This window comes from Salmo salar, chromosome 25 (assembly GCF_965601325.2).
Source record: "Salmo salar chromosome 25, fSalSal1, whole genome shotgun sequence".
In the NCBI taxonomy this organism is placed as follows: domain Eukaryota; kingdom Metazoa; phylum Chordata; class Actinopteri; order Salmoniformes; family Salmonidae; genus Salmo; species Salmo salar.
This window is the reverse complement of record NC_138315.1, coordinates 46,626,410-46,698,498: the sequence shown is the minus strand read 5'-3', so window position 1 is coordinate 46,698,498 and position 72,089 is coordinate 46,626,410. Positions and strand designations below refer to the sequence as shown.

The 72,089-nt window shown below is 42.8% G+C and overlaps 3 protein-coding genes across 4 annotated transcripts in view; 2 read left to right on the top strand and 1 right to left on the bottom strand.

Moving 5' to 3' along the window:
* The first annotated feature begins 13,397 nt into the window (after window positions 1–13,397).
* Window positions 13,398–50,061, top strand: LOC106586845 (high affinity cGMP-specific 3',5'-cyclic phosphodiesterase 9A). The gene is made up of 15 exons (XM_014174557.3): window positions 13,398–13,724; window positions 14,322–14,392; window positions 37,624–37,708; window positions 38,174–38,234; window positions 39,444–39,518; window positions 40,720–40,806; window positions 40,930–41,034; window positions 42,978–43,060; window positions 43,305–43,461; window positions 46,918–47,031; window positions 47,260–47,364; window positions 49,195–49,323; window positions 49,405–49,500; window positions 49,603–49,660; window positions 49,753–50,061. Exons 2-14 carry the CDS (start codon window positions 14,371–14,373, stop codon window positions 49,648–49,650), a joined length of 1,167 nt encoding a protein of 388 aa, XP_014030032.2. The 5' UTR covers window positions 13,398–13,724; window positions 14,322–14,370; the 3' UTR covers window positions 49,651–49,660; window positions 49,753–50,061.
* A 1,222-nt stretch (window positions 50,062–51,283) lies between these two features.
* On the bottom strand, window positions 51,284–65,504 carry wdr4 (WD repeat domain 4). The gene is made up of 11 exons (XM_014174571.3): window positions 65,364–65,504; window positions 64,620–64,688; window positions 64,159–64,299; window positions 63,896–64,052; window positions 63,507–63,619; window positions 63,328–63,388; window positions 63,049–63,153; window positions 54,370–54,434; window positions 54,062–54,248; window positions 52,029–52,098; window positions 51,284–51,682 (listed from the first exon to the last, which is right to left on the bottom strand). The coding sequence occupies exons 1-11, from the start codon at window positions 65,444–65,446 to the stop codon at window positions 51,468–51,470; spliced, it is 1,266 nt and encodes a 421-aa protein (XP_014030046.2). The 5' UTR covers window positions 65,447–65,504; the 3' UTR covers window positions 51,284–51,467.
* A 2,688-nt stretch (window positions 65,505–68,192) lies between these two features.
* Window positions 68,193–72,089, top strand: part of LOC106586850 (uncharacterized) — a 7,686-nt gene continuing 3,789 nt past the window's right edge. Inside the window, exons 1-3 of one of the 2 annotated variants that reach the window (XM_014174569.3) lie at window positions 68,193–68,494; window positions 68,781–68,898; window positions 71,124–71,217. In XM_014174569.3, coding sequence (XP_014030044.2) covers window positions 68,854–68,898; window positions 71,124–71,217 — 139 coding nt within the window. In that variant the 5' untranslated portion in view covers window positions 68,193–68,494; window positions 68,781–68,853. The remainder of the gene's footprint in view (window positions 68,495–68,780; window positions 68,899–71,123; window positions 71,218–72,089) is intronic. The other variant, XM_014174570.3, reaches the window with a different exon arrangement.

The window sequence follows — 72,089 nt, the reverse complement described above, 5'->3', positions numbered from 1 at the left end:
ATTTTTGTCAAAATGTAGTTATTGCCATAGCCTTGTTCTGTTCAATGTTCTCTAGTACTCTAAATACCACAATTAATGTTAAGTTCTCTCTCGTGTGTGTGTGTGTGTGTAGATAGAGATATATAATTTCAACAAGAACAGAGTTGAGGTATGATAGAGGAACTGGTTATTATTGGATGACATGGAGGGTCCATAAACGTCCAGGTTTGTCAGCACTATCCACAGATCTGCTTCCTCATACAACACAGAGCTCCCATGCTTACCATACCACCTTCTGCTCTATCAGCTCTTTAGCCTACTCTCTGGTATCAGGCTAGTGCCATCCGTCATCGAGAAAAGAAGCTGGCAGCAGTGGCAGACAATTAGATATGCACCTCCACATCGTCACGCACACATACTCACCCATGTATGTAAACAGACGTGATGAATAGAGTTAGATCTCCTACATGCATGACAGGTGACAAAGACAATGTTTACTCCCTTTATTATATGGACTTCTTTTCCAAAGGGCTGTTGTGTGTGTCACTGTATATTATACATACTGAGTAGCATCCACTCAGATGGTGTCACTACTACTGTTACTATAGGCCTTCTACACATCTCTCTGGGCAGGGGCGGACTTGGTAATTTAGAGGCCCCAGGCAGCCCCCCTAATTTTTTTAATGGGTTTTTATAGTAAATACATTTAACTGTAAAAATGTATTACTAATGTGCCGTTTAACGCTTTCGAACACACGTACAGCGTCATTGCATTTTGGCACACCAGAATTACATTAATTTCCAATGAAACGATACGTTTGCCTTGCAGCAGTGTGTTTGGTGTGTGTTTGGTGTGGTCCATACGTTGGATTAATCGAACGTATGCGTCAAACTGTACGCGTAAACGGCTTGACAGAAATGGTAGCAGAAAATGAATGTTTAACTTTTGCTGCACGCATATCCAGATGATGCTGCGTACTATTTCAGCAGCACCTGTCTTTTTTACTAAAGAAATGCGGATTGTGGGGGGCCTCCCGAGTGGCGCAGGGGTCTAAGACGCTGCCTCGCAGTGCTAGCTGTGCCACTAGAGATCCAGGGTTCGAGTTCAGGCTCTGTCAGTCAGCCGCGACCGGGAGACCCATGAGGCGGCGCACGATTGGCCCAGCGTCGCCCGGGTTAGGGAGGGTTTGGTCGGCAGGGATGTCCTTGTCCCATTGCGCTCTAGCGACTCCTGTGGTGGGCCGGGCGCAGTGCACGCTGACCAGGTCACCAGGTGTACAGTGTTTCCTCTGACACATTGGTGCGGCTGGCTTCCGGGTTAAGCGGGCGTTGTGTCAAGAAGCAGTGCAGCTTGGCTGGGTCGTGTTTCAGAAGATGCACTGCTCTCGACCTTCGCCAAGTCAGCCATATCAGCTATGATTTTTTAAAAGGCAGTAAATTGGGCTGAATGAACTGTTTCGCTGCTAGACAAGGCTCCGCTGATAGCCAGGTGTAGCTGTGGTAAGGTGTTGGGACTGCTGTTGGGGCTGCTGTTGGGACTGCTGTTGGGACTGCTGTATATGTGGGCACCGTTTGTCACCGTTATAGTGCAATTCATGTATCGTTTAGTGTTTTGTTGTGTAGTGGCTTTGCTGGCATGCATCTAAAAAAAGTTTGCCCCACCAAGATTTACACGCTAAAATCCCCACTGGGTATAGCATATTTTGGCCCTGTGCCGTCAGGGGGTTTGTGCTCGATGAAGAGCGGTACTGAATTGAGGAAATGAATGCAAGCCCTGGTATTATAGCCAGGAAGGTAAGGCTTCCGAGGGTGGGCTCGGCATCCATTGGCTAGTTGGGAGTGATTTTGTTTCTTCAGGTGAATATGATTGGTCGTTGACTCCCCATAGTATGTTTTACCTCATTCTCTTCTTCAGAGAACAATAGTTATATTCATGACTAAGTTTTGAAAATCTTATTTTTTTTATTATTATTATTATTTTTTTTTATCCTACCCTGTGATGTCAGAGAAGCATTTTTTTTAGGACCTTATCTTTATGACCTCGTATCATAGAAATGCACTGTTTTCACATATGTAGACACTGGTTTCGTTCTGGAGATAACCTGTTATGGCTAGGGGGCAGTATTTTCACGGCCGGATAAAAAACGTACCCGATTTAACCTGATTATTACTCCTGCCCAGAAACTAGAATATGCATATAATTATTAGCTTTGGATAGAAAACACTCCAAAGTTTCTAAAAACTGTTTGAATGGTGTCTGAGTATAACAGAACTCATTTGGCAGGCCAAAACCTGAGAAGATTCCATGCAGGAAGTGCCCTGTCTGACAATTTCTTGCCCTTCTTGATTATCTCTATCCAATATAGGGGATCTCTGCTGTTACGTGACACATCCTACGGCTCCCATGGGCTCTCAGAAGGCGGCAAAAAGCTGAATCGTGGCTTTGCAGGCTCTGGCTGAAAAACATTAGTGCGTTTGGATAGTGGCTGGTCACAGTACTGTGAGACTCAGGCTCGTGCACGAGTTGACTCCATGTTTTATCTTTGAACGAAAAACACCACTCCCGGTCGAATATTATCGCTTTTTTACGAGAAAAATGGCATAAAAATTGATTTTAAACAGCGGTTGACATGCTTCGAAGTACGGTAATGGAATGGAATATTTAGAAATTATTTGTCACGGCGCATTTCGTGACAAATAATTTCTAAATATTCACTATCCTTCGTCACCCTTGGATAGTGTCTTGAACGCACGAACAAAACGCCGCTATTTGGATATGACAATGGATTATTTTGAACCAAACCAACATTTGTTATTGAAGTAGCAATCCTGGGAGTGCATTCTGACGAAGAACACCAAAGGTAATTAAACTTTTCTAATAGTAAATCGGAGTTTGGAGTTTGGAGTTTGGTGAAGGCTAAACTTGCTGGGTGTCTAAATAGCTAGCCCTGTGATGCCGGGCTATGTACTCAGAATATTGCAAAATGTGCTTTCACCGAAAAGCTATTTTAAAATCGGACACCTCGATTGCACAAAGGAGTTCTGTATCTATAATTCTTAAAATAATTGTTATGTTTTTTGTGAACGTTTATCGTGAGTAATTTAGTAAATTCACCGGAAGTGTTCGGTGGGAATGCTAGTTCTGAACGTCACATGCTAATGTAAAAAGCTGTTTTTTGATATAAATATCAACTTGATTGAACAAAACATGCATGTATTGTATAACATAATGTCCTAGGGTTGTCATCTGATGAAGATCATCAAAGGTAGGTGCTACATTTAGCTGTGGTTTTGTTTTTTGTGACATTATATGCTAGCTTGAAAAATGGGTGTCTGATTATTTCTGTCTGGGTACTCTGCTGACATAATCTAATGTTTTGCTTTCGCTGTAAAGCCTTTTTGAAATCGGACAGTGTGGTTCGATAAAGGAGAGTCTTGTCTTTAAAATGGTGTAAAATAGTCATATGTTTGAAAAATTGACGTTTTTGTATTTTTGAGGAATTTGTAATTCGCGCCACGCCTATCATTGGATATTGGAGCAGGCGTTCCGCTAGCGGAACGTCTAGATGTAAGAGGATAACAATTATGAGATTTTAAAGTGGCGGAATTGCCCTTTAACTCTTGCACTTGAACGCTCTTGATCTAATGCCTGACTCATAGAACAGCTAAGTGCGTCGTTGTATGCTTTTTTTTTTTTTTTTCTTGCCCTCCCACATCACTTTATACACACAAGGTCTCCGCTAAACATAATCACATGGTTTATCCGCGACCTCCAATAACTGCAGAACAAATTTGACCAAAAAATACAAAGTTGACAATGTCTTTACAGTTGATATAAACAAGCAACGCATAAAAAAAATGCTGGGTCAAAGTCATCTGTCTTGGTGAAGCTGGTTAGTGGGGGTTGGGGTTGACACTACAAATGACTGACTGACTTGTTACTGTTGATGACGGCACTCAACCTTGTTTGGAAGACAATAAAAGAAGGGTGAGGGTGGGATAGGGGGAAATCTGCATATTTGTCATTAAAAGAAAAGCCCAGAATGGGAGACCTTTTCAAATCAAATTGTATTTGTCACATGCGCCGAATTCAACAGGTCTACCCTTACCGTGAAATGCTTACAAGCCCTTAACCAACAATGTGGTTTTAAGGAAATAGAGTTAAGAAAATATTTACAAAATCAACTAAAGTTTAAAAAATGTAATAAAAAGTAACACAATAAAATAACAATGAGGTTATATACAGGGGTTACCGATTTTTCTCTCACCGTACTCTGAGGACTGTTTGTAGAACAAGCTGACTAAATACACTGGTTTGCTGTACCACCCTGATCATTAGGAAAGTATTCCACATCTAGTAACAGCATCTCCAACATATATTTACATAATACTGTATGTGACAGCATTTTCAATATATTCTAGAAATGCTTTCTCCCTTATATCCACACACATGATGGTTGTTATATGAACATGAACGTTTTGCCTCATGATGTACTAAGTGCGGACTCTGTTTACATTTTGCATCATTATATACACTGCTCAAAAAAATAAAGGGAACACTTAAACAACACATCCTAGATCTGAATGAATGAAATAATCTTATTAAATACTTTTTTCTTTACATAGTTGAATGTGCTGACAACAAAATCACACAAAAATAATCAATGGAAATCCATTTTATCAACCCATGGAGGTCTGGATTTGGAGTCACACTCAAAATTAAAGTGGAAAACCACACTACAGGCTGATCCAACTTCGATGTAATGTCCTTAAAACAAGTCAAAATGAGGCTCAGTAGTGTGTGTGGCCTCCATGTGCCTGCATGACCTCCCTACAATGCCTGGACATGCTCCTGATGAGGTGGCGGATGGTCTCCTGAGGTTGGTGGATGGAGCGAGACATGATGTCCCAGATGTGCTCAATTGGATTCTGGTCTGGGGAACGGGCGGGCCAGTCCATAGCATCAATGCCTTCCTCTTGCAGGAACTGCTGACACACTCCAGCCACATGAGGTCTAGCATTGTCTTGCATTAGGAGGAACCCAGGGCCAACCGCACCAGCATATGGTCTCACAAGGGGTCTGAGGATCTCATCTCGGTACCTAATGGCAGTCAGGCTACCTCTGGCGAGCACATGGAGGGCTGTGCAGCCCCCCAAAGAAATGCCACCCCACACCATGACTGACCCACCGCCAAACCGGTCATGCTGGAGGATGTTGCAGGCAGCAGAACGTTCTCCACGGCGTCTCCCGACTGTCACGTCTATCACATGTGCTCAGTGTGAACCTGCTTTCATCTGTGAAGAGCACAGGGCGCCAGTGGCGAATTTACCAATCTTGGTGTTCTCTGGCAAATGCCAAACATCCTGTACGGTGTTGGGCTGTAAGCACAACCCCCACCTGTGGACGTCGGGCCCTCATGGAGTCTGTTTCTGACCGTTTGAGCAGACACATGCACATTTATGGCCTGCTGGAGGTCATTTTGCAGGGCTCTGGCAGTGCTCCTCCTTGCACAAAGGCGGAGGTAGCGGTCCTGCTGCTGGGTTGTTGCCCTCCTACGGCCTCCTCCACGTCTCCTGATGTACTGGCCTGTCTCCTGGTAGCGCCTCCATGCTCTGGACACTACGCTGACAGACACAGCAAACCTTCTTGCCACAGCTCGCATTGATGTGCCATCCTGGATGAGCTGCACTACCTGAGCCACTTGTGTGGGTTGTAGACTCCGTCTCATGCTACCACTAGAGTGAAAGCACCGCCAGCATTCAAAAGTGACCAAAACATCAGCCAGGAAGCATAGGAACTGAGAAGTGGTCTGTGGTCCCCACCTGCAGAACCACTCCTTTATTGGGGGTGTCTTGCTAATTGCCTATAATTTCCACCTGTTGTCTATTCCATTTGACAATACATTTCACATGCTGTTGTGCAATCAGTGTTGCTTCCTAAGTGGACAGTTTGATTTCACAGAAGTGTGATTGACTTGGAGTTACATTGTGTTGTTTAAGTGTTCCCTTTATTTTTTTGAGCAGTGTAGTTAGTGATAATCCAATGTTGCATGTCTTGGCTACTGTTCCCGTAGGTGGTCTTCAGCAGATTCTGCAGTCCGTACGATATCAAAGAGTTATTTTGCACCGCTCTGGGTATCCCAAGGTAATGCTTTGCTCACCTCTCTTTTCCTCTCTTTAGTCTTAAGTATTTGTCTGGATCCTTTAATTGTCATTGTACACTTGACTGGTTTTCTACTTAAGCAATAAGGAACATTGGGGTTTTGTGGTATATGGCCAATATACCATGGCTAAAGGCTGTTCTTATGCACGATGCAACGCGGAGTACCTGGACACAGCCCTAAGCCGTGGTATATTGGCCGTATACCACAAACCCCCAAGGTGCCTTATTGCTATTAATAACTGGTTACCTGGTTACCAACATAATTAGAGCAGTAAAAATGCTATACCACGGCTGTCAGCCAATCAGCATTCAGGGCTCAAACCACCCAGTTTCTAATGTTGTTTTGACAATCACTTCTATTAGATGAGGACACAACCATAATGAAAAGATACAAGGTCATAGGTCCCAATAGTCTTGACTATCTCTCGCTTGGTTTCTTTGATTGATATTTGGAATGTGCCAAACACCAATCACCCTCTTCATTGAACTTTAGTGTGACACATCCTCAGAGAGAGTGTCCCTGCTTTGTCTGTTTTGGACAGGAACACCACCTTGTCTCTGCTGGACTCCACAGGAGCCATGGTGTCCATCGACCCCACCATGCCACACAACACCGAGAGGTAGGTGGTGTCGCGTTCACATTTATAGCAGAACATTACACATCGGTAAAGCATAATAAGTTATGTTCTTCAAGGGTTAATGGTTATATCATTGAACAGAAGGACATATCCCAGATTGTGCCCTATTGCCCAGGGTTAGTAAAAAACACTATCAGATCCCAGGTCAGGGTGAAACAGTGAGCCAGATACTGCTCACTCTCTCTCACACACACACACATCCACCAACGTGTCCTCACACTTCAGACGCTGAGTAAGACAGTGGGAGGAAGAGGAGAGGACATTGACAGCACGTCTAATTAGAAGGAGGGGGGGACGTACAGTATTTGAGTGCTGCACCACTTCCTGTCTAAACTGACGTGTGTGTGTGTGTGTGTGTTAAAGGTCACCGTACAGCGTGGTGCCCCTGACTGGTGGACAGCTAGCTGGTGAGTCCTAGTGGGCCAGGGGGTTTTCACACGCTAGCTACGCAAATAAACACGCATGGCTGATAAGCACATACCAAATTAGAATATTTTTTTATTTATTTAACTAGGCAAGTCAGTTAAGAACAAATTCTTATTTACAATGACGGCCTACACCGGCCAAATCCAGACAACGCTGGACCAATTGTGCACCACCCTATGGAACTCCCAATCACAGCCAGTTGTGATACAGCCTGGATTCGAACCAGTGTGTCTGTAGTGACGCCTCTAGCACTGATATGCAGTGCCTTATACTGCTGCACCACTCGGGAACATGCGCACACACACACACACGCACGCGCGCGCGCACACACACACGTGTTAATTTTGCCATTATTTAGTCTTGTCTTAGTTATTTTGACTAAAATATAATTTTAGCATTTGAATAATGATTTAGTCTAGTTACTGTAAAATTATGAAGACAGTGGGGCCATTTTAGTCAACTAAATTCCCTTTATTTTAGTCACATCACATTTGTATTGCCTCATTAACCTATATTAAACATCAATCACTGACTTCCATGAGCACAAACACACATCGCCTTGTCCTACACTCTTAAAATAAAAGGTGCTATATAGAACCTAAAAGTGTTCTTCGGCTGTCCCCATAGGAGAACCCTTTGAAGAACCCTTTTTGGTTCCAGTTAGAACTCTTTTTTGGTTCCATGTAGAACCCTTATTATTGTTACTGTTAAAAGAAGGATCCTGAATTTTCTGCATTGTTGTTCAATAGATTAATTTGCCTACATCTTCATGTGCACTAATATCATAGGCTAATTTACTTTGTAGCTAATTCACCACATTAGGAAGTGAAAACTCAAAACAAATTAGTTAGATCGCTAACACTAAATATAATACCTACTGCTATGTATTCCTCTAAAAGTACATTTAAAATAGTTGCTATTGAGGTCAATAGTAAGAGATAACAAATTAAAATTATACCCACAGAAAGCGGAGAACAACAGTAGTTGTTTCCAAAGCTATATACTGTATGTATTTCCCGCTATTGGATTTTGAAATGATTGTACTATATTATATATATATATATATATATATATATATATATATATATAATCTCAGAAGCCTTTTTCTGTCTCCCGGACCGCACATCAAGAGGCTCGCTCATCACAGCAACAGGCCCCAGCGGAACAGGCCCAGGGACTGGGCAGACACTTTCATTACAGGAATCATGAGCATAATTCGCTTTACTGTTTGACCAAATCATGGTTTTAGCCACCAAAAAAATGTGATTGTTTTGAAACTTTTGAATGTGGTGGCCATGTAATGAATGTTCAGCTCACACTGATACGACCAATATTATTATTATTATTTTTTTTTTACCTCGCACAGCCAAGTCAATGGGTCGCAAAATGCCACTAAATGGTTGCAGTCTGGAGCCCTGTCCCTTGACATACTGTATCTGTATTGTAATCAAAGATCTGTCAGTAGTAGTGGTCTTATAGATTGTAGCAAACTAACTAGCTAGCATTATCTATCTGTTATTACCTGAGTGTATTATGCTCTAAATGTGAATGCGGCAGCGCCTACCTGGCGTGGTGGGGTCTATATATCTCTCCAGGTTGGTAGTATTTTTACCAATGATGTACAGTGACTTGGACTCCTTGACTTTTTCCACATTTTGTTACGTTACAGCCTTATTCTATAATGTATTACATCATTTTTTCCCCTCATTAATCTACACACAATACCCCATAATTTATCCCCCCCCCAAAAAAACTGAAATTTCACAATTAAATAATTATTCAGATCCTTTACTTTGTACTTCGTTGAAGGAGCTTTAGCAGCGATTACAGCCTCTAGTCTTCTTGGGTATGAGGCTACAAGCTTGGCACACCTGTATTTGGGGAGTTTCTCCCAATTTCTGCAGATCCTCTCAAGCTCTGTCAGGTTGAATGGGGAGTGTCGCTGCACAGCTGTTTTCAGGTTTCTTCAGAGATGTTCGATTGGGTTCAAGTCCAGGCTCTGGCTGGGCCACTCAAGGACATTCAGAGACTTGTCCCAAAGCCACTCCTGCGCCGTCTTGGTTGTGTGCTTTGGGTCGTTGTCCTGTTGGAAGGTGAACCCTCACCCCAGTCTGAGGTCGTGAGCTCGCTGGAGCAGGTTTTCATCAAGTATCGATCTCTCTCTGTACTTTGCGCCGTTCATCTTTGCCTCGATCCTGACTAGTCTCCCAGTCCCTGCCGCTGAAAAACATCCCCACAGCATGATGCTGCCACCACCATGCTTCACCGTAGGGATGGTGCCAGGTTTCTTCCAGACGTGACACTTGGCATTCAGGCCAAAGAGTTCAATCTTGCTTTCATCAGACCAGAGAATCTTGTTTCTCATGGTCTGAGAATCCTTTAGGGTCTTTTTGGCAAACTCCAAGCGGGCTGTCATGTGCCTTTTACTGAGGAGTGACTTCTGTCTGGCCACTCTACCATAAAGGCCTGTTTGGTGGAGTGCTGCAGAGATGTTTGTCTTTCTGGAAAGTTCTCCCATCTCCAGAGGAACTCTAGAGCTCTGTCAGAGTGACCATCGGGTTCTTGGGCACCTCCCTGACCAAGGCCCTTCTCCCCCGATTGCTCAGTTTAGCCGGGCGGCCAGCTCCAGGTCTTGGTGGTTCCAAACTTCTTCCATTTCAGAATGATGGAGGCCACTGTGTTCTTGGGGACCTTCAATGCTGCAGAAATGTTTTGGTACCCTTGCCCAGATCTGTGCCTCGACACAATCCTGTCTCAGAGCTCTACGGACACTTCCTTTGATCTCATGGCTGGGTTTTTGCTCTGACATGCACTGTCAACTGTGGGACCTTATATAGACAGGTGTGTGCCTTTCCAAATCATGTCCAATCAATTGAATTTACCACAGGTGGATTCCAATCAAGTTGTAGAAACATCTCAAGGATGGTCAATGGAAACAGGATGCATCTGAGCTCAATTTCCAGTCTCATAGCAAAGTTTCTATTATTATACATTTGCATAAATGTCTAAAAACCTGTTTTCGCTTTGTCATTTTGGGGTATTGTATGTATATTGCTGAGGAAATTGTTTTATTTAACTGATTTTAGAATAAGGCTGTAACATAACAAAATGTGGAAAAAGTCAGGGGGTCTGAAGACTTTCTGAAGGCACTGTATATAAACCCTGTATTGTTGATGCTATTTATTGGTCTTTGAGAGGCTTTGTAGCCACCGGTTGGCCATATTTTCATTCCTCAGTATTTCAATTAAATGTTTCGAAGACAAAATTACATGTATGTATTTTTAAATTTTTTGTAGTGGGGACCGTAACAATAGTAATCTCAAAAACATTATACTTTAAGGAATAAAAAAAATAAAAAAATTAATTCATTTGTTTTGCTCACATATTATAATTCAAAAGTATGTATTAAGGAAGTGGTCACCAACCTTTTCTGAGCCGAGATCACTTTCTGGGTCAAAATGCAGGTCGAGATCTACCGCTCAGAATAAAAATCATGAGCCTATTAAAAACAGTACTGTAGCAATGAGGTTTGTGCAGTAGGCTAGAGGCTCAATACATTATTGGCTATTATTGAATTGCCCTACCAATGTTCTTCTCAGACCATTTTACACAATTCCTGGAAGCTGAAAATGTCCCAGTTCTTCCACGGCCTGCATACTCACCAGACATGTCACCTATTGCGCACATTTGGGATTCTCTGGATCGACGTGTGCGACAGCGTGTTTCAGTTCCCGCCAATATCCAGCAACTTCGCACAACCATTGAAGAGGAGTGGGACAACATTCCAAAGGCCACAGTCAACAACCTGAGGAGAGTTGGAGAGTTGTCGCACTGCATGAGGCAAATGGTGGTCACACCAGATACTGACTGGTTTTGTGATCCAGGCCCCTACTTTTATTTTATTTTTTTAACCTATCTGTGACCAACAGATTAATTTCTGTATTCCCATTTATGTGAAATCTATAGATTAGGGCCTAATGAATTTTTAAATTGACTGATATCCATACATGAACTGTACCTCAGTAAAACCTTTGAAATTGTTGCGTTTATATTTTTGTTCGGTGAATGTTGTATTATACAGGGCGCATTTGGAAAAGAGACCTAAGTCTTAATATGTCTTAAAATAAAGAATAAATAAAAACATAATAATGCATTTCTATAGCTTCCAAAGCCACCGTGGAGGCATGGTGGCTTCAACACAATGGTGGGGGAGGGCCAAGATGGAGGCATGGTGGCTTTAGCACAATGGTGGGGGAGGGCCAAGATGGAGGCACGGTGGCTTCAACACAATGGTGGGGGAGGGCCAAGATGGAGGCACGGTGGCTTTAGCACAATGGTGGGGGAGGGCCAAGATGGAGGCACAGTGGCTTCAACACAATGGTGGGGGAGGGCCAAGATGGAGGCACGGTGACTTCAACACAATGGTGGGGGAGGGCCAAGATGGAGGCACGGTGGCTTCAACACAATGGTGGGGGAGGGCCAAGATGGAGGCACGGTGGCTTTAGCACAATGGTGGGGGAGGGCCAAGATGGAGGCACAGTGGCTTCAACACAATGGTGGGGGAGGGCCAAGATGGAGGCATGGTGGCTTTAGCACAATGGTGGGGGAGGGGCAAGATGGAGGCACGGTGGCTTCAACACAATGGTGGGGGAGGGCCAAGATGGAGGCACGGTGGCTTCAACACAATGGTGGGGGAGGGCCAAAATGGAGGCATGGTGGCTTCAACACAATGGTGGGGGAGGGCCAAGATGGAGGCACGGTGGCTTCAACACAATGGTGGGGGAGGGCCAAGATGGAGGCATGGTGGCTTTAGCACAATGGTGGGGGAGGGCCAAGATGGAGGCACGGTGGCTTCAACACAATGGTGGGGGAGGGCCAAGATGGAGGCACGGTGGCTTCAACACAATGGTGGGGGAGGGCCAAGATGGAGGCACGGTGGCTTCAACACAATGGTGGGGGAGGGCCAAGATGGAGGCACGGTGACTTCAACATAGTGCCCCTATCAGTCATTGCATTCGGTCTTGTTTGAATCAACACGATAAGTAAAGCGGCTCCTTTTTCTACCGGGTGCTTGTACCCCCAGGAGAGTAGCTATGGTGTGCCTTATTTGCATCAGTGATTTGTAACCTGGGCATGGTATTTATTTTCCACCAATTACAGCATTGCAACATTGCAGTGAGAAAGCCTTACAATTCTGAAAATGCCATGCATGCTTTTGATTGGACCAAAAAAATAACACTGAAAATCTCTGTCTCTCCAGTCCACTTACTAGTTAAACATTTTGTTGCAGACAAAATCTAGTCAGCCGAAATGAAAAATCTGCTTCTCTGGGTCTATTTAGTCAGTTATCGTCTCGTCAATTGCCACTGAAAAATAGGTGGTTGACAAATATTTTTGTCACTATTTTCATTTACGAAACTAACACACACACACACAGACAAACCCACATACCTGACGTGCAAACAGCATATAAAGGAGCATCATCAATAACATGTTTAGGCAATAGACACACTTAGACACACACACACTATTTAATTAACTGTGTTGCTTGGTTACAACAACATATTGTCCTCATCACTCAAACACGAGCACACAGACAGACCAGCTCAACATCTAGGGGAAAAAAGTCCATAAACAAAAGGTTTTGTCTTTGTTCCCAATCTTTACTGCAATCACCTGGTTCAATTCCACATCATTCAAATGGGTTGTTTTATTACAGCAACATAACCTTCTGGGTAGTGATGCAGACACACACTATGGCTGTGGCTGTCATAGAGGCGAGGCTTAGTATGGTCCTAACCTCTGACCCCTGGTGAAACGGTGTTCTATCGTTTAATGTGACACGGTGTACAATGGAACCCGGCCAACCGGTGCTTTTACTAGTTCACATACCTGCACTTTTATTGGCCTCTCAGGTGAACTTTGGCCACAACTTTGTTCTGCAACAATAGCAGGGCTGTGTTTTTGTCATTTAGTTATTTTCTGTGCGTAGGATGGGAAATTATAAGTGTCTTGTTAAGATATCAAGCTGGCACTATCTCCAAACACCACTACTGTATTCAGCTGGCACCATCTCCAAACACCACTACTGTATTCAGCTGGCACCATCTCCAAACACCACTACTGTATTCAGCTGGCACCATCTCCAAACACCACTACTGCATTCAGTAGTGAGACAGAAAAAAACTATTACTCTCTCTTGTTTTGCCATCTGTTGTGTCGCTTTCATTCTCTCGTTGCCACTGGTTTACATAAGGTGTGTTTGAGTGTGAGAGAAGGGCCAATCAATATCTGTTACACCACCAGGCTCAGTTCTAATGAAAGGCAGATAGTTGAGTGAAGGCTTCAGTCAGATAGTTGAGTGTATCAGACCTGTGTGCAGTGTTGTCTTTATAACACAGAGTGAAGTGGTATGAGTTTAAGCTTTTCTGTGTAGTACCATCCTACACCTTCCTTCCCACAGATAAAGAGGAACTCTTCCAGAATGTATTGACACAGGTGGCAGAGCAGTTTTCCAGGTAAGAGCACTGATATTGCTTTCATGGACATTTTGTCTTGCCTTCGTAAATGCTTTTTTTTCTCTGGTTTTAGTAAATGCTTGCTATTTGTCTGTTACTATATTTATGCGTGTGCTGCTTTCAGATAATCAATGCTCTCTGTCCCGTCTCTCTATCCTATCTGCCTTTTAATTTTCTCTCTGTCCATCTCTCTCTCCTTCTCTCTCTCTGTCCATCTCTCTCTCCCCATCTCTCTCCTTGTCTCTCTCTCTGTCCATCTCTCTCTCCTTGTGTCTCTCTCTCTGTCCATCTCTCTCTCCTTGTCTCTCTCTCTCTGTCCATCTCTCTCCTTCTCTCTCTCTGTCCATCTCTCTCTCTGTCCATCTCTCTCCTTGTCTCTCTCTCTCTCTGTCCATCTCTCTCTCTCCATCTCTCTCCCCATCTCTCTCTCTGTCCATCTCTGTCCTATCCTCTCTCTCTCTCTCTCTCTCTCTCTCTCTCTCTGTACATCTCTGTCCTATCCTCTCTCTCTCTCTCTCTCTCTCTCTCTCTCTCTCTCTCTCTCTCTCTCTCTCTCTCTCTCTCTCTCTCTCGTCCATCACTTATTTTTCTCTGCAGAGCGTTTAAAATCAACGAGCTGGAGACAGAGGTGACAAACCGCTTGGCCATGTTGGAGAAGAGAGTTGAGCGTGAGTCACACAGTACTGTGTCTGTGTTTTTATTTCTCCCCAGAGTGGAGGCAGCCTCTTATATCACAGTGAGTTTCTCCCCAGAGAGGAGGCAGCCTCTTATATCACAGTGCATGTCCAGTTACCTGCCACGGGGAATAGTAAGGGGACTGCAGAGCAGATACACTGAAATGCAGAGAACCAAGCAGATGGCCTGAAACCGTAATACCAAGCAGATGGCCTGAAACCGTAATACCAAGCAGATGGCCTGAAACCGTAATACCAAGCAGATGGCCTGAAACCGTAATACCAAGCAGATGGCCTGAAACCGTAATACCAAGCAGATGGCCTGAAACCGTAATACCAAGCAGATGGCCTGAAACCGTAATACCAAGCAGATGGCCTGAAACCGTAATACCAAGCAGATGGCCTGAAACCGTAATACCAAGCAGATGGCCTGAAACCGTAATACCAAGCAGATGGCCTGAAACCGTAATACCAAGCAGATGGCCTGAAACCGTAATACCAAGCAGATGGCCTGAAACCGTAATACCAAGCAGATGGCCTGAAACAGTATTCAGTTTTACATTTGAGTAATTTCACCTTTTTAATTCAGCGATTAACCTAGATGTTCAGTAACTGTATGTGGTGCCCGCGGCGGTGTATGGGGCAATCGAACCCTCACTGAAACTGCAGTAAAATGTGCAGTAAACATTGATGTACTACTGTATGTGAGAGGCAATTTTAAATAGGTTCACTCGCCACTCATTAACTTGGCTGGATGGGAAATAGAAATGGTAACCCGGGAGATTGAGTCATGAAGAGAGAATGTTAAGGTTAAGAAAAGTAACCCCCGAAAGGGGGGGGATTTAACTATTTGGTAGGGTTTCAATGAGGTGTTTTGTATTTGTATTTATTATGGATCCCCATTAGCTGCTACCAAAGCAGCAGCTACTCTTCCTGGACATTACAATACATTCACAGATTTCACAATACACTGTGTGCCCTCAGGCCCCTACTCCACCACTACCACATATTTACAGTACTAAATCCATGTGTATGTATAGTGAGTATGTTATCGTGTGTGTGTGTATGCATGTGTATGTGCTAATGTTTCAAATCAAATGCATTTATATATATAGCCCTTCTTACATCAGCTGATATCACAAAGTGCTGTACAGAAACCCAGCCTAAAACCCCAAACAGCAAGCAATGCAGGTGTAGAAGCACGGTGGCTATGTTTGTGTTGCTTCACAGTCCCCGCTGTTCCATAAGGTGTTTTTTAATCTGTTTTTTTAAATCTAATTTTACTGCTTGCGTCAGTTACCTGATGTGGAATAGAGTTCCATGTAGTCATGGCTCTATGTAGTACTGTGCGCCTCCCATAGTCTGTTCAGGACTTGGGGACTGTGAAGAGACCTCTGGTGGCATGTCTTATGGGGTATGCATGGGTGTCTGAGCTGTGTGCCAGTAGTTTAAACAGACAGCTTGGTGCATTCAACATGTCAATACCTCTCATAATTAAAAGTAGTGATGAAGTCAATCTCTCCTCCACTTTCAGCCAGGAGAGATTGACATGCATAATATTAATATTAGCTCTTTGTGTACATCCAAGGGCCAGCCGTGCTGCCCTGTTCTGAGCCAATTGCAATTTTCCTAAGTCCTTTTTTGTGGCACCTGACCACACGACTGAACAGTAGTCAATGTGTGACTAAACTAGGGCCTGTAGGACCTGCCTTGTTGATAATGTTGTTAAGAGGACAGATCATCGCTTTATTATAGACAGTCTTCTCCCCATCTTAGCTACTGTTGTATCAATATGTTTTGACCATGACAGTTTACAATCTAGTGTTACTCCAAGCAGTTTAGTCATCTCAATTTTCTCAATTTCCACATTATTTATTACAAGATTTAGTTGAGGTTTAGAGTGAGTGTTTTGTTCCAAATACAATGCTTTTAGTTTTAGAAATATTTAGGGCTAACTTATTCCTTGCCACCCACTCTGAAACTAACTGCAGCTCTTTGTTGAGTGTTGCAATCATCAGTTTTGTCTTGAGCTATTTAGCTATGCGACTTTGTTCAGCTTTAAACTTACTTGTGTCTAGTGGTTGTTATACAGTGATTTTTAACATTTCAAATGGTCTTCACAAACAAAACTGTCCACTAACTTACTGAATTTGAGTCTTTTAATTTGATCTTTGTGCCCTGTTGTGTAACACAATAGACTGACATATCAGGTAGATCCCTGCCCCTGACATCATACATTCTCTAGAGTCCATTCCCCTTGTCACGGATCTCTCCGGCACTGTTGCTCATTCCGTGCACCAGTTCAGAGGTCACCGGCCTCTAGGAACTGAACTGTTGATTACGTACACCTGGTGCCCATTTCTCAATGATTAATAATTGTATTAGGCTGCCCTTTGGTTCACCATTGGGCTGTTGATTTATTGTTCCAATGTCCGTTTGGTTGTGTGAAGTAGCTATGCGTTGTTTCATCTTCTGTGCTGCGTGTTTTATGTATTGTGCAAATGATTACGGGTCTCGTCCCGTGTTGTATCATTGTGTACTTGTGTTTTCGGGTCTCGCCCCATTTTATTTATTTGAGGTACTCCTCTCTCTTTTGTTTGGGTTTCAACCCTGTGTTTTGTTAGGTGTTTTTTGTCTTTGTACCCATGCCTTTACACGGCACACTGTAATTTGGATCAATAAAAAAAAAAATATACGCATTCCTGCGCCTGTCTCCCGATCCATTTATACCATCGTGACACACCTATTATTCTCCTCTTGTCTAGTGTTTCCCAACCCTGGTCCTCCAGTAACCCCAACAGTACACATTGATGTTGTAGCGCTGAACAGACACCCCTCATTCAGCTCATTGAGGGCTTGATGACTAGTTGACAAATTGAATCAGGTGTGCTTGTTGGGGGTACTGGAGGACCAGGGTTGGGAAACACTGGTCTAGGCTATAGATTAAGGAAGTTAACTAGGTCACGTGTTACTAGCTATGTTCTCTACTATAGTTTAACAGGCTTCTGGACACGAATTCACATAGAAATATCATGGAATTAGTGGGAGATATGCAATGTCATAGACGTATACAACGCTAGCTGTAGCCTTGACATGGCTAGCCTCCACTAAACACCATAATAACGGAGGTTAGCTAAATTAAGGCTATGCTAGCTGTCTTTGACCCTATAGCTAAAGCTACTGCTGCTTCCTAGTTCTGCCCATTTAATCTATTTCTGTCCTTTTTTGTTGTGTGCCAGGAAGTTAGTTTTCACACTGTCCTACACTATGCCCACAGGCTTTTCTTTGATTTAATGTATTAATTGTCTGTAATCACACATGGCTTTAAAATAAAATTGATAAAGATAGCTTGCTACGCTTCATTCCAGTTAAGTCCTGGTAGTAGAGGTTTTTCTTTTTGCACCCTACTGTTTCCGACGCCTCTACTGACTTCAGCTGTTCTGTCACAATTTGTCCCGTACACAGCCTTGCTGTGCAGTCCAGTGGGAACATTTAATCAGTAATTCATCTTTAACCATTACATTGTCGCCCTTCACTGTAAAGTACTGCTACTGTCATGGCCGCGTCGTTTTTGTTCTGGATTGACTGACTGCCTCGAGGTCTTTGGTGGAACACCTTGAACCCAGATTTAAACCATTGTGAAATTGTGTGTGTGTGTGTGTGTGTGTGTGTGCGTGTGTGTGTGTGTGTGCGTGTGTGCGTGTGTGTGTGTGTGTGTGTGTGTGTGAGATTTCTGACTCAATTCACCCTTTCATCCCCCACATTTTGAACTACAAACAGCAGATTTCACGATGACACCTACGTAAACAGGAAACAAGCCAGCAGCTGCTAACAGGCAAATGATGTACACTGACAGGCAGCATTACATTAATACACACTTTAACACATAATGGTCCAGTGTCCTCATAACAACCTTCTCTGACCTCTCAGTCACCGTGGCGACCCCACGGTTGTTACGGAGACAACGTACGAGCGGACGGGTCTCCCATGGAGACTGAGCTCTCAGTCCACAAAGATTCATCCTCCCCTTGCTCTCCATTATTTTTTGTTTTCTCCCCCAAGAGATCAGCCTAATGGCCACATATACTAATGGGACTTGGAGAGGCGTCAATTGAAGACATTGATTCAGGGATTTCTTTATCTACTCGGGCCATAACCTTGTCCCCAGGTTCGAGAGAGACGTCTGAGGACGAGATTACTTGGGACATGCTTCTATCAAACACCTATTTGGCAGAGGCGCGTCGCAGAACAATTTGCATTGCAGAAAAGCACAGTGCAGAAAAACCCTAATGCACTTTGATTGAATTCTAGCCAGAGAGTACAAATTCAATTCAAATCAAATGTTATTTGTGACATGATTCGTAAACAACAGGTGTGGACTAACAGTGAAATGCTTCCTAAACAACAGGTGTAGACTAACAGTGAAATGCTTCCTAAACAACAGGTGCAGACTAACAGTGAAATGCTTCCTAAACAACAGGTGTAGACTAACAGTGAAATGCTTCCTAAACAACAGGTGAAGACTAACAGTGAAATGCTTCCTAAACAACAGGTGTAGACTAACAGTGAAATGCTTCCTAAACAACAGGTGTAGACTAACAGTGAAATGCTTCCTAAACAACAGGTGTAGACTAACAGTGAAATGCTTCCTAAACAACAGGTGTAGACTAACAGTGAAATGCTTCCTAAACAACAGGTGTGGACTAACAGTGAAATGCTTCCTAAACAACAGGTGTAGACTAACAGTGAAATGCTTCCTAAACAACAGGTGTGGACTAACAGTGAAATGCTTCCTAAACAACAGGTGTGGACTAACAGTGAAATGCTTCCTAAACAACAGGTGTAGACTAACAGTGAAATGCTTCCTAAACAACAGGTGTGGACTAACAGTGAAATGCTTCCTAAACAACAGGTGTAGACTAACAGTGAAATGCTTCCTAAACAACAGGTGCAGACTAACAGTGAAATGCTTCCTAAACAACAGGTGTGGACTAACAGTGAAATGCTTCCTAAACAACAGGTGTAGACTAACAGTGAAATGCTTCACAAACAACAGGTGAAGACTAACAGTGAAATGCTTCCTAAACAACAGGTGTGGACTAACAGTGAAATGCTTCCTAAACAACAGGTGTAGACTAACAGTGAAATGCTTCCTAAACAACAGGTGAAGACTAACAGTGAAATGCTTCCTAAACAACAGGTGTGGACTAACAGTGAAATGCTTCCTAAACAACAGGTGTAGACTAACAGTGAAATGCTTCCTAAACAACAGGTGTAGACTAACAGTGAAATGCTTCCTAAACAACAGGTGTGGACTAACAGTGAAATGCTTCCTAAACAACAGGTGTGGACTAACAGTGAAATGCTTCCTAAACAACAGGTGTGGACTAACAGTGAAATGCTTCCTAAACAACAGGTGTAGACTAACAGTGAAATGCTTCCTAAACAACAGGTGTAGACTAACAGTGAAATGCTTACTGACAGGTCCTTCCCAACAATGAAGAGAGAAAGAAAATAGAGAAATAATAGAAAAGTAATAACACGTAATAAATACACAACTTGATAACTTGGTTATATACACGGGGTACCAGTACTGAGTAATGATAACTAGGTTATATACACGGGGTACCAGTACTGAGTAATGATAACTAGGCTATATACACGGGGTACCAGTACTGAGTAATGATAACTAGGTTATATACACGGGGTACCAGTACTGAGAAATGATAACTAGGCTATATACACGGGGTACCAGTACTGAGTAATGATAACTAGGTTATATACACGGGGTACCAGTACTGAGTAATGATAACTAGGCTATATACACGGGGTACCAGTACTGAGTAATGATAACTAGGTTATATACACGGGGTACCAGTACTGAGTAATGATAACTAGGCTATATACACAGGGTACCAGTACTGAGTAATGATAACTAGGCTATATACACAGGGTACCAGTACTGAGTAATGATAACTAGGTTATATACACGGGGTACCAGTACTGAGTAATGATAACTTGGTTATATACACGGGGTACCAGTACTGAGTAATGATAACTAGGCTATATACACGGGGTACCAGTACTGAGTAATGATAACAAGACTATATACACGGGGTACCAGTACTGAGTAATGATAACTTGGTTATATACACGGGGTACCAGTACTGAGTAATGATAACTAGGCTATATACACAGGGTACCAGTACTGAGTAATGATAACTAGGTTATATACACGGGGTACCAGTACTGAGTAATGATAACTAGGCTATATACACGGGGTACCAGTACTGAGTAATGATAACTAGGCTATATACACAGGGTACCAGTACTGAGTAATGATAACTAGGCTATATACACAGGGTACCAGTACTGAGTAATGATAACGTGGTTATATACACGGGGTACCAGTACTGAGTAATGATAACTTGGTTATATACACGGGGTACCAGTACTGAGTAATGATAACTTGGTTATATACACGGGGTACCAGTACTGAGTAATGATAACTAGGCTATATACACGGGGTACCAGTACTGAGTAATGATAACTAGGTTATATACACGGGGTACCAGTACTGAGTAATGATAACTAGGCTATATACACGGGGTACCAGTACTGAGTAATGATAACTAGGCTATATACACAGGGTACCAGTACTGAGTAATGATAACTAGGCTATATACACGGGGTACCAGTACTGAGTAATGATAACTAGGCTATATACACGGGGTACCAGTACTGAGTAATGATAACTTGGTTATATACACGGGGTACCAGTACTGAGTAATGATAACTTGGTTATATACACGGGGTACCAGTACTGAGTAATGATAACTAGGCTATATACACGGGGTACCAGTACTGAGTAATGATAACTAGGCTATATACACGGGGTACCAGTACTGAGTAATGATAACTAGGTTATATACACGGGGTACCAGTACTGAGTAATGATAACTTGGTTATATACACGGGGTACCAGTACTGAGTAATGATAACTAGGCTATATACACGGGGTACCAGTACTGAGTAATGATAACTAGGTTATATACACGGGGTACCAGTACTGAGTAATGATAACTTGGTTATATACACGGGGTACCAGTACTGAGTAATGATAACTAGGCTATATACACGGGGTACCAGTACTGAGTAATGATAACTAGGTTATATACACGGGGTACCAGTACTGAGTAATGATAAGTAGGCTATATACACAGGGTACCAGTACTGAGTAATGATAACTAGGCTATATACACGGGGTACCAGTACTGAGTAATGATAACTAGGTTATATACACGGGGTACCAGTACTGAGTAATGATAACTTGGTTATATACACGGTGTACCAGTACTGAGTAATGATAACTTGGTTATATACACGGGGTACCAGTACTGAGTAATGATAACTAGGCTATATACACGGGGTACCAGTACTGAGTAATGATAACTAGGCTATATACACAGGGTACCAGTACTGAGTAATGATAACTAGGTTATATACACGGGGTACCAGTACTGAGTAATGATAACTTGGTTATATACACGGGGTACCAGTACTGAGTAATGATAACTAGGCTATATACACGGGGTACCAGTACTGAGTAATGATAACTAGGTTATATACACGGGGTACCAGTACTGAGTAATGATAACTAGGCTATATACACGGGGTACCAGTACTGAGTAATGATAACAAGACTATATACACGGGGTACCAGTACTGAGTAATGATAACTTGGTTATATACACGGGGTATCAGTACTGAGTAATGATAACTAGGCTATATACACGGGGTACCAGTACTGAGTAATGATAACAAGACTATATACACGGGGTACCAGTACTGAGTAATGATAACTTGGTTATATACACGGGGTACCAGTACTGAGTAATGATAACTAGGCTATATACACGGGGTACCAGTACTGAGTAATGATAACTAGGTTATATACACGGGGTACCAGTACTGAGTAATGATAACTAGGCTATATACACAGGGTACCAGTACTGAGTAATGATAACTAGGCTATATACACGGGGTACCAGTACTGAGTAATGATAACAAGGCTATATACACGGGGTACCAGTACTGAGTAATGATAACTTGGTTATATACACGGGGTACCAGTACTGAGTAATGATAACTAGGCTATATACACAGGGTACCAGTACTGAGTAATGATATCTAGGTTATATACACGGGGTACCAGTACTGAGTAATGATAACTAGGCTATATACACGGGGTACCAGTACTGAGTAATGATAACTAGGCTATATACACGGGCTACCAGTACTGAGTAATGATAACTAGGCTATATACACGGGGTACCAGTACTGAGTAATGATAACTAGGCTATATACACAGGGTACCAGTACTGAGTAATGATAACTTGGTTATATACGCGGGGTACCAGTACTGAGTAATGATAACTAGGTTATATACACGGGGTACCAGTACTGAGTAATGATAACTAGGTTATATACACGGGGTACCAGTACTGAGTAATGATAACTAGGCTATATACACAGGGGTACCAGTACTGAGTAATGATAACTAGGCTATATACACGGGGTACCAGTACTGAGTAATGATAACAAGACTATATACACGGGGTACCAGTACTGAGTAATGATAACTTGGTTATATACACGGGGTACCAGTACTGAGTAATGATAACTAGGCTATATACACGGGGTACCAGTACTGAGTAATGATAACTAGGTTATACACACGGGGTACCAGTACTGAGTAATGATAACTAGGCTATATACACAGGGTACCAGTACTGAGTAATGATAACTAGGCTATATACACGGGGTACCAGTACTGAGTAATGATAACAAGGCTATATACACGGGGTACCAGTACTGAGTAATGATAACTTGGTTATATACACGGGGTACCAGTACTGAGTAATGATAACTAGGCTATATACACAGGGTACCAGTACTGAGTAATGATATCTAGGTTATATACACGGGGTACCAGTACTGAGTAATGATAACTAGGCTATATACACGGGGTACCAGTACTGAGTAATGATAACTAGGCTATATACACGGGCTACCAGTACTGAGTAATGATAACTAGGCTATATACACGGGGTACCAGTACTGAGTAATGATAACTAGGCTATATACACAGGGTACCAGTACTGAGTAATGATAACTTGGTTATATACACGGGGTACCAGTACTGAGTAATGATAACTTGGTTATATACACGGGGTACCAGTACTGAGTAATGATAACTAGGCTATATACACAGGGTACCAGTACTGAGTAATGATAACTAGGCTATATACACAGGGTACCAGTACTGAGTAATGATAACTTGGTTATATACACGGGGTACCAGTACTGAGTAATGATAACTAGGCTATATACACGGGGTACCAGTACTGAGTAATGATAACTAGGCTATATACACAGGGTACCAGTACTGAGTAATGATAACTAGGTTATATACACGGGGTACCAGTACTGAGTAATGATAACTAGGCTATATACACGGGGTACCAGTACTGAGTAATGATAACTAGGCTACATACACGGGGTACCAGTACTGAGTAATGATAACTAGGCTATATACACGGGCTACCAGTACTGAGTAATGATAACTAGGCTATATACACAGGGTACCAGTACTGAGTAATGATAACTTGGTTATATACACGGGGTACCAGTACTGAGTAATGATAACTAGGCTATATACACACGGGGTACCAGTACTGAGTAATGATAACTAGGCTATATACACGGGGTACCAGTACTGAGTAATGATAACTAGGCTATATACACGGGGTACCAGTACTGAGTAATGATAACTTGGTTATATACACGGGGTACCAGTACTGAGTAATGATAACTAGGCTATATACACAGGGTACCAGTACTGAGTAATGATAACTAGGCTATATACACGGGGTACCAGTACTGAGTAATGATAACTAGGCTATATACACGGGGTACCAGTACTGAGTAATGATAACTAGGCTATATACACGGACTACCAGTACTGAGTAATGATAACTAGGCTATATACACAGGGTACCAGTACTGAGTAATGATAACTTGGTTATATACACGGGGTACCAGTACTGATAATGATAACTAGGCTATATACACGGGGTACCAGTACCGAGTAATGATATCTAGGTTATATACACGGGGTACCAGTACTGAGTAATGATAACTAGGCTATATACACGGGGTACCAGTACTGAGTAATGATAACTTGGTTATATACCCTGGGTACCAGTACTGAGTAATGATAACTTGGTTATATACACGGGGTACCAGTACTGAGTAATGATAACTAGGCAATATACACAGGGTACCAGTACTGAGTAATGATAACTAGGCTATATACACGGGGTACCAGTACTGAGTAATGATAACAAGGCTATATACACGGGGTACCAGTACTGAGTAATGATAACTTGGTTATATACACGGGGTACCAGTACTGAGTAATGATAACTAGGCTATATACACAGGGTACCAGTACCGAGTAATGATATCTAGGTTATATACACGGGGTACCAGTACTGAGTAATGATAACTAGGCTATATACACGGGGTACCAGTACTGAGTAATGATAACTAGGCTATATACACGGGCTACCAGTACTGAGTAATGATAACTAGGCTATATACACGGGGTACCAGTACTGAGTAATGATAACTAGGCTATATACACGGGGTACCAGTACTGAGTAATGATAACTAGGTTATATACACGGGGTACCAGTACTGAGTAATGATAACTTGGTTATATACACGGGGTACCAGTACTGAGTAATGATAACTTGGTTATATACACGGGGTACCAGTACTGAGTAATGATAACTAGGCTATATACACAGGGTACCAGTACTGAGTAATGATAACTAGGCTATATACACGGGGTACCAGTACTGAGTAATGATAACAAGGCTATATACACGGGGTACCAGTACTGAGTAATGATAACTTTGTTATATACACGGGGTACCAGTACTGAGTAATGATAACTAGGTTATATACACGGGGTACCAGTACTGAGTAATGATAACTAGGTTATATACACGGGGTACCAGTACTGAGTAATGATAACTAGGCTATATACACGGGGTACCAGTACTGAGTAATGATAACTAGGCTATATACACGGGGTACCAGTACTGAGTAATGATAACTAGGCTATATACACGGGGTACCAGTACTGAGTAATGATAACTTGGTTATATACACGGGGTACCAGTACTGAGTAATGATAACTTGGTTATATACACGGGGTACCAGTACTGAGTAATGATAACTAGGCTATATACACGGGGTACCAGTACTGAGTAATGATAACTAGGCTATATACACGGGGTACCAGTACTGAGTAATGATAACTTGGTTATATACACGGGGTACCAGTACTGAGTAATGATAACTAGGCTATATACACGGGGTACCAGTACTGAGTAATGATAACTAGGTTATATACACGGGGTACCAGTACTGAGTAATGATAACTAGGCTATATACACGGGGTACCAGTACTGAGTAATGATAACTAGGCTATATACACAGGGTACCAGTACTGAGTAATGATAACTAGGCTATATACACAGGGTACCAGTACTGAGTAATGATAACTTGGTTATATACACGGGGTACCAGTACTGAGTAATGATAACTTGGTTATATACACGGGGTACCAGTACTGAGTAATGATAACTAGGCTATATACACGGGGTACCAGTACTGAGTAATGATAACTAGGCTATATACACGGGGTACCAGTACTGAGTAATGATAACTAGGTTATATACACGGGGTACCAGTACTGAGTAATGATAACTTGGTTATATACACGGGGTACCAGTACTGAGTAATGATAACTAGGCTATATACACGGGGTACCAGTACTGAGTAATGATAACTAGGTTATATACACGGGGTACCAGTACTGAGTAATGATAACTAGGCTATATACACGGGGTACCAGTACTGAGTAATGATAACTAGGCTATATACACGGGGTACCAGTACTGAGTAATGATAACTAGGCTATATACACGGGGTACCAGTACTGAGTAATGATAACTAGGCTATATACACGGGGTACCAGTACTGAGTAATGATAACTTGGTTATATACACGGGGTACCAGTACTGAGTAATGATAACTAGGCTATATACACGGGGTACCAGTACTGAGTAATGATAACTAGGTTATATACACGGGGTACCAGTACTGAGTAATGATAACTAGGCTATATACACGGGGTACCAGTACTGAGTAATGATAACTAGGCTATATACACGGGGTACCAGTACTGAGTAATGATAACTAGGCTATATACACGGGGTACCAGTACTGAGTAATGATAACTTGGTTATATACACGGGGTACCAGTACTGAGTAATGATAACTAGGCTATATACACGGGGTACCAGTACTGAGTAATGATAACTAGGTTATATACACGGGGTACCAGTACTGAGTAATGATAACTAGGCTATATACACGGGGTACCAGTACTGAGTAATGATAACTAGGCTATATACACGGGGTACCAGTACTGAGTAATGATAACAAGGCTATATACACGGGGTACCAGTACTGAGTAATGATAACTTGGTTATATACACGGGGTACCAGTACTGAGTAATGATAACTAGGCTATATACACGGGGTACCAGTACTGAGTAATGATAACTAGGCTATATACACGGGGTACCAGTACTGAGTAATGATAACTTGGTTATATACACGGGGTACCAGTACTGAGTAATGATAACTAGGCTATATACACGGGGTACCAGTACTGAGTAATGATAACTAGGTTATATACACGGGGTACCAGTACTGAGTAATGATAACTAGGCTATATACACGGGGTACCAGTACTGAGTAATGATAACTAGGCTATATACACGGGGTACCAGTACTGAGTAATGATAACAAGGCTATATACACGGGGTACCAGTACTGAGTAATGATAACTTGGTTATATACACGGGGTACCAGTACTGAGTAATGATAACTAGGCTATATACACAGGGTACCAGTACTGAGTAATGATAACTAGGCTATATACACGGGGTACCAGTACTGAGTAATGATAACTAGGCTATATACACGGGGTACCAGTACTGAGTAATGATAACTAGGCTATATACACGGGGTACCAGTACTGAGTAATGATAACTAGGCTATATACACGGGGTACCAGTACTGAGTAATGATAACTAGGCTATATACACAGGGTACCAGTACTGAGTAATGATAACTAGGCTATATACACGGGGTACCAGTACTGAGTAATGATAACTAGGCTATATACACGGGGTACCAGTACTGAGTAATGATAACTTGGTTATATACACGGGGTACCAGTACTGAGTAATGATAACTAGGCTATATACACGGGGTACCAGTACTGAGTAATGATAACTAGGCTATATACACGGGGTACCAGTACTGAGTAATGATAACTAGGTTATATACACGGGGTACCAGTACTGAGTAATGATAACTAGGCTATATACACGGGGTACCAGTACTGAGTAATGATAACTAGGCTATATACACGGGGTACCAGTACTGAGTAATGATAACTAGGCTATATACACGGGGTACCAGTACTGAGTAATGATAACTTGGTTATATACACGGGGTACCAGTACTGAGTAATGATAACTAGGCTATATACACGGGGTACCAGTACTGAGTAATGATAACTAGGTTATATACACGGGGTACCAGTACTGAGTAATGATAACTAGGTTATATACACGGGGTACCAGTACTGAGTAATGATAACTAGGCTATATACACGGGGTACCAGTACTGAGTAATGATAACTAGGTTATATACACGGGGTACCAGTACTGAGTAATGATAACTAGGCTATATACACAGGGTACCAGTACTGAGTAATGATAACTAGGCTATATACACGGGGTACCAGTACTGAGTAATGATAACTAGGCTATATACACGGGGTACCAGTACTGAGTAATGATAACTTGGTTATATACACGGGGTACCAGTACTGAGTAATGATAACTAGGCTATATACACAGGGTACCAGTACTGAGTAATGATATCTAGGTTATATACACGGGGTACCAGTACTGAGTAATGATAACTAGGCTATATACACGGGGTACCAGTACTGAGTAATGATAACTTGGTTATATACACGGGGTACCAGTACTGAGTAATGATAACTAGGCTATATACACACGGGGTACCAGTACTGAGTAATGATAACTAGGCTATATACACGGGGTACCAGTACTGAGTAATGATAACTAGGCTATATACACGGGGTACCAGTACTGAGTAATGATAACTTGGTTATATACACGGGGTACCAGTACTGAGTAATGATAACTTGGTTATATACACGGGGTACCAGTACTGAGTAATGATAACTAGGCTATATACACGGGGTACCAGTACCGAGTAATGATATCTAGGTTATATACACGGGGTACCAGTACTGAGTAATGATAACTAGGCTATATACACGGGGTACCAGTACTGAGTAATGATAACTAGGCTATATACACGGGGTACCAGTACTGAGTAATGATAACTTGGTTATATACACGGGGTACCAGTACTGAGTAATGATAACTAGGTTATATACACGGGGTACCAGTACTGAGTAATGATAACTAGGTTATATACACGGGGTACCAGTACTGAGTAATGATAACTAGGCTATATACACGGGGTACCAGTACTGAGTAATGATAACTAGGCTATATACACAGGGTACCAGTACTGAGTAATGATAACTTGGTTATATACACGGGGTACCAGTACTGAGTAATGATAACTAGGCTATATACACGGGGTACCAGTACTGAGTAATGATAACTAGGCTATATACACAGGGTACCAGTACTGAGTAATGATAACTTGGTTATATACACGGGGTACCAGTACTGAGTAATGATAACTTGGTTATATACACGGGGTACCAGTACTGAGTAATGATAACTAGGCTATATACACAGGGTACCAGTACTGAGTAATGATAACTAGGCTATATACACGGGGTACCAGTACTGAGTAATGATAACAAGGCTATATACACGGGGTACCAGTACTGAGTAATGATAACTTGGTTATATACACGGGGTACCAGTACTGAGTAATGATAACTAGGCTATATACACGGGGTACCAGTACTGAGTAATGATAACTAGGTTATATACACGGGGTACCAGTACTGAGTAATGATAACTAGGCTATATACACGGGGTACCAGTACTGAGTAATGATAACTAGGTTATATACACGGGGTACCAGTACTGAGTAATGATAACTAGGTTATATACACGGGGTACCAGTACTGAGTAATGATAACTAGGCTATATACACGGGGTACCAGTACTGAGTAATGATAACTAGGCTATATACACGGGGTACCAGTACTGAGTAATGATAACTAGGCTATATACACGGGGTACCAGTACTGAGTAATGATAACTTGGTTATATACACGGGGTACCAGTACTGAGTAATGATAACTTGGTTATATACACGGGGTACCAGTACTGAGTAATGATAACTAGGCTATATACACGGGGTACCAGTACTGAGTAATGATAACTAGGCTATATACACGGGGTACCAGTACTGAGTAATGATAACTAGGCTATATACACGGGGTACCAGTACTGAGTAATGATAACTAGGCTATATACACGGGGTACCAGTACTGAGTAATGATAACTAGGCTATATACACGGGGTACCAGTACTGAGTAATGATAACTTGGTTATATACACGGGGTACCAGTACTGAGTAATGATAACTAGGCTATATACACGGGGTACCAGTACTGAGTAATGATAACTAGGTTATATACACGGGGTACCAGTACTGAGTAATGATAACTAGGCTATATACACGGGGTACCAGTACTGAGTAATGATAACTAGGCTATATACACGGGCTACCAGTACTGAGTAATGATAACTAGGCTATATACACGGGGTACCAGTACTGAGTAATGATAACTAGGCTATATACACAGGGTACCAGTACTGAGTAATGATAACTTGGTTATATACACGGGGTACCAGTACTGAGTAATGATAACTTGGTTATATACACGGGGTACCAGTACTGAGTAATGATAACTAGGCTATATACACGGGGTACCAGTACTGAGTAATGATAACTTGGCTATATACACGGGGTACCAGTACTGAGTAATGATAACTTGACTATATACACGGGGTACCAGTACTGAGTAATGATAACTTGACTATATACACGGGGTACCAGTACTGAGTAATGATAACTTGGTTATATACACGGGGTACCAGTACTGAGTAATGATAACTTGGCTATATACACGGGGTACCAGTACTGAGTAATGATAACTTGACTATATACACGGGGTACCAGTACTGAGTAATGATAACTTGGTTATATACACGGGGTACCAGTACTGAGTAATGATAACTTGGTTATATACACGGGGTACCAGTACTGAGTAATGTTAACTTGACTATATACACGGGGTACCAGTACTGAGTAATGATAACTTGACTATATACACGGGGTACCAGTACTGAGTAATGATAACTTGGTTATATACACGGGGTACCAGTACTGAGTAATGATAACTAGGTTATATACACGGGGTACCAGTACTGAGTAATGATAACTTGGTTATATACACGGGGTACCAGTACTGAGACAACAGGATAGATAATAAACAGTAGCAGCAGTGTATGTAATAAGGATCGATGTAGATAGTCCAGCTAACTAACAGTCTTCTGGCTTGGGGCGTAGAAGCTGTTCAGGGTCCTGTTGGTTACAGACATGGTGCATCAGTACTGCTTGTCATGCAGTATTTAATATATATATTTTTTATTTAACCTTTATTTAACTGGGCAAGTCAGTTAAGGACAAATTCTTATTTACAATGACAGCCTAGCCCGGCCTAACCTGGACGACGCTGGGCCAATTGTGCGCTGCCCTATGGGACTCGCAATCACGGCCGGATGTGATACAGCCTGGATTCGAACCAGGGACTGAAGTGATGCCTCTTGCACTGAGATGCAGTGCCTTAGACCGATGTGCCACTCGGGAGCAGAGAGAACAGTCTATGACTTGGGTGGCTGGAGTCTTTGACAATTTTTAGGGTCTTCCTCTGACACCGCCTGCTATAGAGGCCCTGGATTGCAGAGAGCTTGGCCCCCAGTGATGTGCTGGGCTGTACGCACCACCCTCTATAGTGCCCTGTGGTCAGATGCCAAGCAGTTGCCATGGTGATGCAGCCATTCAAGATGCTCTAAAGGGTGCAGATGTATAACTTTTTGAGGATCTGAGGGCCCATGCCGAATCTTTTCAACCTCCTGATCTGGAAAAAGGCGTTGACGTGCCCTCTTCATGACTGTGTTGGTGTGTGTGGACCATGATAGATTCTTAGTGATGTGGACACAGAGGAACTTGAAGCTCTCGACTCGCTCCACTACAGCCCCGTTGATGTGAGTGTGGGCATGCTCGGCCCTCCGTTTCCAGTAGTCCACGATCAGCTCCTTTTGTCTTGATCACGTTGAGGGAGAGGTTGTTGTCCTGGCACCACACTGTCAGGTCTCTGACCTCCCTATAGGCTGTCTCATCATTGTCAGTGATCAGGCCTACCACCGTTGTATCTTCAGTAAATGTAATGATGGTGTTGGGAGTCATGCGTGGCTATGCAGTCGTGGGTGAACAGGGAGTACAAGAGGGGACTAAGCAGGCACCCCTGAGTGGCCCCCATGTTGAGTGTCAGTGTGACAGATGTGTTGTTACCTACCCTCACCACCTGGGAGCGGCCTGTCAGGAAGTCCAGGATCCAGTTGCAGAGGGAGGTATTCAGTTCCAGGGTCCTTAGCTTAGTGATGAGCTTGGAGGACACTATGGTGTTAAACGTTGAGCTGTAGTCAATGAACAGCATTCTCGCATGGGTGTTCCTCATGTCCAGGTGGGAGAGGGCAGTGTGGAGTGCAATAGAGATTTTGTCATCTGTAGATCTGTTGGGTCGGTATGCAAATTGAATTGGGTCCAGGGTATCTGGGATGATGCTGTTGATGTGAGCCATGACCAGCCTTTCAAAGCATTTCATGGCTACATATGTGAGTGGTACGGGGCGATAGTCATTTAGACAGCACAAGAACGCCAAGGTACCCTAAGGGACTATGGTGGTCTGCTTGAAACATGTAGGTATTACAGACTGGGTCAGAAAGAGGTTAAAAATGTCAGTGAAGACACTTGCCAGCTGGTCTGCGCATGCTCTGAGGACGCGTCTTTGTAATTCATCTGGCCTTGCAGCCATGTGAATGCTAACCATGTTTAACGGTCTTACTCACATCGGCTTCAGAGAGCGTGATCACACAGCTGTCTGGAACAGCTGGTGCTATAATGCATGGCTCAGTGTTGCTTGCCTCGAAGCGAGCATAGAAGGCATTTAGCTCGTTTGGTAGACATAGGTCGCTGGGCAGCTCGCGGCTAGGTTTCCATTTGTTATCCGTGATAGTCTGCAAGCCCTGCCATATCCTACAAGCATCAGAGTCGGTGTATACTGAACAAAAATATAAACACAACATGCAGCAATTTCAAAGATTTTACTGTGTTATAGTTCATATAAGGAAATCAGTCAATTGAAGAAAATACAAATATTAGGCCCTGATCTATGGATTTCACATGACTGGGAATACAGGTATGCTTCTGTTGGTCACAGATACTTTAAAAAACAGGTAGGGGCGTGGATGCGAAAACCAGTTAGTATCAAGGGTGACCACCATTTGCCTCATGCAGCGCAGCACATCTCCTTCTCATAGAGTTGATGAGGCTGTTGATTGTCGCCTTTGGAATGTTGTCCCACAACGGCTTCAATGGCTGTGCAAAATTTCTGGATATTGGCTGAACTGGAACAAGCGGTTGTACATGTCAATCCAGAGTATCCCAAACATACTCAATGGGTGACATGTCTGGTGAATATACAGGACATGGAATAACTGGGACATGTTCAGCTTCCCGGAATTGTGTACATATTTTTACATCATGGGGCCCTGCATTATCATGCTGAAACATGAGGTGATGGCGGAGGATGAATGGCACGACAATGGGCCTCAGGATCTCGTCACGGTATCTCTGTGCATTCAAATTGTCATAGATAAAATGCAATTGTGTTCATTGTCCATAGCTTATGCCTTCCCATACCATAACCCCACTGCCACCATGGAGCACTCTGTTCACAACGCCAAACTGCTCGCCCACACAACGCCATACACGTGGTCTGCTGTTGTGAGGCCGGTTGGGACGTATTGCCAAATTATCTAAAACAACGTTGGAGAAGACTTTTGGTAGTGGAATGTACATTGAATGATCTGGCAACAGCTCTGGTGACCAATCCTGCAGTCAGCATGCCATTTGCACACTCCCTCAAAACTTGAAACATCTGTGGCTTTGTGTTGTTTGACAAAACGGCACAGTTTAGAGTGGCCTTTTATTGTCCCCAGCACAAGGTGCAACTGTGTAATGATCATGCTGTTTCATCAGCTTCTTGCTATGCCACACCTGTCAGGTGGATGGATTATCTTGGCAAAGGAGAAATGCACACTAACAGGCATGTAAACTAATTTGGACACAACATTTAAGAGAAATAAGCTTTTTGTGCAAATCAAATTTTAATGGTCACAGACACATGGTTAGCAGATGTTAATGCGAGTGTAGAGGAATGCTTGTGCTTCTAGTTCTGACCATGCAGTAATATCTAACATGTAATCTAACAAATTCACAACAACTACCTTATACACACAAGTGTAAAGGGATGAATAAGAATATGTACATATAAATATATGGATGAGCGATGGCCATGCGGCATAGGCAAGATGCAGTAGATGGTATAGAGTACAGTATATACATATGAGATGAGTAATGTAGGGTATGTAATCATTATATAAAGTGGCATTGTTTAAAGTGACTAGTGATATATTTATTACATCCAATTATTAATTATTAAAATGGCTAGAGATTTGAGTCAGTATGTTGGCAGCAGCCACTCAATGTTAGTGATGGCTGTTTAACTATCTGATGGCCTTGAGATAGGAGCTGTTTTTCAGTCTCTTGGTCCCAGCTTTGATGCACCTGTACTGACCTCGCCTTCTGGATGATAGCGGGGTGAACAGGCAGTGGCTCGGGTGGTTGTTGTCCTTGATGATCTTTTTGGCCTTCCTGTGACATCGGGTGGTGTAGGTGTCCTGGAGGGCAGGTAGTTTCCCCCGGTGATGCATTGTGCAGACCACATTACCCTCTGGAGAGCCTTATGGTTGTGGGCGGAGCAGTTGCCAACCAGGATGCTCTCGATTGTGCATTTGTAAAAGTTTGAGTGTTTTCGGTGACAAGCCAAATTGCTTCAGTCTCCTGAGGTTGAAGAGGCGCAGTTGCGCCTTCTTCACCACGCTGTCTGTGTGGGTGGACCACTTCAGTTTGTCCATGACGTGTACGCAGAGGAACTTAAAATTGTCCACCTTCTCCACTACTGTCCCGTCGATGTGGATAGGGGGCTGCTCCTTCTGCTGTTTCCTGAAGTCCACAATCATCTCCTTTGTTTTGTTGACGTTGAGTGTGAGGTTATTTTCCTGACACCACACTCCGAGGGCCCTCACCTCCTCCCTGTAGGCCGTCTCGTCGTTGTTGGTAATCAAGCCTACCACTGTAGTGTCGTCTGCAAACTTGATGATTGAGTTGGAGGCGTGCATGGCCACACAGTCATGGGTGAACAAGGAGTACAGGAGAGGGCTGAGAACGCACCCTTGTGGGGCCCCAGTGTTGAGGATCAGCGGGGTGTAGATGTTGTTTCTTACCTTCCCCACCTGGGGGCGGCCCATCAGAAAGTCCAGGACCCAGTTGCACAGGGCGGGGTCGAGACCCAGGGTCACATGGAACATTTCTGGGATCTTTTATTTCAGCTCATGAAACATGGGACCAACACTTGTGTCCCGGTCATTAGAAGCGGTAGCTCTAGCCTTTAGCTCAGTGCGGATGTTTCCTGAAATCCATGGCTTCTGGTTGGGATACAGTGCCTTCAGAAAGTTCTAATTCATACCCCTTGACTTATAACACATTTTGTTGTGTTATAGCCTGAATTCAAAATGGATTAAATGTTTGTTTTTTTGTCACCCATCTACACACAATACCACATAATGACAAAGTGAAAACATGTTTTTATAAATGTTTGCAAATGTATTGAAAATTAAATATCTAATTTACCTAATTATTCACACTCCTGGGTCAATACTTTGTAGAAGCATCTTTGGCAGCGATTACAGTTGCGAGTCTTTCTGGGTAAGTCTCTAAGAGTTTACCACAACTGGAATGTGCAACATTTGCACATTATTCATTTAAAAATTCTTCAAGCACTGGCAAATTGGTTGTTGATCATTGCTAGACAACCATTTTCAGGTCTTACCATAGATTTTCAAGCTAATGTATGTCAGAACTGTAACTCAGCCACTCAGGAACATTCACTGACTTCTTGGTAAGCATTTCCTGTGTAGATTTGTAGTGTTTTAGGTTATTGTCCTGCTGAAAGGTGAATTCATCTCCCAGTGTCTGGTGGAAAGCAGACTGAAGCAGGTTTTCCTTTTGGATTTTGCCTATGCTTAGCTTCATTCCATTTATTTTTTATCCTAAAGATGCAGCCACCACTATGCTTGAAAATATGGAGAGTGGTACTCAATAATGTGTTGTATTGGATTTGCCCCAAACATAGCACTTTGTATTCAGGACAAAAAGGGAATTTATTTGCCACATTGTTTACAGTTTTACTTTAGTGGCTTGTTGCAAACAGGATGCATGTTTTGGAATATTTTTTGTTCTGTACAGACTTCCTTCTTTTCACTCTGTCATTTAGGTTAGTATTGTGGAGTAACTACAATGTTATTGATCCATCCTCAGTATTCTCCTATCACAGCCTTGTAACTGGTTTAAAATCACAATTGGCCTCATGGTGAAATCCCTGAGTGGTTTCATTCCTCTCCGGCAACTGAGTTAGGAAGGTTGCCTGTATCTTTGTAGTGACTGGGTGTATTAATACAACATCCTAAGTGTAATTAATAACTACCCCATGCTCAAAGGGATATTCAATGTCTGCTTTTTTTACCCATCTACCAATATGTGCCCTTCTTTGCGAGGCATTGGAAAACCTCCCTGGTCTTTGTGGTTGAATATGTGTTTGAAATTCACTGCTCGACTGAGGGACCTTACAGATAATTGTGTGTGGGGTACAGAGATGAGATTGTCATTCAAAAATCATGTCAAACACTATTATTGCACACAGAGTGAGTCCATGCAACTTATTATGTGACTTGTTAAGCACATTTTTACTCCTAAACTTATTTTGACTTTCCATAACAAAGGGGTTGAATACTTATTGACTCAAGACATTTCAGCTTTTAAGTTTTAATACATTTGTAATATTTCAAAAAACATAATTCCACTTTGACATTATGGGGTATTGTGTGTAAGGCCAGTGACAAAAACAGTCAATTGAATCAATCTAAAATACAGGCAGTAACTCAACAAAATGTTGAAAAAGTCAAGGGGAGTGAATACCTTCTGAAGACACTGTATGTACGCATGGTCACTTTGGGGACAACATCATCGATGCACTTATTAATGAAGCCAGTCGACTGATGTGGTAAACTCCTCAATGCCATTCGAAGATTCCCGGGAACATATTACAGGCTGTGCTAAACAAAACAGTCCTGTAGCTTAGTATCCACTTTATCGGACAACTTCTTTATTGGTTGCGTCACTGGTACTTCCCATTTTAGATTTTTGCTTGTAAGCAGGAATCGGGAGGATAAAGTCAGATTTGCCAAGTGAAGGGCGAAGGAGAGCTTTGTATGCATTTCTGTGTACGGAGTAAAGATGGAAGATGTGGCGTTGAGTCCAAAGAGTCCTGATAAGGATTTCTCATCATCATGTTTATCAATAAGGTCATCTGACTGATATAGATCCCAGAGGTAATCAATATTAATAGTTTATACAGTACAGAAGGCCTGGGACAGGTGGTTCTGATGCCAGACAAGGAGGAAATAGGTGTTGCATCTGACTATTGGTATCATAGGATACATTAACCTCTCTCCCCCTCTCTCTCCCCCCTCTCTCTCTTTCCCTCCCTCTCTCTGTCTCTCCCTCTCTCTGTCTCTCTGCAGTGGAGGGGATGAAGGTGGAGGAGATAGAGAAGTGTCACAGCGACATCAAGAAGCTCAGGGAGGAGATGGCCTCCATCAACAACAGGTTAGTCACCTTATTACATCATCATCTTTGAAGGTTTACCTCTAGCTGCGACCTGAATCCTGATAACGATGTCCAATGCCTGAATGGTTCTTTTCTGCATCTTACATTTGAACAGTCCTATCTGAGCTCCTAGTTAGTGTTAATTAGTAGAGGAAGTATTGACGAAACAAACTTCCCCCCCTCCCCAGCCGGTCATTAGCTGGGCTTTAGAACCAGGGTCATGCTCATTAGGTTATATATTTAGATCAGGTGTTATTATACTTTAATTTTAACAACCCCCCTCAGAGATCTCACTCTCTTGCTCAGGGTAGATCAGTGGCATAACAATGGGATCAGGTTGGACAATTATTAAAGGATTTAGTTAAGTTCATTGTTCCACATAATACAGTGTTAGTAATAACCTAAGGCGTCTGATAAGGTTACATACTGTCTGATTTATTGTTTGCTGCTTGCTTTGAACTGTAGTCATTTCCTGGATGACAAAAAGAAGCTGACATCTCGGAGAGACGTGCCCTCTTACCCCAAGGTAAGGTCTGCAAATTACTCCAACTTCATTGTGTGTGTCAGTGAGCCTGTTATCCGGGACTGTAGGTCCATAGTGTTAGAACACCACCTGTAGGTCCATAGTGTCAGAACACCACCTGTATGTCCATAGTGTCAGAACACCACCTGTATGTCCATAGTGTTAGAACACCACCTGTATGTCCATAGTGTCAGAACACCACCTGTATGTCCATAGTGTTAGAACACCACCTGTATGTCCATAGTGTCAGAACACCACCTGTATGTCCATAGTGTTAGAACACCACCTGTATGTCCATAGTGTCAGAACACCACCTGTATGTCCATAGTGTTAGAACACCACCTGTAGGTCCATAGTGTCAGAACACCACCTGTAGGTCCATAGTGTTAGAACACCACCTGTAGGTCCATAGTGTCAGAACACCACCTGTAGGTCCATAGTGTTAGAACACCACCTGTAGGTCCATAGTGTCAGAACACCACCTGTAGGTCCATAGTGTCAGAACACCACCTGTAGGTCCATAGTGTCAGAACACCACCTGTAGGTCCATAGTGTTAGAACACCACCTGTAGATCCATAGTTTTAGAACACCACCTGTAGGTCCATAGTGTTAGAACACCACCTGTAGGTCCATAGCGTCAGAACACCACCTGTATATCCTGAGTCAGTTGTATGACTGATTTACCTCCACCCTGTCAAATACAGCATGCCCCTACTTAATTACACCCATGTCATGTGTGCCAGTGTTTCCTCTAGATTTCATAGGTGGGTGCGGAGTGCAAAGGCCCTAGGGGCTAGCTGCCTCGCCTAAAGAATTACAGACAGCATCTGTCTCCGATGCTGGTTTAACACCCGTAGTCAGGTCAGGTGAGGTCAGGTCAGGTGAGGTCAGGTGTGGTGAGGTCAGGTATGTAGAGGTAAGTCCATAACAAGCACCGGAGACAGACAGACGGTAAACTGGGAGCTCTGTGCTTTCATGCTTTCGCAGCAGACCATAGATGTCCTCAGAAAGCCTGCCCTTTGACCTCTGGCTGTGGGAGGCCAACAAGGTCAGATGCTGACTTCACCAAAACATTGTTGTTCTTCTCTCTCCCCTCTTCTGTGCATCTCTCTATCTGCCTCTCTCTGTGTGTGTGTGTGTGTGTGTGTGGTGTGTGTGTGTGTGTGTGTGTGTGTGTGTGTGTGTGTGTGTGTGTGTGTGTGTGTGTGTAGTACCACCTGTCTCAGGAGACAGTGGAAGCTCTCAGACATCCCACCTTTGATGTCTGGCAGTGGGAGCCCAATGAGGTGAGGACAGGGGATTGGACCATAGACCCTCAACTACCATACAGTGAGGGAAAAAAGTATTTGATCCCCTGCTGATTTTTGTACGTTTGCCCACTGACAAAGAAATGATCAGTCTATCATTTTAATGGTAGGTTTATTTGAACAGTGAGAGACAGAATAACAACAAAAAAATCCAGAAAACGCATGTCAAAAATGTTATAAAATGATTTGCATTTTAATGAGGGAAATAAGTATTTGACCCGTCTGCAAAACATGACTTAGTACTTGGTGGCAAAACCCTTGTTGGCAATCACAGAGGTCAGACGTTTCTTGTAGTTGGCCACCAGGTTGGCACACATCTCAGGAGGGATTTTGTCCCACTCCTCTTTGCAGATCTTCTCCAAGTCATTAAGGTTTCGAGGCTGACGTTTGGCAACTCGTACCTTCAGCTCCCTCCACAGATTTTCTATGGGATTAAGGTCTGGAGACTGGCTAGGCCACTCCAGGACCTTAATGTGCTTCTTCTTGAGCCACACCTTTGTTGCCTTGGCCGTGTGTTTTGGGTCATTGTCATGCTGGAATACCCATCCACAACCTATTTTCAATGCCCTGGCTGAGGGAAGGAGGTTCTCACCCAAGATTTGACGGTATATGGCCCCATCCATCGTCCCTTTGATGCGGTGAAGTTGTCCTGTCCCCTTAGCAGAAAAACACCCCCAAAGCATAATGTTTCCACCTCCATGTTTGACGGTGGGGATGGTGTTCTTGGGGTCATAGGCAGCATTCCTCCTCCTCCAAACACTGCGAGTTGAGTTGATGCCAAAGAGCTCCATTTTGGTCTCATCTGACCACAACACTTTCATCCAGTTGTCGTCTGAATCATTCAGATGTTCATTGGCAAACTTCAGACAAGCATGTATATGTGCTTTCTTGAGCAGGGGGACCTTGCGGGCGCTGCAGGATTTCAGTCCTTCACGGCGTAGTGTGTTACCAATTGTTTTCTTGGTGACTATGGTCCCAGCTGCCTTGAGATCATTGACAAGATCCTCCCATGTAGTTCTGGTGGAGAGTTTGGAATCTGATTGATTGATTGCTTCTGTGGACAGGTGTCTTTTTATACAGGTAACAAGCTGAGATTAGGAGCACTACCATAGACACTCAACTACCATAGAACTGTTGCTCACACTCGGTCTCACTTCTCGACCTTCCTTCATGTGGTCAGATGCTGAGCTGCCTGGAGCACATGTACAATGACCTGGACCTGGTCAAGGGCTTCAACATGAACCCCATCACATTAAAGAGATGGCTGGTAAGACATCTAGAGAGATCTACAACTGTTCTTCATCTACTGCTGCACTACTTGTTACTAGTGTCAGGTTTGTTGTAGACGTCTGATGGTCTCACGTCTTCCTTCCCCTCTACCTCCCTGCAGATTTGTATCCATGACAACTACCAGGTGAATCCCTTCCATAACTTCCGTCACTGTTTTTGTGTCACCCAGATGATGTACAGCATGATCTGCCTCTGCAGCCTACAGGTAATACTACAGTAATACTACAGGTAATACTACAGGTAATACTACAGGTAATACTATAATAATACTATAGGTAATACTATAGGTAATACTATAGGTAATACTATAGGTAATACTACAGTGAGTACTACAGGTAATACTACAGGTATACTACAGTAATACTACAGGTAATACCACAGGTAATGCTACATGTAATACTATAGTTATACTGCAGGTACTACAGGTACTACCACAGTAATACTATAATAATACTACAATAATGCTACTGGTAATACCAAAGTGATACTATGTGTAATAGTACAGTAATACTACAATAATACTACAGTAACACTACATGTAATAACAGTCATATCACAGTAATACTACAGGTAATACTGCAGTAATACTACAGTAATACCATATTCATACTACAGTAATACTACAGGTAAAAATTGCTGTCATATCACAGTAATACTACAGGTAATACCACAGTCATCACAATAATACTACATGTAATACCACAATAATACCACAGTAATACCACAGTAATACCACAGTAATCCCTCAGTAATACAACAGTAACACCACAGTCATATCACAGTAAAACTACATGTAATACCACAATAATACCACAGTAATACCACAGTAATCCCTCAATAATACTACAGTAACACAACATATAATACTACAGGTAATACCACAGCAATACTGCAGTAACACCACAGTAATACTACATATAATACTACAGGTAATACCACAGTAATACTACAGTCATATCAAATCAAAGTATATTTGTCACGTGCGCCGAATACAACAGGTGTAGTGAAATGCTTACTTACAGGCTCTAACCAATAGTGCAAAAAACCAATAGTGCAAAAAACAACAGTAAAAAGACAGTGAAAAACAGTAGCGAGGCTATATACAGTACAGAGGCTATAAAAGTAGCGAGGCTACATACAGACACCGGTAAGTCAGGCTGATTGAGGTAGTATGTACATGTAGATATGGTTAAAGTGACTATGCATATATGATGAGCAGAGGGTAGCAGTAGCGTAAAGAGGGGTTGGCGGGTGGTGGGACACAATGCAGATAGCCCGGTTAGCCAATGTGCGGGAGCACTGGTTGGTCGGGCCAATTGAGGTAGTATGTGCATATGTATAGTTAGAGTGACTGTGCATATATGATAAACAGAGAGTAGCAGCAGCGTAAAAGAGGGGTTGGGGTGGGGCACACAATGCAAATAGTCCGGGTAGCCATTTGATTACCTGTTCAGGAGTCTTATGGCTTAGGAGTAAAAACTGTTGAGAAGCCTTTTTGTCCTAGACTTGGCACTCCGGTACCACTTGCCATGCGGTAGTAGAGAGAACAGTCTCTGACTGGGGTGGCTGGGGTCTTTGACAATTTTTAGAGCCTTCCTCTGACACCGCCTGGTGTAGAGGTCCTGGATGGCAGGCAGCTTAGCCCCAGTGATGTACTAGGCCGTACGCACTACCCTCAGTAGTGCCTTGCGGTCGGAGGCCGAGCAATTGCCGTACCAGGTAGTGATGCAACCAGTCAGGATGCTCTCGATGGTGCAGCTCTAAAACCTTTTGAGGATCTCAGGACCCATGCCAAATCTTTTTAGTTTCCTGAGGGGGAGTAGGCTTTGTCGTGCCCTCTGTAATTCCACAGTAAGACTATATACCTCAGCTCTATAAAAGGGCATCAATAATACTGGAGTGATGAGAGAGATTGGTGAGGAGGAATCGTTTTTTTCTTGAAGAGGAGGGAGAGACGCTGAGAGATGAGTTTGAAAGAGAAATTCTACTCCCTTGGAGACGCTCCCTCTGGCATCCTCTCGAACCCTGTTGTCGTGGTCAACCATTCATGAGAGGTGCCGGGAACACACACACATGCACACACACGTGCGCACAGTACACAGATGGCCCATTCATTGACGTAATGGGCCTGTGTTGTGTGTCTCCCAGGAGATATTCACCCAGGTAGACATTCTGATTCTGATGACAGCTGCAGTGTGCCACGATCTGCAGCACCCCGGATACAACAACACGTAAGACTTTTATTCTCTCTCTCATCTGTCTATACTAATTCAATGAAACTAGACACCCAGGTTTCAGTCAAAAAGGGATTTGAAAGCATGGCCCTGTGAGAGTAAAGCATGGCCCTGTGAGACTAAAGCATGGCCCTGTGAGACTAAAGCATGGCCCTGTGAGACTAAAGCATGGCCCTGTGAGACTAAAGCATGGCCCTGTGAGACTAAAGCATGGCCCTGTGAGACTAATTCTCTCTCTCAGGTACCAGATAAATGCACGGACGGAGCTGGCGGTACGCTACAATGACATCTCTCCTCTGGAGAATCACCACTGTGCCGTGGCCTTCCAGATCTTCTCCCAGCCTGACTGCAACATCTTCTCCACCTTCGACCCCGAGGCCTTCAAACAGATTCGTCAGGTAGGAGTGTGTGTGTGTCCACATAGTACTATACCAGTAGTCTAATATAGCATGTTCTAAGTCTGACCTGTATCTCTGTCTTAGGGAATCATCACACTGATCTCTCTCTGTCTGTCTTAGGGAATCATCACACTGATCTCTCTCTGTCTTAGGGAATCATCACACTGATCTCTCACTCCGTCTTAGGGAATCATCACACTGATCTCTCACTCTGTCTTAGGGAATCATCACACTGATCTCTCTCTGTCTGTCTTAGGGAATCATCACACTGATCTCTCTCTGTCTGTCTTAGAGAATCATCACACTGATCTCTCTCTGTCTTAGGGAATCATCACACTGATCTCTCACTCCGTCTTAGGGAATCATCACACTGATCTCTCACTCTGTCTTAGGGAATCATCACACTGATCTCTCACTCTGTCTTAGGGAATCATCACACTGATCTCTGTCTGTCTTAGGGAATCATCACACTGATCTCTCTCTGTCTGTCTTACGGAATCATCACACTGATCTCTCTCTGTCTGTCTTAGAGAATCATCACACTGATCTCTCTCTGTCTGTCTTAGAGAATCATCACACTGATCTCTCTCTGTCTGTCTTAGAGAATCATCACACTGATTTCTCTCTGTCTGTCTTAGGGAATCATCGCACTGATCTCTCTCTGTCTTAGGGAATCATCGCACTGATCTCTCTCTGTCTGTCTTAGGGAATCATCACACTGATCTCTGTCTGTCTGTCTGTCTTAGGGAATCATCACACTGATCTCTCTCTGTCTGTCTTAGGGAATCATCACACTGATCTCTCACTCTGTCTTAGGGAATCATCACACTGATCTCTCTCTGTCTGTCTTAGAGAATCATCACACTGATCTCTCTCTGTCTGTCTTAGAGAATCATCACACGGATCTCTCTCTGTCTTAGGGAATCATCACACTGATCTCTCACTCTGTCTTAGGGAATCATCACACTGATCTCTCACTCTGTCTTAGGGAATCATCACACTGATCTCTCTCTGTCTGTCTTAGGGAATCATCACACTGATCTCTCACTCTGTTTTAGGGAATCGTCACACTGATCTCTCACTCTGTCTTAGGGAATCGTCACACTGATCTCTCACTCTGTCTTAGGGAATCATCGCACTGATCTCTCTCTGTCTGTCTTAGAGATTCATCACACTGATTTCTCTCTGTCTGTCTTAGGGAATCATCACACTGATCTCTCTCTGTCTTATGGAATCATCACACTGATCTCTGTCTGTCTGTCTGTCTTAGGGAATCATCACACTGATCTCTCTCTGTCTGTCTTAGGGAATCATCACACTGATCTCTCACTCTGTTTTAGGGAATCGTCACACTGATCTCTCACTCTGTCTTAGGGAATCATCACACTGATTTCTCTCTGTCTGTCTTAGAGAATCATCACACTGATTTCTCTCTGTCTGTCTTAGGGAATCATCACACTGATCTCTCACTCTGTCTTAGGGGATCATCACACTGATCTCTGTCTGTCTTAGGGAATCATCACACTGATCTCTGTCTGTCTGTCTGTCTGTCTGTCTGTCTGTCTGTCTGTCTGTCTGTCTGTCTGTCTGTCTGTCTTAGGGAATCATCACACTGATCTCTCACTCTGTTTTAGGGAATCGTCACACTGATCTCTCACTCTGTTTTAGGGAATCGTCACACTGATCTCTCACTCTGTTTTAGGGAATCGTCACACTGATCTCTCACTCTGTCTTAGGGAATCGTCACACTGATCTCTCACTCTGTCTTAGGGAATCATCGCACTGATTTCTCTCTGTCTGTCTTAGAGAATCATCACACTGATTTCTCTCTGTCTGTCTTAGGGAATCATCACACTGATCTCTCTCTGTCTGTCTTAGGGAATCATCACACTGATCTCTCTCTGTCTGTCTTAGGGAATCATCACACTGATCTCTCTCTGTCTGTCTTAGAGAATCATCACACTGATCTCTCTCTGTCTTAGGGAATCATCACACTGATCTCTCACTCTGTCTTAGGGAATCATCACACTGATCTCTCACTCTGTCTTAGGGAATCATCACACTGATCTCTCACTCTGTCTTAGGGAATCATCACACTGATCTCTGTCTGTCTTAGGGAATCATCACACTGATCTCTCTCTGTCTGTCTTAGAGAATCATCACACTGATCTCTCTCTGTCTGTCTTAGAGAATCATCACACTGATCTCTCTCTGTCTGTCTTAGAGAATCATCACACTGATTTCTCTCTGTCTGTCTTAGAGAATCATCACACTGATTTCTCTCTGTCTGTCTTAGGGAATCATCACACTGATCTCTGTCTGTCTGTCTGTCTTAGGGAATCATCACACTGATCTCTCTCTGTCTGTCTTAGGGAATCGTCACACTGATCTCTCACTCTGTTTTAGGGAATCGTCACACTGATCTCTCACTCTGTCTTAGGGAATCGTCACACTGATCTCTCACTCTGTCTTAGGGAATCATCGCACTGATCTCTCTCTGTCTTAAGGAATCATCACACTGATCTCTCTCTGTCTGTCTTAGAGAATCATCACACTGATTTCTCTCTGTCTGTCTTAGGGAATCATCACACTGATCTCTCACTCTGTTTTAGGGAATCGTCACACTGATCTCTCACTCTGTCTTAGGGAATCATCACACTGATCTCTCACTCTGTCTTAGGGAATCATCACACTGATCTCTCACTCTGTCTTAGGGAATCATCACACTGATCTCTCATTCTGTCTTAGGGAATCATCACACTGATCTCTCACTCTGTCTTAGGGAATCATCACACTGATCTCTGTCTGTCTTAGGGAATCATCACACTGATCTCTCTCTGTCTGTCTTAGAGAATCATCACACTGATCTCTCTCTGTCTGTCTTAGGGAATCATCACACTGATCTCTCTCTGTCTGTCTTAGGGAATCATCACAATGATCTCTCTCTGTCTGTCTTAGGGAATCATCACACGGATCTCTCTCTGTCTGTCTTAGAGAATCATCACACTGATCTCTCTCTGTCTGTCTTAGGGAATCATCACACTGATCTCTCTCTGTCTGTCTTAGAGAATCATCACACTGATCTCTCTCTGTCTGTCTTAGAGAATCATCACACTGATCTCTCTCTGTCTTAGGGAATCATCACACTGATCTCTGTCTGTCTGTCTGTCTGTCTGTCTTAGGGAATCATCACACTGATCTCTCACTCTGTCTTAGGGAATCGTCACACTGATCTCTCACTCTGTCTTAGGGAATCGTCACACTGATCTCTCACTCTGTCTTAGGGAATCGTCACACTGATCTCTCACTCTGTCTTAGGGAATCATCGCACTGATCTCTCTCTGTTTGTCTTAGGGAATAATCACACTGATCTCTGTCTGTCTTAGGGAATCATCACACTGATCTCTCACTCTGTCTTTATGAATCATCACACTGATCTCTCTCTGTTTGTCTTAGGGAATCATCACACTGATCCTGGCCACAGACATGGCACGACATGGCGAGATACTGGACTCATTCAAGCATAAAGTGGACAGCTTTGACTTCAGTGATGAAGAGCATGTCACTTGTGTAAGGATACACATTACTATGTATTTGCCCCTACCCTAGAATACGTATTTTCCACTACCTTACAGTTTGTGCAAATCAGTGTATTTGTCCTGCTGCCGTATGCAGTAATACTATATTTACAACTTCCCTAGGTGTGTATGTTAGTCCTTTCTGCTGCTATTTATGTGGGCCATCTGGTAGACCCCCTCCCTATATTAAACTCTGCTCTGTGTAACCTTTGACCCCTAGCTGAAGATGGTGCTGATTAAGTGCTGTGACATCTCTAACGAGGTGCGGCCCATGGAGGTGGCTGAGCCCTGGGTCGACTGTCTGCTGGAGGAGTACTTCATGCAGGTACATAAAGCCCCATATGTACTGTATATGTGTTTTGATACAGTACATAGCCCAGTGTAAAGCCCCATATATAGTGTATATGCATTTTGATACAGTACATAGCCCAGTGTAAAGCCCCATATATAGTGTATATGCATTTTGATACAGTACATAGCCCAGTGTAAAGCCCCATATGTACTGTATATGTGTTTTGATACAGTACATAGCCTACAGTGTAAAGCCCCATATATAGTGTATATGCGTTTTGATACAGTACATAGCCCAGTGTAAAGCCCCATATGTACTGTATATGTGTTTTGATACAGTACATAGCCCAGTGTAAAGCCCCATATATAGTGTATATGCATTTTGATACAGTACATAGCCCAGTGTAAAGCCCCATATGTACTGTATATGCGTTGTGATACAGTACATAGCCCAGTGTAAAGCCCCATATGTAGTGTATATGCGTTTTGATACAGTACATAGCCCAGTGTAAAGCCCCATATGTACTGTATATGTGTTTTGATACAGTACATAGCCCAGTGTAAAGCCCCATATATAGTGTATATGCATTTTGATACAGTACATAGCCCAGTGTAAAGCCCCATATGTACTGTATATGCGTTGTGATACAGTACATAGCCCAGTGTAAAGCCCCATATGTAGTGTATATGCGTTTTGATACAGTACATAACCTACAGTGTAAAGCCCCAGATACAGTGCCTTCGGAAAGTATTCAGACCCCTTGACTTTTTCCACATTTTGTTACGTTACAGCCTTATTCTAAAATGGATCAAATAAAATGCTCATCAAACTACACACAATACCCCCATAATGACAAATTGAAAACTGTTTTTTAGAAATGTTTGCAAAGGTATAAAAAAACAACAGAAAAACCTTGTTCCATAAGTATTCAGACCCTTTGCTTATGAGACTCAAAATTGAGTTCAGGTGCATCCTGTTTCCATTGATCATCCTTGATGTTTCTACAACTTGATTGGAGTCCACATGTGGTAAATTCAATTGATTGAACATGATTTGGAAAGGCACACACCTGTCTATATAAGGTCCCCCAGTTGACAGTGCATGTCAGAGCAAAAACCAAGCCATGAGGTAGAAGGAATTGTCCGTAGATCTCCGAGACAGGATTGTGTTGAGGCACAGATCTGGGGAAGGGTACCAAAACATTTCTGCAGCATTGAAGTTCCCCAAGAACACAGTGACCTCCATCATTCTTAAATGGAAGAAGTTTGGAACCACCAAGACTCTTCCTACAGCTGGCTGTCCGGCCAAATTGAGCAATCGGGGGAGAAGGGCCTTGGTCAGAAGTGACTAAGAACCCGATGGTCACTCAGACAGAGCTCAAGAGTTCCTCTGTGGAGATGGTTGTCCTTCTGGAAGGTTCTCCCATCTCTGCAGCACTCCACTAATCAGGCCTTTATGGTAGAGTGGCCAAACGGAAGCCACTCCTCAGTAAAATGAAAATGACAGCCTGCTTGGAGTTTGCCAAAAAGACCCTAAAGGATTCTCAGACCATGAAAAACAAGATTCTCTGGTCTGATGAAACCAAGATTGAACTCTTTGGCCTGAATACCAAGCGTCACGTCTGGAGGACACCTGGCACCATCCCTACGGTGAAGCGTGGTGGCAGCGGCAGGGACTGGGAGACTGGTCAGGAGGGAAATATGAACGGAGCAAAGTACAGAGAGATCTCTGATGAAAACCTGCTGATTTTTTTATATCATCGTTATCAAGGGATCCAATAATTCCGGACCCCATGTAGGTGCTGTTGTATTAAAAATGAAGGATTGCACTGAACTTTCTCTCTCTTCTCCATTCTTTCATCAGAGTGACAGGGAGAAGGCAGAGAGTCTGCCTGTAGCCCCCTTCATGGACAGAGAAAAGGTCACCAAACCCACCGCCCAGATCGGATTCATCAAGTTCGTCCTCATCCCCATGTTTGAGACCGTAATGAAGGTGAGCGACGGTTGGATGGGACTGTAAAATGAGAATACGACTTTGACCATGACGATAAACCCTGCCTCTTGTCTCTCTCAGCTGTTCCCTCAGATTGAGGAGGTGATGATCCAGCCTCTGAGAGAGTCACGAGACAGATACGAGGAGCTCAAGCAGATCGACGATGCCATGAATGAGGTCAGACATATTTGTTTGTGTTTGTTTTCTTTGAGGACACGTCAGCATCTTCTTATGTGTAGCAGTGACTGGAACAGTGCTGTGAATGTCTCTCTTCTTCAGGTGCAGAAAAAGAAAAGTGAGAACCTGACTATGGGGAAGAAGAAATGAGAGCTCGAAGGTAGGTGTTTTGACTGGCTGCATTGAAGAAAGTCTTCTTCTATAAACAATATGGGCTTGGTGTTTAAATGAATGTATGTTCCTCTATTTCAGCTCAAAAGTCCTATGGTGGAAAAAAGTCAGTATGGCATTCTGGGGAATGGGGAAACCGACCAAGCCACTGACTGGCCGGATGGACAATCCAAAGCTTTTATCAGGGAATGTCGACTTGTAACGCACGGACTACTTCAATGAACGATATTTTGATTCTATGTCTTGCCGTTTTTGTTTCATACAGAATGTACAGGTTTTTTGTCACCTTTGTTTCCTACAAAAATAAAAGGTGGACTATTTATATTGAGCAAAAATAGAAACGCAACATGTTTAATGAGTTGAAATAAAAGATCCCAGAAATGTTCTATACGCACAAAGCTTATTTCTCTCCAATTTTGAGCACAAATTTGTTTACATCCCTGCTAGTAAGCATTTTTCTTTTGCCAAGATAATCCATACACTTGACAGGTGTGGCATATCAAGAAGCTGATTAAACAGCATGATCATTACACAGGTGCACCTTGTGCTGGGGACAATGAAAGGCCACTCTAAAATGTGGTTTTGTCATGCCACAGATGCCTCAAGTTGAGGGAGCATGCAATTGGCATGCTGACTGCAGGAATGTCCATCAAAGCTGTTGCCAGAGAATGTAATGTTCATTTCTCTACCATAAGCAGTACGTTGAACCGGCCTCAACCACAGACCACGTGTAACCACGTCCAGCCCAGGACCTCCACATCCGGCTTCTTCACCTGCGGGATCATCAGAGACCAGCCACCCGGACAGTTGATGAATATTTCTATCTGTAATAAAGCCCTTTTGTGGGGAAAAAAAATGTATTCCGAGTGGGTGGGCCTATGCCCACCCATGGCTCCACCCCTGCCTAGGCATGTGAAATCCATAGATTAAGGCCTAATGAATTTTTCAATTGACTGATTTCCTCATATAAACTAATGCAGTAAAATCGTTGCATTTACATTTTTGTTTAGTATATAAATTGTGCTTACTGAGTAGTCTTACCTGTAGCTGTGGAGATGTTACGGTTCATGTGATTAAGCAACTAGTCATCCCTGTTTACTTCTGAACATTCCTAGCAAACGTAGCAGCCTCTGAAGGTTTGAAGAGCTTTCAGTGTGGCAGTGAACCTTACAAACAGGATGTTGTTGAAACACCTTAAGCCTTTTAATGCAATGGGACATTTTTACCTCTGAAATTTGATAAACTTGTTGTCCTACTTTGGAGACATTATCACGGATCCTGCCTTTCTCTTTAAATAGTTCAGTGCTTCCTTGGCTGAATTAGGCTCATAATATAAAAGTTTTATTCATATGCAGATCCCATATAAGTTTGTAATTAAGGCATATGAAAGTTCACGTTCAAGGAAGTATTTCTGAAGTGAAGTAGGAAATGTAATCAAATGCCCACGATCCTGAATTGGGTCAGATATGCACGATCCAGTCAACTTACTTTCTGACAGTGGAAGGACTTGGTTCCCCAGCGGTCAGGGTACGACACAGTGCTTGGCTCTTGTTCAACCTGAGAGGACTATACATTTAGTGGAGAGCGAGAGAGACCCTTTCAAGCGTCAAACTCTCAGTCATTTTTTATTAAAAAAAAAAAAATCTTTCTAGCTAATTCTCTGTAAATCACAAATCATAATACATTTACACAACTCAGTGGTTAGTCTATCCGTCTCCAAACAAACATAAAGAACTCTGAAAGAAGCCTTTATAAACCAAAATATAGAATTTATCCCTCTGTCTCTCCTCTCCGTTTCAGCTAGAGGCTTTGGTCACTGGCCCAGACTGGTTGCCTTTCTTGGCTTTTTTACTGGCTCCGTTAGACTGCTGTCCCTTCCCTGGTCCTCTCTTTTTGCCCCCTTGTTCATTCTGCTGTTGGAGCCTCTGCTGTTTCTTCTCTCTGTAGGACGCCATATTGTCAAAGTTGCCCTTGTACAGGTGCTGGAACCGGCTCTCTAACCCTGCTGAGACTGTTGTGAGGAGAAACAGGAGGGAGGGTCAGAGACAGTGAAAGAGATTGTTGCACAGTTCAGGTGGTGGATTACTTAGAATAACAAATTAAATCCTTTTGATCCAAGTTTGTTGCAGGCATCTCTGAGCATCCAATAAATAACAGAGTAAAAAACTAAATGTAAAGTCTCCTGTAAGTCTGACTACTTTGCATTAAGAACTACTGAGCTCAGGGGAACATGAGGCAGACATGGAGCCAAGTGATAAACATCCCAGGTTAGTACTGCTCTTTACTGAGTGAGTAGGAGGATGATGATGAGGGGTAATGTGAGGGCACAGTGTTGTGCCTTATGTGTGATGACTCACCCTGAAGTGCCTCCCAATGCGGCTGAAGGGCCTCTGTCACTCTCTTCAGCTCTGGGCTTTCACTGTCGCACTGCAGAGAGAAACAACAAACACCAGTGGCTTTGTGAACAGAACAAACACCACAGAGGTCATCAAAAAGAAAGGAGGACCAAGGCACTCTTCATATAATTGATTAAAATGCCTTTATTAGTATGGCATGTTCAATAGAAACAATGTTTTTTTTAAAACGACGCGTTTCGGCTGCATGGCCTTCGTCAGGGAGTACAAAGAAATAATACAATGTCCTCTTTTTAACAGCTTTTCACATTAACCCTAATTTGAAGAGGGAGTGGTTAAAATTGATTGGACACACCTAGTAAGCAATACTATACACACTTTAAAGTGAAATACTGTAGCTATGTTATCATAAAAATTTAACTCCAAGCTAGAAGTATCAGAACACTTAGAAAGGTAGTTCTAACCTTTAAATATGTCTGGGAGAAGTGTCAAGAATAAGAAAGCAATATCTTCCATAGTACACTAGAACACAGCGTCCTGGTCCTGAAAGATGCAGGTACAAGGGCTGGATTACTTGACAGAGAGAACTTGTTGTGAAGGGAAGTGCCTCGTGATACATCAGAGTGTATTTTGTTACAAAATACAGCACTGAAGCAGAGAACATTAAAAGAATCATTCAAAATAATTGGGGAATCATCCAAAGTGATACGCTTCTACGCCAAGTCTTTCCTGAGCCAACAGTCATAAGCTTTAAGAGACGTCCTACCCTAAAGGACAAATTAGTCCAGTTATCTTCCGGGTGACTCTCCAAAAACTTGGCTTGGCCACAAAGCCAAGGGCTCTTTTAAATGTAACCAGTGCAACCACTGCAGAAATATTGCACAGAAAAAGTATTTTGTTGATACAGCTTCCAAAATGGAGTATTACGTCAAGCATTTCATTAACTGCAAAACCACTCATGTCATCTATAGATTGGAATGTCCACAGTGCAAGGTGTTCTACATTGGACGGACAAAGAGACGCCTTCAAGATCGCCTAGCGGAACACAAGTACGCCATACGGGTAGGCAATGAAGACTACCCCATGGCAAGGCACTACAGGTCCTTACACCATGGCAACCCTGCCTCCCTACAAGCTATGGGTATTGATCATATCCCGGCCTCTATTAGAAAAGGGGACCGTTTTAAACAGTTAAACTAAAGGGAAAGTTTTGGGATTTACAAACTACAGGCCACTAAATACCCAGGTTTAAATGAAGATATGGATTTCTCACCCTTCCTGTAGGGTTGTGATGGGTACATTTGCTGTCATCTAGTGGACATTTTGCTCAATTGCCCTCAGCTATGTTTAGACTGTTGTTGTTCATGTTTTGCTGTGTTCTAGTGTACTATGGAAGATATTGCTTTCTTATTCTTGACACTTCTCCCAGACATATTTAAAGGTTAGAACTACCTTTCTAAGTGTTCTGATACTTCTAGCTTGGAGTTAAATTTTTATGATAACATAGCTACAGTATTTCACTTTAAAGTGTGTATAGTATTGCTTACTAGGTGTGTTCAATCAATTTTAACCACTCCCTCTTCAAATTAGGGTTAATGTGAAAAGCTGTTAAAAAGAGGACATTGTATTATTTCTTTGTACTCCCTGACGAAGGCCATGCAGCCGAAACGCGTCGTTTTAAAAAAAACATTGTTTCTATTGAACCTGCCATACTAATAAAGGCATTTTAATTAATTATATGAAGAGTGCCTTGGTCCTCCTTTCTTTTTGATGACCAACTCACCCCTTTTACCAAAGAGCACCTTCTGTCTACCAACATTTACTATTGTGTACCTTAGTAGCGCTTCCATTCCTCCTCTTTCTAAACACCACAGTAGCTTTGTGAACAGAACAAACACCACAGTGGCAGCATAAGGGATAAGACCCAAACCCTGGTGTGTTTGTTTACTAAACAAGAACAGTCTACTGTTGTGTGTGATGAGCTTGGAGGGTACTACGGTGTTGGAGGCTTGGCTGTAGCCAACGAACAGCCGTACCTGCCAGCTGCCTTGCGTGTGTGTGTACATGAGGAACGGCGTCTCTCGGCTATCCAGCAGGACCCAGAGCCGACCCTGGGGGTCAAAGGTCAAATCCAGAGGACAGTGAGGTAGGGTCACCCTGCTGGAGGGCACCAGTCGCTCCTCTGTCCCCTGCTCCATCCCAAACAACTGCACTGAGGGAACTCTGGAAAACACAGGACAAATATTATGTCACAGGTTACACACACACACACCACTGATCTACATAGCTAGGGTAATTTATATATGTGCACAGTACACTGTCAACTCCTGATATATGCACAGACCTCTCACACTGCACCGCCACATGCTGTCCACCGGGGGACCCAGCGATCCTGCTGACTGCAGACCTCTGGGAACAAAGGTAGAAATTATGATGATGTCACAAACAGAACTGAGGAGGGAAATCAATGACCCGCTATGGTCTTGCATCAGGTCAAATACCAACAGTTGACCCTAAAAAAATCTACTGGGTGGTGGAATTAAAACTTTCTTTCAACTCGTGGGTTGGCTGGCGGTTCAGAACAATTATATTTCGGGTCGTAAACGGTGTAAATTAATATAATTTTTTATTTTATTTTACAAATCCAGGAATTTGTTGTGTTGAAATATGTTGCGAATCCCATTAGGCTGTGTGAGCGGTGAGGCAGACATAGCCAGGCCTAGGTAGGCTACCAGCTACGCCACGAGAGAGTAGAGCAGCGTACTTTCCATTAGTAGGCCTGTGTGTGGTGCTGAACATTCTTAAAATGTTTCAGCGTGCAGAGCTTCTATTCCTTTCAACCAAGTTCATTTCCCTGACTCCATAGCTCACTTAAAAATGGCTAATGTAAAAGGAGAAATAAAAAATGAAAAGGTTATGATGGTGAAATACACCATCATGGAAACATGGAAACAGGTGTTGCCTGAGTAAAATCCCCGGTTTGGAAGGATTTTGGTGTCATTGTGGACAACAACCAGGTAGCTGGATAGACAGCCTGCAAAAGTGCGAGCAGGTATTTGTTTAAGATGAGGTTTATTAACAGTCAATTATTACATTCATTTAGGTTTTTGTTCATTTAGACCATATACAGGCAATAGAAAGTTTAAACCTGTACAGCTGGTAAAACCTTGTAGCTAATCACCTACTAAATAAAAGTTAACCTGTTGCAGTCTATAGCCTATTAGATTCTGGGAATTGTTTATTTAAGTTTCAATTAAACTATTTGATTATGTAAACAAAGGTATTGTTTGGTTATGTCAGCTATAGGCTTTCATTAGGTAAGAAAAAGGCTAGTTAGAAAGTGTTTTTCAAAGCAGTTTGAGTTGTCAATGTGCCCCGACGCATTGTGAAAAGAGCATAGGCCTATCGTTCTTAATTCATGGCATGGTTTCCTTTTATCCAAATGTTGGAGAGACATGTAGACAAATTATTTTATGCAAGGAATAGCCTACTACTCTGGAGTATTAAAAAACAATTAGGCCTAAATATATTGAAGTTAATTAGTGGGCCACGGATCAGCTCTCAGAACAATTCTATATAGGACCCAGCCATACACAGTGTGTGTATATATAGGACCCAGCCATACACAGTGTGTGTATATATAGGACCCAGCCATACACAGTGTGTGTATATATAGGACCCAGCCATACACAGTGTGTGTATATATAGGACCCAGCCATACACAGTGTGTGTATAGGACCCAGCCATACACAGTGTGTGTATAGGACCCAGCCATACACAGTGTGTATATATAGGACCCAGCCATACACAGTGTGTGAATATAGGACCCAGCCATACACAGTGTGTGTATATATAGGACCCAGCCATACACAGTGTGCGAATATAGGACCCAGCCATACACAGTGTGCGTATATAGGACCCAGCCATACACAGTGTGCGTATATAGGACCCAGCCATACACAGTGTGCGTATATAGGACCCAGCCATACACAGTGTGCGTATATAGGACCCAGCCATACACAGTGTGCGTATATGACCCAGCCATACACAGTGTGCGTATAGGACCCAGCCATACACAGTGTGCGTATAGGACCCAGCCATACACAGTGTGCGTATAGGACCCAGCCATACACAGTGTGCGTATAGGACCCAGCCATACACAGTGTGCGTATAGGACCCAGCCATACACAGTGTGCGTATAGGACCCAGCCATACACAGTGTGCGTATAGGACCCAGCCATACACAGTGTGCGTATAGGACCCAGCCATACACAGTGTGCGTATAGGACCCAGCCATACACAGTGTGCGTATAGGACCCAGCCATACACAGTGTGCGTATAGGACCCAGCCATACACAGTGTGCGTATAGGACCCAGCCATACACAGTGTGCGTATAGGACCCAGCCATACACAGTGTGCGTATAGGACCCAGCCATACACAGTGTGCGTATAGGACCCAGCCATACACAGTGTGCGTATAGGACCCAGCCATACACAGTGTGCGTATAGGACCCAGCCATACACAGTGTGCGTATAGGACCCAGCCATACACAGTGTGCGTATAGGACCCAGCCATACACAGTGTGCGTATAGGACCCAGCCATACACAGTGTGCGTATAGGACCCAGCCATACACAGTGTGCGTATAGGACCCAGCCATACACAGTGTGCGTATAGGACCCAGCCATACACAGTGTGCGTATAGGACCCAGCCATACACAGTGTGCGTATAGGACCCAGCCATACACAGTGTGCGTATAGGACCCAGCCATACACAGTGTGCGTATAGGACCCAGCCATACACAGTGTGCGTATAGGACCCAGCCATACACAGTGTGCGTATAGGACCCAGCCATACACAGTGTGCGTATAGGACCCAGCCATACACAGTGTGCGTATAGGACCCAGCCATACACAGTGTGCGTATAGGACCCAGCCATACACAGTGTGCGTATAGGACCCAGCCATACACAGTGTGCGTATAGGACCCAGCCATACACAGTGTGCGTATAGGACCCAGCCATACACAGTGTGCGTATAGGACCCAGCCATACACAGTGTGCGTATAGGACCCAGCCATACACAGTGTGCGTATAGGACCCAGCCATACACAGTGTGCGTATAGGACCCAGCCATACACAGTGTGCGTATAGGACCCAGCCATACACAGTGTGCGTATAGGACCCAGCCATACACAGTGTGCGTATAGGACCCAGCCATACACAGTGTGCGTATAGGACCCAGCCATACACAGTGTGCGTATAGGACCCAGCCATACACAGTGTGCGTATAGGACCCAGCCATACACAGTGTGCGTATAGGACCCAGCCATACACAGTGTGCGTATAGGACCCAGCCATACACAGTGTGCGTATAGGACCCAGCCATACACAGTGTGCGTATAGGACCCAGCCATACACAGTGTGCGTATAGGACCCAGCCATACACAGTGTGCGTATAGGACCCAGCCATACACAGTGTGCGTATAGGACCCAGCCATACACAGTGTGCGTATAGGACCCAGCCATACACAGTGTGCGTATAGGACCCAGCCATACACAGTGTGCGTATAGGACCCAGCCATACACAGTGTGCGTATAGGACCCAGCCATACACAGTGTGCGTATAGGACCCAGCCATACACAGTGTGCGTATAGGACCCAGCCATACACAGTGTGCGTATAGGACCCAGCCATACACAGTGTGCGTATAGGACCCAGCCATACACAGTGTGCGTATAGGACCCAGCCATACACAGTGTGCGTATAGGACCCAGCCATACACAGTGTGCGTATAGGACCCAGCCATACACAGTGTGCGTATAGGACCCAGCCATACACAGTGTGCGTATAGGACCCAGCCATACACAGTGTGCGTATAGGACCCAGCCATACACAGTGTGCGTATAGGACCCAGCCATACACAGTGTGCGTATAGGACCCAGCCATACACAGTGTGCGTATAGGACCCAGCCATACACAGTGTGCGTATAGGACCCAGCCATACACAGTGTGCGTATAGGACCCAGCCATACACAGTGTGCGTATAGGACCCAGCCATACACAGTGTGCGTATAGGACCCAGCCATACACAGTGTGCGTATAGGACCCAGCCATACACAGTGTGCGTATAGGACCCAGCCATACACAGTGTGCGTATAGGACCCAGCCATACACAGTGTGCGTATAGGACCCAGCCATACACAGTGTGCGTATAGGACCCAGCCATACACAGTGTGCGTATAGGACCCAGCCATACACAGTGTGCGTATAGGACCCAGCCATACACAGTGTGTATATAGGACCCAGCCATACACAGTGTGCGTATAGGACCCAGCCATACACAGTGTGTATATAGGACCCAGCCATACACAGTGTGTATATAGGACCCAGCCATACACAGTGTGTATATAGGACCCAGCCATATACAGTGTGTATATAGGACCCAGCCATATACAGTGTGTATATAGGACCCAGCCATATACAGTGTGTATATAGGACCCAGCCATATACAGTGTGTATATAGGACCCAGCCATATACAGTGTGTATATAGGACCCAGCCATATACAGTGTGTATATAGGACCCAGCCATATACAGTGTGTATATAGGACCCAGCCATATACAGTGTGTATATAGGACCCAGCCATATACAGTGTGTATATAGGACCCAGCCATATACAGTGTGTATATAGGACCCAGCCATATACAGTGTGTATATAGGACCCAGCCATATACAGTGTGTATATAGGACCCAGCCATATACAGTGTGTATATAGGACCCAGCCATATACAGTGTGTATATAGGACCCAGCCATATACAGTGTGTATATAGGACCCAGCCATATACAGTGTGTATATAGGACCCAGCCATATACAGTGTGTATATAGGACCCAGCCATATACAGTGTGTATATAGGACCCAGCCATATACAGTGTGTATATAGGACCCAGCCATATACAGTGTGTATATAGGACCCAGCCATATACAGTGTGTATATAGGACCCAGCCATATACAGTGTGTATATAGGACCCAGCCATATACAGTGTGTATATAGGACCCAGCCATATACAGTGTGTATATAGGACCCAGCCATATACAGTGTGTATATAGGACCCAGCCATATACAGTGTGTATATAGGACCCAGCCATATACAGTGTGTATATAGGACCCAGCCATACACAGTGTGTATATAGGACCCAGCCATACACAGTGTGTATATAGGACCCAGCCATACACAGTGTGTATATAGGACCCAGCCATACACAGTGTGTATATAGGACCCAGCCATATACAGTGTGTATATAGGACCCAGCCATATACAGTGTGTATATAGGACCCAGCCATATACAGTGTGTATATAGGACCCAGCCATATACAGTGTGTATATAGGACCCAGCCATATACAGTGTGTATATAGGACCCAGCCATATACAGTGTGCGTATATAGGACCCAGCCATATACAGTGTGTATATAGGACCCAGCCATATACAGTGTGTATATAGGACCCAGCCATATACAGTGTGTATATAGGACCCAGCCATATACAGTGTGTATATAGGACCCAGCCATACACAGTGTGTGTATAGGACCCAGCCATACACAGTGTGTGTATATAGGACCCAGCCATATACAGTGTGTATATAGGACCCAGCCATATACAGTGTGTATATAGGACCCAGCCATATACAGTGTGTATATAGGACCCAGCCATATACAGTGTGTATATAGGACCCAGCCATACACAGTGTGTATATAGGACCCAGCCATACACAGTGTGTATATAGGACACAGCCATACACAGTGTGTATATAGGACACAGCCATACACAGTGTGTATATAGGACACAGCCATACACAGTGTGTGATATAGGACCCAGCCATACACAGTGTGTATATAGGACCCAGCCATATACAGTGTGTATATAGGACCCAGCCATATACAGTGTGTATATAGGACCCAGCCATATACAGTGTGTATATAGGACCCAGCCATATACAGTGTGTATATAGGACACAGCCATATACAGTGTGTATATAGGACACAGCCATATACAGTGTGTATATAGGACCCAGCCATATACAGTTCTGTGACAAAGTATTTCCTCCCTTTCTAATTTTCTCTAGTTTAGCATATTTTTGATACTGAATGTTATCAGATATTCAACCAAAACCTGATATTAGATAAAGGGAACCTGAGTGAACAAACATGCTTGACCGTTGGTATGAGGTTCTTACGGTGGAATGTGGTGTTGGGTTTTCGCCAGGCATAATGGGACTCGTGTCATCCATAAAGTTAAACTTTTGACTCATCTGTCCATTGAACATTCTTCTCAGAGTCTTGAAGATCATCTAGGTGCTTTTTGGCAAACTTGAGTCCACTTTTTGGATGAAATAGGTCCCATTATGTCTGGTGAAAACCAAACACTGCATTCCACACAGTAAGAACTTTATACCAACGGTCATGCATGGTGGTGGTAGTGTGATGGTTTGCTGCCTCAGGACCTGGACGACTTGCCATAATAGAAGGAACCATGAATTCTGCTCTGTATCAGAGAATTCTACATGAGAATGTCAGGCCATCCGTCTGTGAGTTGAAGTGGAGCTGGGTGATGCAGCAAGACAATGATACAAAACACACAATCAAGTCTACATAAAGATGGTTAAAAAGTAACAAATTAGATGTTTTGGAGTGGTGTAGTCAAAGTCCAGACCTAATCCCAGTTGAGATGTTGTAGCAGGACTTGAAATGAGCAGTTCATGTTTAAAAACACACAAATGTCGCTGAGTTAAAGCAGTTTTGTATGGAAGAGAGGGACAGAATTCCTCCACAGCGATGTGAGAGACTGATCAACACTACAGGAAGCATTTGGTTGCAGTCATTGAAATAAAAAAAATAAAAATGTTATTTAACCACGCAAGTCAGTTAAGAACAAAATCTTATTTTCAATGACGGCCTAGGAAGTGGGTTCAGGGGTAGAACAACAGATTTTTACCTTGTCAGCTCGGGGATTCAATCTTGCAATACATTTTTCAACTTGGGAATTGGGTGTTGCATAACTTTGTTAATTAAATAAGTACCAATTTATTTTGTCATTTGTAAATTCAGGTTCCCTTTATCTAATATTAGATTTTGGTTGAAGATCTGATAACATTCAGGATAAAACAATATGCAGAAGTAGAGAAAATTAGGGGTCAGATACTTTATCACGGTACTGTCACTGTATATTTGCAGTGACCTATAAACAGTCAGCTCTATGGATTGAAGCTTAGTATGAGTGAGGACAAGGAGAGCTACTCAGTATACGTATTGATGGATTCTATTAAAATGTAACATGTTTCAAGATAAACTGTAGTTTGTTTGTCTCCTGTTTAGTGAATGATTACTGTGAGTATGAATGGAGTTTAGACCATGAAACTGTGCGGATGCTAATTTAGAAAGGTTGACATAATCAGAGAAGAGGAAATTGCCTCGGATCAGAGAGCAGGATCAGGCCCAGAAGATGGACGGGGTGTGATTCTGACATCTAGGTAAACCTTGAGAGGACCATGGACATTCCACAGGGGAAAGGAGGGAAACTCATTGGGGTAATAACATGTATAGCCGGGGAGGTGACGACCGAAGGGAGGGAAGAGTATAAGACGTGTTGTGAGCTTTCTAAAATGTGTACACTCAGCTGACGGCATTCTTGATAATAAACACTTCTGGTCTCAGTTCCTTATTGCAAAGAGGTTGCAATGGAATTTTTATTTGTAAAACAGTATGAATGACAATGTTTGCTAGTTGTTGCTAAATGCACACCCAGAAGAGGAATGACTCCTTCATGTATCAGTGTGAGAGGTTAACTCCTACAGTCCCACAGTGACGCCGGCGCATTTCAGACTTCTGACCCCTTTAAAACATTGTGTTTGAGCTACAGACTTCTGGGGTTGTACTATTGGATAAGTCCACATGTTCTGCATCCATTGACACCAACCATTAGTCTGTGTGAGCTACAACTCAGTAAGACAAGGGCGGATCCTGAAGGGGCCCGGGGGTTTTACAAAAAACATCTATAGAGTCCAAACGGTTTGAGATACAAAGTATTAATAGCCATATACAGTATGCAGGTTGTCCAATCAAAAACGGATATTTTGACCAATGGGTAAATTATGTTAATTGCATAGATACTCATATAAGAAAAGCAATTGTCCAAACCTCATGTCTCTATCATAATCCATTAAAATGTTATTGGAGTTTCTACCTTGTAGGATCCCCAAAAAATACATGGAGGCCAGATCAAAAAATAATCTGGAAAATAGCATCATCTCAGCTAGGCTGGATTGTTGTGTGAGAATTAAGGCTTACTGACAAGGCTCACGATTGAATCCGGAGGACATAAATCAAGACAGATATAAATTTTGAGATGTAATATTTTAATATACGCTTTTCATATTAATGTGAATGTACTGTTGTTTTTCAACTATTTCTCACAAAAACAAGCGTCTCTATGAACTGTCAACAGAGCTCTGTACGTGTCGCAAGATTCTTATTTTCAAAGCCTTTTACATTTAATTCACTTTATGTTCATTTGGCTTTTTACGACCCGTGGAAACAACTCTGCAGACGACCACAACAACATGTAAAGTCCTCAAAAGTAGCTGCGAGAAAGCGCACTGCTCTGTCAACAGAGATCAGTGCTTATTAACGAATGAATATAATGTTAATGATACTGTAGGTTAGAGAAAGACCTCCCAGTGAATGATTCAGAACATGACAATTAACATTTTCCCAAGACAAATATATTTTATAACGCAAGTGAAATTTCATCCACCCCCTAATCTATGAAAAGCGGAGTCTCCCAAACAGTCGTTAGAAGGTAAGGGGTTCATCTACATAGAAGATCATAGGAAATCCCAGGACATACTGTCTTTAACACTGTAATAAGCTCACATAGTTGCTGTCACAAACTCAAAACAGTTGTCACTGACTAGTTGGTTCTCAGGACTGATAGGGTTAATGTGAGAAGTAAAGTGGTCACCTTTTCCTTTTCTGTGTCTGAGTTCGGCATGTCCCTCAGCTGCTTCAGGTCCCAGCTCTGGAGCCTCCGACCTGACTCATACTCCCACAGCTTCATAGTCCCATCCTGTCAACACACACCAGCCCAGTCAGACACACCAGCCTCCATTGAAAACATTTTTTTGTGCAGTAGTAGAGCTTAATCCGAACCGGTACAAGTGATACCTCTATCTGAAAGATCACCCAGCGTTAAGTAATAGAAGTCAATTCAGCAGAATTGTAATATGTCTAGATCTCTCACCCCTGATCCAGAGAGTAGCCACTGTGGGTGTCCTGGTGGGGCCAAGAGAGAACTGACAAATCTATGGAGGAAAAAAAACTTGAAATATCAGGAAATTAGAGTGGTAACCGACTGGTTAAGCATTAATTCATGTTTAAATTCTGTGGCCATTCATTGCTAGGTAGGCCAGCTGTACTCACTCCAAGTGTCCCAGACAGAATGCCTGGATGTTGTGTGGTGACCTCAAGTGGCTGACCCTGATCTTCTCATCGCGGTCAGCTGTGACGACATATTTGTCATTGGGGGTCAGGGTCTAGAGGAGAAGAGGGGGGGAGATATCCCAAACTGACTGGCAGTTCATCAGGAGTTGATCAATGGCTCACTTCAAGTGAACGTGATGTTACTATTGTGAAAATGTACAACCATTGAAGGTGTCGAACCCCCTCAACTCTGCCAAATCTGAGATGTAAGACGGGAACTAAGTAAGGGCTATCCCATCTTCTGAAATGCCCTTTAAAAACATTAAACTATGAAAAATAACCTACCCTTTAATAAGAAAGTATCATGTGAATGAATTAATCCTCTTTACCATTGATAGAAGCATGGATAGATGTCCCAGCTTCAACTCTCCTGTCTTCTGAGGCTCCACCACAGAGAAGGAGTAGACATCACCTGACTTGTCTGCCGCCCACACCTCATCCTCAGCCTCGGTGAACACAAGAGATGTGCACCTCCGCACAACCCACCTGAAATAACACAACATCTCAAAGAGAGCGACAATCGACACATTTCGATTTTTTGTTGATTTCAGTAAGTCGGATATTTGCTTTTATCTGCTTGTCCTATGGATACCTTGTACTGATGACCCGCCATGAGGGTTCACTGTGGAACAGAACCAGGCGTTTGGTGTCATCTGTCAGCGCAACCAGCTTCGCAGAGGATGAAACAGCGAACGCCAGGATCTTGTCACTACCTGTCTCTTCTGATCCATCACTACCAGGATGAAAGGGATCAGTACATTTCTGGTGAAATCATATTCCTTGAAAACAGTTGCTTCTTACCACACGGTGACACACACACACACACACACACACACACACACACACACACACACACACACACACACACACACACACATTTCAAATCAAACAAGTGACACGAGGTTCAGTCACATATCTAGGTCTAGCAAGTCTGACGATAACTCAGCAATGATGGGTACACTGCAAGGACAACTGCCCATGGGTTGGCAACACATATTATAAATTCTGAGAGGTCAGTTGGCTGAAAAGACATAGCTAGCTAATGTTGTTTACCTTTTGTTGTCAGCCTCTGGGTCCTTTGGCTTCTGTTCTGCTGCGCTGCAGTCAAACACAAATGGTTCTCTGGTACAAAAAGAGAAAGGAGCATTGAATCATTGATGATTTAAATGTGGACTTGTGATTTAATACACATAGCTGGCTAACCCAAGAATGTACTAAAGTAGCCTGTATTGAGTACAAAACATTAGGAACACCTTCCTAATATTGAGTTGCTACCATACCCAGTTCAAAGGCAGTTGAATATTCTGTCTTGGGGGGCACACACACACACACACACACACACACACACACACACACACACACACACACACACACCTCAATTGTCTCAAGGCTTAACCTGTCTCCTCCCCTTCTTCATCATTTTTTGTATTTAACCAGGTAGGCTAGTTGAGAACAAGTTCTCATTTACAACTGCGACCTGGCCAAGATAAAGCAAAGCAGTTCGACACATACAACACAGAGTTACACATGGTGTAACATCACTGATTGAAGTTGATTTAACAAGTGACATCAAAATGGGGTCATAGCGTTCACCTGGTCATTCTGTGATGGAAAATATGTTGTACACTCAGTGTATAATGTTACCGTATATGAATGGACTAACTTCGCTAATAACGTTAGCTGCATATCATCCTAGCTATCTTATTTCTTTCTCATCGCAACTAGCCTACTAGCTTAGCTTATACGACGCATTATTGTACAAATAACACAATATTAGCCACATTTGTTCTTACCAACCTGCTCTTTTTAGTGTGTATTGCAATTATTTTTTTTTCATAGGTTGAAACAAGCCATTCTCCACAGGCACCGAGAGCTGCCATGGCTACTTCTACAAATACCGTTCACGTGGGACGCACAGAAGTGCGGAAGTATTTGTCGCACCTCTTTTACGTCACCAAAGAACAAAACGTACAGTAAAAGATGATCGATACACTGATGAGTCGTTGTCCACAAAGAGACACACGGCGGGCTGTCTAGCTTCCGTCTATCCTTTGGATTTCTGGATACAATTACATTCCATTTAAGGGCTATATTGGCATGAGAAACATATGTTAACATTGCCAAAGTAAGTGAAGTAGATAATAAAAAAAAGTGAAATAAACAATTAAAATGTACAGTAAACATTACTCACAAAATTACCAAAAGAAAATACATTTCAAATGTCATATTATGTGGAAAATGTCATATTGTGTGCAAATAGTTCAAAAGGGGAAATAAATAAACATAAATATATCTTGTGGCAACAGGTCACCAATCTTGCTGCTGTGATTTCACACTGTGGTATTTCCCCCAGTAGATATGGGAGTTTATCAAAATTGGATTTGTTTTCGAATTCTTTGTGGATCTGTGTAATCTGAGGGAAATATGTGTCTCTAATATGGTCATACATTAGGCAAGAGGTTAGGAAGTGCAGCTCAGTTTCCACCTCATTTTGTGGGAAGTGTGCATATTGCCTGTCTTCTCTTGAGAGTCAGGTCTGCCTACAGCGGCCTTTCTCAATAGAAAAGCTGTGCTCACCGAGTCTGTACATAAATGAAGCTTTCCTTCATTTTTGGTCAGTTTCCTCTTCCTCTCTGGGACACTCCTTCCTTTGGCTTAGTCGTCACTAGTTACCACAGCCACAAAGTCATAAACCCCACCTATTTCAACAATTTATCTACTTAAAATGTGATTTTTAACATAACCCTAACCACACTGCTAACAGTATGCCTTAAATTAAGAGCAAATATCACATTTTAATGTCCTTTTTTTAAATTATTATATAACCCATTTTGACTTTGTGGTTGTGGTAACTAGCATTTGATTTTGCATGATGCACCATTTGTGTGAAATAAAGTGATTTTATTTGGTTCAACACCCCCCCAAGTCAGAACCGTCCAGAGTAGTGATGCTGGGCGGGCAGGCAGGTGCAGGCAGCAATCGGTTGAAAAGCATGCATTTAGTTTTACTTGCATTTGGAGCAGTTGGAGTCCACAGAAGGAGAGTTGTATGGCATTGAAGCTCGTCTGGAGGTTAGTTAGCACAGTGTCCAAAGAAGGGCCAGAAGTATACAGAATGGTGTTGTCTGCGTAGAGGTGGAGCAGAGAATCACCAGCAGCAAGAGCGACATCATTGATGTATACAGAGAAAAGAGTCGGCCCGAGAATTGAACCCTGTGGCACCTCCATAGAGACTGCCAGAGGTTCGGACAACAGGTGTAACAGTATTGCTTCCGTCCCTCTCCCCTACCTGGGCTCGAACCAGGGACCCTCTGCACACATCAACAACTGCCTCCCACAAAGCATCGTTACCCATCGCGCCACAAAAGCCACGGCCCTTGCAGAGCAAGGGGAACAACTACTTCAAGGTCTCAGAGCGAGTGACGTTTGAAACGCTATTAGCACGCACCCCGCTAACTAGCTAGTGTAACAGTGTAGGTTCCGTCCCTCTCTTCGCCCCAACCTGGGCTCGAACCAGGGACCCTTGCACACATCAACAACTGACACCCACGAAGCATCGTTACCCATCGCGCCACAAAAGCTGCGGCCCTTGCAACGAAAGGGGAACAACTACTTAAGGTCGCAGAGCGAGTGACGTCACTGATTGAAACGCTATTAGCGCGCACCACCGCTAACTAACTAGCCATTTCACATCGGTTACACAGGCCCTCCAATTTGACACCGAACTCTGTCTGAGAAGGAGTTGGTGAACCAGGCGAGGCAGTCATTTGAGAAACCAAGGCTGTTGAGTCTGCCGATAAGAATGTGGTGATTGACAGAGTCAAAAGCCTTGGCCAGGTCGATGAATACAGCTGCACAGTACTGTCTCTTTTTGATGTCAGTTATGATGTCGTTTAGGACCTTGAGCGTGGCTGAGGTGCACCCATGACCAGCTCTGAAACCAGATTGCATAGCGGAGAAGGTGCGGTGGGATTCAAAATGGTCGGTGATCTTTTTGTTAGCTTGGCCTTCGAAGACAGGGGGTAGGATAGATATAGCAGTCTGTAGCAGTTTGGGTCTAGAGTGTCTCCCCCTTTGAAGAGGGGGATGAACCCGGCAACTTTCCAATCTTTGGGGATCTCAGACGATCCGAAAGCGAGGTTGAACAGGCTAGTAATAGGGGTTGCAACAATTTCGGCTGATAATTGTAGAAAGAGAGGGTTATGTCCTTTCTTGCGTTTCAAAGATGATGGAACAAAAAACAAAGAAACACGTTTTTTTCCTTTGTATTATCTTTTACCATATCAAATGTGTTGTATTATCCTACATTAATTTCACATTTACAGAAACTTCAAAGTGTTTCCTTCCAAATGGTTTCAAGAATATGCATATACTTGCTTCAGGTCCTGAGCTACAATTAGATTTGGGTATGACATTTTAGGCAGTTAAAAAAAAAAAAAAAGGGTCATCATCAAGAGGTAAGGGAGAAAACGAATGCCTGAATACACATTTACATAACTAATGTCAAGTTTGATGTGTTATGCAGCTGAACATAAATACAGAAGCAGTATGAAAACAAAACTACTTTATTTGATATATCGTCCAACAACTGTGCATTACGAATGTTCAGATTTTGTTGAAGGTTCAAGACAAACTGTTCCATACTGTTATCGATGCCATACGTACTTTCACTGCACTGAAGAGTCCCAGACTGGAGGAGGGAGCGTGTACTGTCACTGTTGAGAATCTGTTACATAAACCGCTCTGAAACTGTAACCACCTGACGACAGGAGCTTCAAGATTTACCCATAGAGATATCTACCAATAAGTCTGGAACTATTTTCATTCTAACTTCATAGATATAGAAATATAGAAAACATCCACCATCGGTCGAACATTTGTGGATTCTTCCTGACTATTGGAGCCACTGAACTTGATTTGACAACGGTGGTAAAACTTTCACTGAACTAATGGAAATGTCATCTTGACCCTGGGAGTTCACATTCGTAAAGAATGAGACTAAAAACAGACAGTCGCTGCGCATCAACTGTTACTATCATGTTCCATGTTGCAGACGTGTAATGATTGTTGTTGTGCACTGCTTCAACGCACACGTTTGATATGTGTTACTAGTTGTGTCGCAAAATTAACTATCCAATACTTTCCTAACATTGATCACATGTGTTCTGTTCTAAAGTGATGGAATATATATGTGTGTGTGTGTATTACTTTTCAGAGGCACTCAGGCAGACTGTGGGACTGAGATCATTTAGCAGTGTTTCCACCGGAAGGATTTTAACAGCGCAAAGATGGCGGCTTCATTGCTGAGGGTAGGGCGACTTGGCTCTACCAAGGTAATGAAATGTCATGCACATAGCTAATCACAGTATTATTTGAAGTTCTAACATGCTGTAGTTTTCGGAGAGACCCCTTTAACTAATTGCAACGTAATGTTTCATTTGTGCTGAGAAAAACATGAACCGTGAGCGTGTTTGTATTTGTATTTCAGCGACATGGCTAGCTAGTTGGCTACAGTAGCTAACTGTAACGTTAGCTTATGGCTAACATTGATTGATAACATGGTAAATGTTATCTACTGTAGCTACTTTCATATCAAATACATCATTTGAGCCGTTCGATTAGAAGATTTATGATCCGTTTTTATTTTGAATTAGCAAAGTGTTCGTAGCAAATATTTTAGTGGTGTAAAAATACTTTTAAAGTACTACTTAAGTAGTTTTTTTGGGGTATCTGTACTTTACTATTTATATTTTTGAAACCTTTTACTTCACTACATTCCTAAAGGAAATATTGTACATTTTACTCCATACATTTAACCCTGACAACCCAAAGTACTGCTTAGCAGAACAGGAAAAGTGTGAAATTCACCGTTTATCTAGAGAACACGTGGTAATCCCTACTGCCTATGTTCTGCCGGACTCACTAAACACACCTCACTAAACACACATGCATCTTTTGTAAATAATGTCTGAGTGTTGGAGTGTTCCCCTGACTATCCGTACATTTTTAAAACAAGACAATGGTGCTGTCTGCTTTGCGTAGTAAAATACATGTTAAATTATTCATACTTTTGATACCTAAGTATATTATAAAATCAAATACTTTTACTCAATTAGTATTTTACAGGGTGACTTTCACTTGAGTAACTATCTATACCTTTACTCAAGTATGACAAATTGGGTACTTTTTCCACCACTGCTATTTTATTTCAGTTGATGACTGCTACCTAGCTCTCAAACTGTAGGTGACAGTCTTCCATCTCTACAGTTTTCAGCCATTCGCTTCACCCACGACTGGCTCATGTGAACTACTATCCCAATGCTGTGTTTTAATGTTTAGAAACGTCAATAATCATCGCTTGTGATACGGTTTTTGAAACATATTGCCCTTTCATTTTCATCAGCGAGAAAGAACCCTTCAAATAAAAAAGTGACTTAGTGTATCAGTTTTGTACAGATCCATAGGTCCTTGGGTATAGCTGTGGGAAGAAGCACCCTCTGAAAAATCTGAATATCATTTTCATATTTATTTTATGAAACAACATTTCTTAAAAAAAAAAAAAAAATCCTCACAAAAGTGGTGCTCTGGGGCTTTACTAGTCCTGTAATAGTGGACTGATAAGCTGTCTGTAGCCCAGACAGCTGCTATTGCATTGGTATCTATGGGAGACCCAGCCCATTAAGTAGACAGGCAGTTTACCTTTGAAATATTTTAGTAAATTCCGATCTTCAATTATCCACCATCTTCACTCCCGAGTGGCGCAACGGTCTAAGTCATTGCATATCAGTGCAAGAGACGTCACTACAGTCCCTGGTTAGAATCCAGGCTGTATCACATCCGGCCATGATTGTGAGTCCCATAGGGCGGTGCACAATTGGCCCAGCATCGTCAGGGTTTGGCCAGTGTAGGCTGTCATTGTAAATAAGAATTTGTTCTTAACTGACTTGCCTAGTTAAATAAAAGGTAAAATAAAAAAATATATATTTATACATTTGCTGTAGCCAAAGATTATCTATTATATAGCTCAGTTGTGACTTGTGAACTTTGCAGGTGTTACTGATTAATAAACAATGCCATGCTGATGGGTGGTACCATTTAAAATAAAACCCAGCCCTGAAATGAAATGTAGGCTAAAGAATTTCTATGTAATTTCTTAGGAAAAGACACGTCATTGGCACGAAGCGGGCAGTTCAAGCCCAAATATACGCTGAGTGTACAAAACATTAGGAATACTTGCTCTTTCCATGACAGACTGAATCCAGGTGAAATCATCCCTACTCGTGTGCGTTTAAACATTGGGAGGATTTTTTTCCCTTATACAGATCATTTTGTGTTTCTGGCCCTTAAAATCAAAAGCATAGTGTGCCTGCAACACAATTCATTACTTTTTAAATGGAAAAATCTTTAATTTGGGCCAAATTTGATCTAATTCTGAAATTGCAATAATCACAATTAACTACCGAAAATCATGCAATTCATTATTTCAATCTATTTTTATTTTTTTTTTACAGCCCTAGTTGCACTTATATTGTCACTAATTGGTGTGTACTTTGATCAGTGCGTACAGGCGGAGAGGTGGAGTGCTCCTGCAGCAGCTGCCCTATCCACAAAAGCTGGTGGTCCCAAGAAGCCCAAGAAGAGCAGCTCAGGAAGTAAGTTTGGATCAGCATTTCATTTGACCAAAAATACCTCATACAATTATTTGTAGTTTATGATATTTTAGCAGATGTCAATTCTTAAAAATAGTGAGGGTGCTGAAATTGTGCTACAAGTATCATTTAATAAATAAAATTACTCATCATATCCAAATTATACTGACCATTTTCTTGTATATATTTCACAAAGGGACTTAAAGTAGTTGGCGTACAATGACAAACAGTGAAAGAGTTGGCTGTGGACTATCCACAGATTTGATTTAGCTGTAATGCTAGGGTCCAGTTCTTTATTCATCAATTGATCAAGGAGGAAGAGAGACGCATTGATGGCAAGACTGATAAAACTCCCCAATGTGGCTCATCTCATTAAAGACCTTCACTAGATATATGAACACCTCATTTGTCCCGGAAGATTTCTATTAGTACTGAGACTTTTGTGTGAAACATTTCCATAACCAATCAAGATCACTGCACTGCCAATCAAGATGGACATGCACTGCCAGAAAAGGTTGTCCTCGAGAATACATTTTAAAAGCCTTTCAGATGCTGAAGATATTGTATACAGTAGCCTTACGTGCAAAAGTAATGGGCAGAAGTTAAGATGTTTTGGAGAAGAACTGAAGATGATCAGTTAATATTAAAAAAGCTAACAAAAGTCAGATTACAGGTAAGACATGCTGAAGGGAAGCTCAAGCATACTGGATGCCCGTCTTTGTACCAAAAAGGCTGGGGAATCTACAATTCTGAATGCTCTAGAAGGATTTTGTTTTTGCAGGCTGCTTGTACCACAATTTGAGTAAATGTCTCAGCTAGTGCCACCATTTTTCTTTCTATATAAAGTGATGAAAAATGCTAATTAAGTTTTCCTT

Bases quoted from the DNA above. Each gene is read 5' to 3' on its own strand.
- wdr4 (XM_014174571.3), bottom strand. From the start codon at position 65,446: ATGGCAGCTCTCGGTGCCTGTGGAGAATGGCTTGTTTCAACCTATGAA. The intron at 64,689-65,363 runs GTTGGTAAGAAC...TTTTTGTACCAG, and splicing joins ATACACACTAAAAAGAGCAG to AGAACCATTTGTGTTTGACT. The intron at 52,099-54,061 runs GTACGGCTGTTC...TTCTCTCTGCAG, and splicing joins ACACGCAAGGCAGCTGGCAG to TGCGACAGTGAAAGCCCAGA.
- LOC106586845 (XM_014174557.3), top strand. From the start codon at position 14,371: ATGTTGGAGAAGAGAGTTGAGC. The intron at 43,462-46,917 runs GTAGGAGTGTGT...TGTTTGTCTTAG, and splicing joins CCTTCAAACAGATTCGTCAG to GGAATCATCACACTGATCCT. The intron at 49,324-49,404 runs GTGAGCGACGGT...TGTCTCTCTCAG, and splicing joins TGTTTGAGACCGTAATGAAG to CTGTTCCCTCAGATTGAGGA.